The sequence below is a fragment of the Carassius carassius genome, chromosome 27 (genome assembly GCF_963082965.1).
Source record: "Carassius carassius chromosome 27, fCarCar2.1, whole genome shotgun sequence".
Classification (NCBI taxonomy): Eukaryota; Metazoa; Chordata; class Actinopteri; order Cypriniformes; family Cyprinidae; genus Carassius; species Carassius carassius.
This window is the reverse complement of record NC_081781.1, coordinates 9,832,989-9,905,077: the sequence shown is the minus strand read 5'-3', so window position 1 is coordinate 9,905,077 and position 72,089 is coordinate 9,832,989. Positions and strand designations below refer to the sequence as shown.

At 36.3% G+C, this 72,089-nt stretch overlaps 2 protein-coding genes and 2 long non-coding RNA genes across 4 annotated transcripts in view; 3 read left to right on the top strand and 1 right to left on the bottom strand.

The window, feature by feature from the left end:
* The window catches only part of ddx1 (DEAD (Asp-Glu-Ala-Asp) box helicase 1), a gene marked incomplete at its 5' end in the record, with an annotated part of 5,393 nt that extends 4,263 nt beyond the window's left edge, over positions 1-1,130 (top strand). Inside the window, 4 exon segments of the mRNA XM_059513501.1 lie at positions 70-142; positions 221-263; positions 349-444; positions 518-1,130. Coding sequence (XP_059369484.1) covers positions 70-142; positions 221-263; positions 349-444; positions 518-865 — 560 coding nt within the window.
* A 10,855-nt stretch (positions 1,131-11,985) lies between these two features.
* On the top strand, positions 11,986-35,556 carry LOC132107267 (uncharacterized). Its single transcript, XR_009424260.1, has 4 exons — positions 11,986-12,102; positions 31,294-31,460; positions 33,090-33,422; positions 35,353-35,556. It is a non-coding gene; the product is annotated as an uncharacterized LOC132107267 (long non-coding RNA).
* Positions 35,557-53,531: 17,975 nt separating this feature from the next.
* LOC132106674 (uncharacterized) lies at positions 53,532-54,594 on the bottom strand. Its single transcript, XR_009424176.1, has 3 exons — positions 54,452-54,594; positions 53,847-54,028; positions 53,532-53,701 (listed from the first exon to the last, which is right to left on the bottom strand). It is a non-coding gene; the product is annotated as an uncharacterized LOC132106674 (long non-coding RNA).
* A 632-nt stretch (positions 54,595-55,226) lies between these two features.
* Positions 55,227-59,447, top strand: mycn (MYCN proto-oncogene, bHLH transcription factor). Its single transcript, XM_059512581.1, has 2 exons — positions 55,227-55,877; positions 57,722-59,447. Exons 1-2 carry the CDS (start codon positions 55,232-55,234, stop codon positions 58,438-58,440), a joined length of 1,365 nt encoding a protein of 454 aa, XP_059368564.1. The 5' UTR covers positions 55,227-55,231; the 3' UTR covers positions 58,441-59,447.
* Positions 59,448-72,089: the final 12,642 nt, after the last annotated feature.

Genomic DNA, 72,089 nt, shown 5'->3' with positions numbered 1-72,089 from the left:
TTCAAAATATTTGCATTGGGGGGGGGGACTTCAAAAACAAAAAAGTGCAGTGTTTTTTCTGTTTTTCAGTGATAAATGTGACTCTACCAGATGAGAAGCAGAACTATGTTCATCGCATTGGAAGAGTCGGCAGAGCGGACAGGTAACGGCCAGCATTTATCTTGTATCATTAGTCTGCATTTACGGTTTAATCATTCATTGATATCTGTTGTCATCACAGGATGGGTTTGGCTATATCACTGGTTGCTATGGAGAAAGAGAAGGTAAGCTGGAAGTAAAGCAGAACTGTTGATGTAGAAATCTAATGTGTTCGTTTGTTAATTGTCTGTCTTTGTGGAATTCACACAGGTGTAGTACCATGTTTGTCCCAACAGAGGAAAAGGCTGTTATAACACCAGACTCAAAGAGAATGGAGGATGTACTATTTGGTACAAAGAGAAAGAGGTGAGAACACACTCAATACATTTACATGACATGAAGAAGATTTGAACTATACTTTAAGTGTTTTCCATTTTAGTTGTTGTCAGAAATTGAGGAACATTTGAAATGCACCATTACTCAGTGTGAACCGGACATCAAAGTACCTGTGGATGAATTTGATAGCAAAGTGACTTACGGCCAGCGCAGGGCTGCAAGGGGTGAGTGTACCTCTCAGGTGTCCTGTTTGTATATTTTTCATTCATTGTGTCTGTTACTTATCTCTGTATCTATTTCCTCTCACACACCCCAGGTGGTCTCTACAAGGGGCATGTGGATATACTGGCCCCGACTGTACAGGAACTGGCCAGTCTGGAGAGAGAGAGAGGCACAAACTTCCTTCCTTCATCTCAGCTATCTACCCAACCAACTCTTTAAAGCCTTCTAGAGCACACTTGCATGCGCCAAACTGAAATAATCGCAAAGGAAGACACTACAGGACAAGAACAAGTCACTAGCTTTACAAAATAAATATATTTAATTTCTAGATTCATGAGGTTTGACATGCAAAGGAAATTTGATTTACTGTGTTTTCTTTGTTTTAAATTTAAGAAATGCTAAAAAAAAAAAAAAAAAAAAAACTTTTGTTTTTTCCAAAGCACTAAAGATGCATTCATGCAAATTAACCTGAAATAAATTCAAACAGCATGATTCTTCTGGTTTTGTCAGTTATTGTGTTTACACCATGTAAGTAGAGCTCTTCTTTTCAGTTTTTGAGAAAACGTGTGAGGTTTAAGATCAGTTTAATCTACTATCCTACATGCATGCAAAGAGTAAATCAGTGAAAAATAGCCTACTTTTTTTTTTTTTTTACTTTTTTTTTTTTTTTTTTTTAGCTAAAAATAAAAATGTGATCTAAAAATACAATAAGTATTATTTTCATTAATTTAGAGCTAAATAGTTTAGCTCTAAATGACATTGAACTATTTTCATGCAGCAATATAATTGCAAAGCCTATTCCAAAGTCACACACTTATTTAAATTATGCTACAGGCTGCTGTCCAAACTTCAATTTTTTTGAGCTGATTGTTTAGCAACTTGTGCATATGCTACAGACATTTCAGTCCAAAAAGCAATTCATTATTAAAGCCCCAAAACAAACTTTAACAGCCAAATGTAACCGTAAATTTAAAATACTGAAATAAGTATTAGTAAAGTAATTAAGATTTTTATATATAGTAAATGTATGTTTATATACAATAAAGCGTTTTATGCCTGTAATAACTGCAGCTCTTACCTTTAAATCAAATTGCGCATGCTCACTATGTTCCACTGGCTGTACAGTTTCTAATACTTACACTAGGTGGCGGGCTTGTCCTAATGTAGAGGCGCTCTCATTACCCCTGAGACTACTGTACTGTACCCCATTGTACTGTTCATGCCATAAGCGCTTCACTTATATTTATAGTAGAGCAGAGTCCAAAAGAGGGCAATGATGTTAAACCTTATTAATAATCCAAACCTGCATTATTGTACTGCATTGCTCTCAGCAACCCGGGACCTATGTTTTATTACAGACTCCTGTTTAAACTCAAATCACACACACACAGGAGAACATCTCTCTGTAATTATACCCAAACTAACAGCAGTGCTCATAAACAGCCCTGCATTTTAAACTAATCCACACAAGACCACACACACACCTAAACTTACATTCCTCCCCTAAATTTGATTGACTTATGGATTCATACAACAGATGGGACATCACGGAGCCTGCCAGTGCTGAAACACTCAAGTTCCTGTTTGACAGGAATCCATAACATTCAACCACTGTTCTGAACCAGCAACGACTTGTTATCAGAAGTTAGATGTTTAAAGTTTCGATTTATCTTTTTTGTCTGTTATTCACTTGTCCTTTCATGTTATGTAACTGCAGTAGCTATGTGTATATATGTGTGTGAGTGTTTGTGTGCCTGTGTGTTTCCACTCCTAAGCATCTTTGGAAGCAAATGGTTTCCAGCTGCCAGAGCGTGTGTCTTATTTCCAGTGGTGAAACGTTGACTACATACGTTTGTCCGCCTTTTCCTCACTTCCTAAACCCCACAGACTCACACTTAACCCATTCAACATCTATCTGGACAGACTAATGACACATTTCAGACAGATAATTTTGCATTTTTTTTCCAAGTCTGAAGGCCATTTTCTTCACATAAATGGTAAAAAGTTGCGGAAAGACCAAAGATTAGATGATGTAAAAATATGACGGGACCACAGCAAGATTAAAAGCAGGTCCAGATGGAATCTTGGCTTTTCTGCACTAAACATCTACAATTTTTTTTTTTTTTTTTAAATAGACCTACTACATTCTAATGTTCAAATTAGCCAAAAGATTTTATAAATAAACACACATAAGGGGTGGGGCTTTTAGAATTTTGTGATTGGCAGGTATTGAGTCTCAGGGCAAGTTAACAGTGTTGAGTCAAACGTCTGCATAAGTTCAGTCACATTCCAGGAAGTTGTTACCTGTAAAGCCTCCACCTTCCTTTACCCAGTTTTGACTGTTTTGAGGGATTTATGTTGGATCGATGGATTACAAAAAAAAAAAAAAAGGTAGGCTAGGAAGTCCCGCCCACCTAGCCCATAGGGCATTTCCTCTGCACCTGGTAATGAGAAATGTCCCTGTGGCAGGTAACAGAGATCAAATAAGTTCCGAGTAAGAGTGAATGCCATGAGAGTTCATTTTGCAGCACTTGGTCTAAAGATGCTTCAACAGAAAGAAAACTTTAGCCCAGATGAAGTCCTAAGTAAAAGGTTCTCCCACAGTCCTCCTCCTCTCCCTATTTGCCGTATCAAACACAGTGTGGTACATGTGTGAGTGATGTTTTGGTTTTGCTGAACCTGAGGAAATTAACTACTTGAGTTACAACATGCTTTGATGATGCAAATTCTTCTGAACCAGTAAGAGCAGATTTTCACACAGTATAGAGAGATGGGAGCAGATAAAGGACACAGGAAGTGCTATAATCTAATGGGAATTATCATGATTTAGCTACTGTAATCATGACTGACTGTGACCCTCAACAGTTTTAATAGTGTTTTACTCCTGTAAGTGTGTGTATGAACTCTCAAACTCACCCCTGAGGCTAAAGGAAAGGTGCACTGAATCAATCTGACAGCATGAGTCACTGCTAAAGATTCATACATAGAGCACATAAACTGTTACCAAGAGCACAGTCTTACAAACTAAATGTTTTATTGTCCCTTCCACTTCAAATGCATTAAGTTAAATAAAAATGTGACATCTCTACATTCGTATTTGCAGTGTCGTTAAGAATGTAATAAATATATCAAACAAACAGTCTTAGTTCTAGACAGTTGAAGACCACTGTATTGTGTGAATTATCATGCTTTACAATTGCATTATTAAAACAGTGCTGATATGACAATGCCAATATAGGAAATATAGTATAAATATATAATGAATATATAATATAGTGTTTAGGTGATAGATTCAGCAGATATGACAAGTTGATATGTAATATACACATATAAATAAATACACTGATGTGCTTTTACTAAATACAACAATAAGACTCCATAGAACAACCTTTCTTTTCATTTATCATCACTTGATGACAGAGAGAGAAGGAAGGAGAAGGAGAGGGGAGGAGAAAGGGGTGGGAATACCCATAAATGCCAAAGTCTTGAACTATGCCCACATTAAACGGAACGGTCGGAGTTTAGTTTGTCACTAATGAATGGTTTATCTCATTTCTCTCAATCTCTCCCTCTCTCTTTTTCCCTTTTCCATACCCATGGGTGACATTCACAAATGTGCTTTGATCTGCTGCCAGACAGCACAAAGCGCACACCAGGGAGAAGAAAGAAAGAAGGGAAGGAGGAGGAGGAGATGGATTTCAGTAAGTCTTTAAAAACTACAGTTCCCTCAGGGATCTCTGGAAAAACTGCGGTCCAGAGCCTGAAACCACCTTACTGGGACTTTCTTTATATGGGGTTGGTGGATCAGTCGGTCAATATAATGATAGACAGAGTGATAGAATGCTAGAATGATACACGGACAGACACAGAGATACAGACAGAATGATAAATAGAGACTGAACAAATGATAGAATGATAGATAGACATACAGACAGACAGACAGACCGACAAAAACACAAAACATTAAAAGGACAGATTGAATAACAGATAGAACGGACGAACAAATAGATAAGAAATAGAAAAAACACATTATATGACATTTAAAAATTGACTTGTTAATTAATCTACCTCCACAGATTTTCTATAGGATTGAGGTCTGGAGACTGGCTAGGCAGAAACCCTTAGCAGAAAAACCGCACCAAAGCATAATGTTTCCACCTCCGTGCTTTACAGTAGGGATGGTGTTCTTGAGGTCATAGTCAGCATTTCTCTCCCTCCAAACACGGCGAGTCAAGTTAATGCCATAAAGCTCAATTTTGGTCTCATCTGACCACAGAACTTTCTCCCAAGCCTACTCTGATTCATTTAGGTGTTCTTTGGCAAACTTTAAACGGGCCTGTACTGCACATGTGCCTTCTTGAACAGGGGGACCTTGCGGGCACTGCAGGATTTCAGTCCATTGCCGTGTAATGTGTTACTAATGGTTTTGCTTGGTGACTGAGGTACCAACTGCATTAAGCTAATTAACAAGCTTCTCCCGTGCAGTTCTGGGCTGATCCCTCACCTTTCTCATGATCATCCTTACCCCATGAGGCGAGACCGTGCACGGAGCTCCAGACCCAGGCCGATTGATGCTTGTTTTGCATTTCTTCGATTTCCAAATATTCGCCCCAACAGTTGACTCCTTCTCACCAAGCTTCTTGTTGATGGTCTTGAAGCCCATTCAAGTCTTGTGCAGATCTACAATCTTGTCTCTGACATCCTTTGACGGCAATTTGGTCTTCCCCATTGTGATGGGAGAGGTTGGAATGGAATCTGTGTTAGCGTTGGCACATAACCAGTCTGTGGGAGCCAGAATTTTTGCTGGTTGGTAGGGGATCAAATACTTTTACATTTCAGAGAGCTTGTGAAAAAGTTGATTTAGAGTTTTAAGAACATTCTTTTGGCTCATCAGTCTGTGTCGGTGAGGGTGACCCTAAACCCAGCGTGAACTCTGACTCCTCACCCGAACCCGCTCTGAGCAGTGTGACCGTCCGTCGGGCAGACTCACAATCATCCGTCTGACCATCTGTCTGTTTCTGCGCTGCGCTCCTGTTTCTGCAGCTCTGTCTCTTCTCAAAGGCCGACTCTCATCCATCAGCCTGAGGATTCCTTCTCGTTCTGACCCTCTGAACTCTCTGAATACTGAACTCACTCTTTCACTCATTCATTCTTTTCGTGTCCTCTGTCTCCAAAGCTGCAATGCCACTGCCCCTTGTTTCACTCGACTTAATCAATTAGTTAGTTTGCTCACTGCAAAAACCTTACTTTTTTCTTCTTCTTTTTCTTCTTTTTTTTTTTTTTGATGAATCATAGGCATCCTTAAAGAAAACATTTGCTGGAAATATTGAAAAATATGCTATAAAATATGCTTTAAAGATGTATAGATATGTTTTGATTGCTTCCATTGTCCTTATTTGTAAGTCCCTTTGGATAAAAGTGTCTGCTAAATGATTAAATGTAAATGTATAGTAATAGTAAAAAAAAATATTCTTTTAATTTCCTTTTCAAATAAATTAGCAAGAAAAAAAATAATATACCAAAATATATAATAATAATAATAAATTGTGTCAATTTTAAATGTTTTTTCCTTTTTCTTTTCTTTCTTTTTGTTTTAAAACATTAATTTTAATAAAAATTTTATTCAATATATAATTATTTTGATTTAAAATATATTTTTTTATATAATATAATTAATATATATATTTTATATATATATTATATATATAATATAATTAAATTATATATTTACAATCTTCTGTGTTGGAGTGTAAGATAATGTCCTCAAACTTTTAGCCCGACCAGACAATCAGAAAATTAGTGCTGGAAAGGAAAAATTATTGCAAAAAAAAAAAAAAAATAATAATAATAATCAATCAGTCACATTTTTCTTTATTAATTTTTTTTTGGATTTGTTCCATTGTTATTTTAGTATCACTGTCAAGTTATTATTTAAATTTTTTTTTCAATATTTTAAATTTAGGTTTTATTTTGATATTTTTTTGTTTACACTTTAACTTTTTGTGCTGTCATTATTTCATTATTTTTAATGTCTAGTTTTTTAAGTTTTATTGTTGTTATTTTAGTATTTTAAGATAAACTAATAGAATATATATAATTTTTTATTTTGGTCGCGCATGCGGACCTGCGGACCACTTATGTGCACCCCTGTACATATATGTATATATGTATGTATATATATTTTATATAAAAGTTACTTTGGTCAATTAATGTTTATTTTATTTTATTTCAAGTTACAAAAATGTTTTTTTCTTTATGGTTTTAGTTAATATTAAACCAGTTTTTGTACCTTACCTTGTAAAGAAAATATAGTAATTGATGCAAATGGCGAAAAATGCTTAAAACTATACTTTAAAAAATATTGATTCTTTTAATAAATAATAATAATTATTATTATTATTTCACAATTTAAAACTATTATTTAAAACTGTTTCACAAAAAACTCAAAATACATCTAAAAAAATATAATAAAACAAATACATTAAAATAAAATTAAACTTGGAAAAAAAAATGGAAACAAAATAATATTTCGTTTCTTTGAATGGAAAATGGAAAATGGCAGCATGGACATCCTAACGTTAAAGTTTGTGGCCTACAAAAGAAGAGTTTGGAATGACATGAGAGTAATAACAACACAACTGTCATTTTTGGGTGAACTATCTCTTTAAACACTGCTATAGGTTCATTTCATTTCCTCAATATAATGCGATACACAGCAAGTGAAACGAAAAGTGTTAAGGCAGATTGCACAACCCACCCACCCACACACACACACACCTAGACAACTCAATACGTTGTCTCTGATTTCACCCAGAACATATTGCTCCAGCGCCTCATCTGTCAGTAGTGGGATGGAGAGATGACTGGCGCCTAAATCATAGCAGCTGTGTCTGCAGCTAACGGCCCCCGTGCTCATTAACCACAGGAGCTGCACCAGCGCGACAGCAGCCCCTGTATCTCACTCACTGCCACTAGCCACTGGGGTTACATGATACTTTCACGCACTACGCTTCTGATGGAAACTGGACGAGGAGACAGAATGGATTTAAGAGAAAGGTCTAGACTGAAAATGAGCAAAAATTTAGTATGCTAACATCATTGTAAAACGCGTCCTGAAAGAAATCAGCCCAAGACACTTAAACAACAAGAAAAGAGTCAAGGAAGCAGCTAATCAGAAACACTCTTTGCTTGTCAATCATATGGATGTTCATCTTTCCTGACATTGAGATGGCTGACATGTCTTTGGAGAATCAGTGGCGGAAGTTAAAAGAAATAGCTGAAATTGCTCACAGCACCTTTAGCCTTCAGAAAATGTTTAGAGGTCAAAGTAAGTAATTTGGTAACACTTGAGATTAGGGTACACAATTTACTGACTAGTTGCTTATTACTAGCATATTGGCTGTTTATTAGTAGTTATAAAGCACATGGCTTATTCTGCATGAACAGAACTACTACAAACAACTACCTTACTATCAAAAGCAGCAAATTACAAGTCTGAAGAACTCTTAACTAATAGTAAATATTAGCTTATATCTAAATATTTCCTAATCTAAAGTGTTACTAGTCATTTTGTTGTCTGTTTGTTAGCTTGCAGTTTTTGTATGAATGTTACTTCATTTCTAAATATATATTTCAAATTTAGATTTGTCTGTTTTTGTAACTAAATAAAAATCAAAGAAAAAAATTAAAACAATAATAAAAGAATACATACATTTCAAACTTTAAAATATATTAGAATAAATTAATGAATACATTAAAATAAATAGTTTGCTAAAGCTAGTATGGGACTCAACTGTTGCTTTATATTATTGATAAATATAGATTTCACATACATTTATTTCAGAAGATAATATATAAAATGTATAAAATAAATATAAATATCAAAATGTCATCATACAAATAGCAAAATATAATATGTACAAAAATTATTTTTTTTAAATCATGAACTGATGAATATATACAATAAATTAATACATTATAGCTAGATTAAAACCCAAGTATTGCATTATAGTTATTGATAAATGTATATTTCCCATAAAAAAAAGAATAAATATCAATAAAGTTATTTTCAATATTTGACAAAATAAACAAAAATACATAAAACTCAATTTAATTTAATGATTAAAAACAAACAAATAAATTAAAATATTAGCCTAAGGCTAGTAAGGGACCCAAGTGTTGCTTTATAATTATTAATACATTTATATTCCCATTAGTTTAACTGATTTTTTAGCTGATTCTTATATTAATGTTGGTAACAGTGTTGAATGATTGAGCTTGACAAATGCAGTCAACACTGTTTCCCGACAATATTGACAATCAAACATTAACAGAAAAAAACCCTCTCTCTTTCTCTCTCTATTAGCTCTGCAAGCTGTTACTGCTCGATCAGTCTGTAGAGTGTTTCAGCCAATGATCATCACACGCACACCTTCCCATAAAACACACATACATAATGAAACACTTCCACATACTTGAATCCACAGTGCAAATGTCCGTCCATTGATTTATGTGTGCAGTAGATGAAGAATAGCCTAAATTGACGGAAGTCGTCCCCTGCAGTGATGTGTCGTTTATATGATACTTGAGGGGGGGTCATCCGACATTAAGCTTGTGTGATTGTGTGTGTATGTAGGTCTTGAATGATGTCAAACCAGCTCTCTAAACCCCCAAGCGTGACAGCGGTGGAATCTCTCCGCTTTATAGTTTTTTCTCTGTCCTTGACTCTGGTTTAAAAGTGAAAGCGAAAGTGAAGTGACATTCAGCCAAGTATGGTGACCCATACTCAGAATTCGTGCTCTGCATTTAACCCATCAGAAGTGCACACACACAGAGCAGTGAACACACACACTGTGAACACACACCCGGAGCAGTGGGCAGCCATTTATGCTGCGGCGCCCGGGGAGCAATTGGGGGTTCGATGCCTTGCTCAAGGGCACCCGAGTCGTGGTATTAAGGGTGGAGAGAGCACTGTACATGCACTCCCCCCACCCACAATTCCTGCCGGCTCGAGACTCGAACTCACAACCCTTCGAGTCCGACTCTCTAACCATTAGGCCACGCCTTCCCCAAAATGCTTAAGAGTGACATCAGTCCGGACATTAATTAGCTTTTTTCCCTTTAAGCATTCAGACCGACAGACAGACAGACAAAAAAATGCCCTCCTGCTAGTCAGTTACAGTAATTTTCCCACATTGTCTTGTTTTTCCTGATTTGTGGATGAAACAAAGCCCAACAGCATCAGAAGACAAGCACCGACATGCAGGTTTACAAAAGCTAAAACTTTACGCAATGTGCCAACCGTCAAACCGAACGGGTCCTGATAAAACATGTCTTACATCCATGCAGCTTTCAAAAAGAAAAAATACGAAACTAACCACCCAGGTGTAGAGACTCAAACTCAAGTTTAAGGTAGAAGCCACTGGACACTGCTGACTGTGTGGAGACATGCTTGTAAAACCTCCACTGGTCCTAAAACGTTTGTTTGATGTTGCACCTACAATAAATACGGTTTATCAGTCTCTCCATCTCAGTTTTTATCAGTGTGACAAATATTTTACATTCAAACTGCCAAGGCATTTGCATACAGATATATAACTAAAACAGGCCAAAACAACACTCGGGTAATAATAAAGGAGGAAAAAAAAGGTATTCTTTTCCTTCTGAACACTGTTAACCCTAGTAAAAAAGTAATATATTTAAAATACATTTGTTCATGCTAAATATAGCCCAAATCTATTAACATATTTACTAACAATTGCTCGAGACTTGCTAATATAAAAATTATAATTAAACTTTATTTGGAGTACTTGTGCACAGTTCTCAATATTAAACCTAAAATGTGTTTAATGTCAATATTGATGGGGATTATTTGATCTTTGAACAATATCAGTCTTTAAATGTTGTTAAATGTTTTTTTCTGATTTCTCAGTGAAAATGAAGATGAGATGCATCATTGCGAAACAACCAATTTTAGTAAAAATGTACTCTGTTGAAAAAAACATGACACGAAAAACATCTAAAAGATAATCAAGGGATAATAATTAAAAATATATTTTCTATATAATAATTTTAATTCACAACTGTTCAAAAGTTTGGGGTTGGTGTGGTTTTTGGAGTCTTTCAAAACATATGTTCAACATACTGTATGTTGCATTTATTTTATCTTATATACAGTAATAAAAATAATATTACAATTTAAAGCAACTGTTTGTAATAACCTAATGTATTCCTCTGATGGCAGAACTTAATTTTCAGCAGCCAGCTGTAACTGTTGGTTAATGTAATGCATGTTAATGAAATAAAATTATTAATTGATTTTAACATATATATATGGATGTAAAATTATTCTTGAGTGTGTGTACTTGGTATTCCCTACATTATGGGGACCAAATGTCCCCACAATTGTAGTAAAACCAGTAAATTTGTTCCTTGAGGGGACATTTTTTGAACCCTGTGAGGAAAGCAGCTTATAAATCATACAGAATTAAGTTTTTGGAAAATCTACAAATGCAGAAAGTTCTGAGTGAGGCATAGGTTTAGGGGATAGAACATACAGTTTGTACAAAAACCATATGTACTCCTATGCAATGTCCCCATAAAACATGTAAACCATTGTAATTGTGTGATTATTGTATTAAGTGTTCAGTCGGAGTAAAGTGACAAGTGAAGGCTTAAGAGTAAAACTGTACAAAAATGGACTCTACTGATCCAGTTTTCTACATGCATGGTGGTCATGTGTGACTGTGGGAGGAAGGAGCATTAGATAATTCCTGACATGCTACCCACATAATCCCTCTTTCTCAATCTCTCTCTCTCTCAATCCCTGACTCATCTTTCACATTCCTCCAGCATTCCAGCAGGATTAGCTGATGCCGCCAGTACAGACCCCATTCATGCAGAGAGAAACAAAGAGAAAGTGTGTACGTGTGTGGGAGAAAGAGCAAGACTGCATTTTTTTTGTGACGGAAAGGGGTTTTCTGCCCCAAACCATTCCTCCCCTCAGACCAAACAGTACATTGTGCAGTCTAGCATACAGAGAGGTTCTCAAGAGAGCAATCTGTCACACTGCCTGAAGAAATCAACACTTGAAGAATGATGTTTGACTCCTGGCATCCTTGTTCCAAGCACTCCAAGAGTGTTTCAAAGCAAAATAACTCAATATCACAGCATACACCATCTCAGAAGACCCCACCGCCACAAACACATGCACATAATCACACACAAACAAACCTGTGCCTCAGTCTTCAAAAGGATTCCATGTATTGATCAGCATTGAGTAATGGAGCAAAAGGAGAAAGAGATAAAGCCTGTTGTCTTAGTCAATGGTGCAATAGTCTGTGTGCTGAGGAACAATTCAGACAGTCTTCTGACTAAATACAAGGGTGCTGCTTTCACATCCTGAGTCTGATGCAGACCTCAGAAATCATACCTAGCTAGCTGAGTATTGGTGAAAGATAACCTGTGGTGAGTCTTTTTTTATTCTTTCTAGTATGAGAGTGAAAGAGAGAAAGAGAAGGCAATTGGGTGCATGGGAAAAAAGACAGGAAAGATGAACCGGATGACAGAAAGAGGACCATTGTCTTGAGGGTCAATCTAGGGGCAGAGTTCTCTTTGCTGATTGGTTCAGTACATTCTCAGCTGTAATGACAGAGAGAGAAATTACTTAATTGCTTTGAAATCCGATTAGGTTCAGTGGACATCATACAATAAGAATGCACTCCAGAGTCATAAAGACATATTGCTACTGTCTGAAATTATTTTACATTTGTGCAACAACATCAGGATATGTAACTGTGTGTGTGTGAGAGGGTGAACTTGGGTTTAAAGCGTTTCAAATTGGTAAAACTTTTAAAATTAGTTTGAAAGAATTCTTATGCTTACCAAGTCTGCATTCGTTTGACTGAATTATTTTTATTTATTTTATTGTGAAACATCATTATAATTAAGAATAACTGTTTTAATACATGTTAATATATTTAAAAATGTCATTTATTCCTGTGATGGCAAAACTTTTCAGAAGTCATTACTCCAGTTTTCAGAGTCATATGATCCTTCAGAAATCATTGCATACAAACACACGGTCACACACAAGAAGTCATGGTATGACCATTTAAGTTTACATGTTTGTGTCTGTTCCTGAGCTTCCTTAAAGATAATCTTTCCAAATCCACCAGATCAAAATGATTAATTGCCTTGCCTTTACAGACACTCTGTCTTTTCACACAATGAACTTTTCTAAACACACTTTGAGACCAGTTTTAGACTGTGTTGACAGATTTTAAGATTTCCTGATACTGTTTCCTGGCTTTGTCAGTGCATCTGCCCTGATCCAAATGATTTTAATGAATAAATTAGATCATTTTCACTCTGTGCCGTTAATACTCCAGCAATAGCTAAATCCGTTAGAATTCGTTACATCAAACAGAAAATGTCTTTTGAGATTCCACCGTGTTTATTATCAGAATGTGTCATGGAAACAAGGAAACAATGCTTTTTTTTTCGCATGGGAGAGAGCAGGTCAAACCGGTAGCACATGTGGAAATGTTTTCATCATCACATTTAACAAGACTGTTGGCGGAAAGGAAAGACAGAAAGAAAGGAAGAGAGGGGGAGATAGAGAGGGAGAGAGAGAGAGAGGGAGGGAGAGAGCAAAACTAAGTGGACAAGCTGTGCCAAAAAACACTTGCATCTTAGAAAAAACCTCTCAGCTGTTTCCCTCCCTCTTTTCTGAAAATACAGGCATGTGTTGCTGTCACAACCCTCTCACTCTCTTTTTCTCTCTCTTTCATCTGCCCCCTTCCATTCTTACAGACTGCTCTGTGTGTGTGCATGTGTGTGTGTGTGTGTGTGTGTGTGTGTGTGTGTGTGTAATCTCCTCACATCTGTGCCTTAGATCATATGGTGGTTCATGTCTCATGCTGCTAGCTGGAGGTCTTTACGACCCATGGAAATTACTGGAATGTCATTTTAACATCCGTGAAAATGTCGCTGTTCCTCAAAGCCACCCCAGATTATGTATCACCGGGGGTGCGAGGCAGACAGCTGTTTGTGTGTGTGTCTTTGTGACTGCCACTTTGTGCACCTCAGAGCGTGTTCTCGGAAAACTAAATGACTAAGGCTTGTTTCATGCATCCTGCATCTGTGAGCAGCACACATTCATTTTGACACCCATATCAACAGATTACAATACTACAAGTAAAAAAAAAAGAACTTAAAGTGCATCTTAAAATGTTTATTCAGCAATATAGGCTGATCTACTAACCCATAATAAAAGAATTTAAAAAAAAAATAAAAAAAACACATATGCTTACATGTTACATCCATTGCACGTACTATACTTCTATCCCTCACAGTCTTATTTTTGTCCCCGTTAATCAAAAATTACATATGGCACTACCCTTAGGTCTGTAGACCTAAAATATTCTTGTCAAAAGGAAAATAAATAAGCATATAAACAGCTGAATCTGACAGCTTTCTTTTTGGATATGTCAAAGCAAATAAATCAGTAATTATGCATGTAAACAGACACACAAGCACTTTATATTGAGTAAATTGAACTGAATTCAGAATATTTAGGCCATTTATAGCTACACTTTGGGATTCAGTTCTGTAGATTAATTAGCATTAAATATAATTGTGCTCCATGTCCTAATGCAAATTATATTTCATGATGATCAAATATGTAGTAATTCTCAATGGCTTTACTCCCAATAACCATTTTATGGCTGGCAATTAAGGGAAGTAACCCAGAATTTACTTTCTTTTCTGCACAGAGCTGCAGACCTTACATATATTAACATATTGTTGACTCAAATGACTTTACAACATTTTTTATGTTAGATACAACATTTTTTATGTTAAATATGTTGCTGTTGTAGTCATATTGAAGTGGCAGGATTTGTGACACAGGCCTAAGAGGTTCAGACCCATAAGTGCTGTGAGAACGTGTTGATTTAGGCAAGAGTGCAAGCATAGACAAGACTCTTTGAACCGTGAAGACAATCAGCTGAACATCTCCAGTCTGCTCTAACAGACACTGATAAATAGATGTGAGGTTATCTGTGTAAACAACATCACCATCATACAAACACACACACACACACTGGTGTGATGAATGAAAACCTGACCTTTCATGTAACACAGCAAGCAAACACATACAGACACACCCACAGGACACGGTATGGGCTTGGTATTCCCTATGTTTTTGGGACCAAATGTCACCACAAGTACAGTATAATAATACCAGTTAAATGTGACCTTGTGGAAACATTTTATGGTCTTTTTTGAAAATGTAAAATAGCGTGTGTATGTGTGTGTGTGTGTGTGTGTGTGTGTGTGTGTGTGTGTGTGTGTGTGTGTGTGTGTGTGTGTGTGTGTGTGTGTTTTATGCTGGAAAAACTGGTGCACACTTCAACAAGACGAAACCAACATGAACATGTACAAATCTTTCCTGTTTGACTAGCTTTAATGTTACATTTAAAACCATTTCAGTTGCACTCATTCCATATGTGCAATATGATGGTGATGTGTTTATACTTCTATTTCTTCAAATTTTTGGATGTCTAAGGGTACCTCTGAGCAATACAAGGTAGACAATGCCTTGAGCATCTACCTTTAAAGCTACGACAAAGTGATGAATCAGAGGTCACGTGTTTAGGGCTAATGATGTTAGACAGCATTCCTGCACACACATACACTCATATGTAAGAAGTGTTTCCCTTGGGACTATAATATCAATTCATCTCTTAAATTGAACAGTGTTCGTACAGATGGCATTTTCCCCCACATGTGTGCTAATATAATTCTAGACGGATGACGGTGTACTCTACTCATGTGTCTAGTGGAGCCAGACCTTTAGTTCCGCCTGAACATGTATGTATGATTGCAAGAGCAGGCCGAGATGGAAAAAAGCACACACAGAGACAAAAGCCTCAGTCTTAAAGGGGTTTTCCATACAGTTACAGGTAACATTCACACAGACTCACAGTGGAAAAGTGAGTGAGGCTTTTTTAATCTACTAATGTCCAAACATTTTGACAGGGATCTGGCGCAAGTTTATAGACTGTCAGTCCTCCAACCCAGGAAATGCTGGAGTCAGTCCTGATCATTTCATTTTATTCCTGACTTTTAATCATTGTAAGTTACATAACACTGGCTAAAAGTGCTTGACAATGTTTGTTTAGATTCCAAGAAGGAAACTTCTGGAGGTACATGTTTGAAACTTTTGAATGGTAGTGATGGATTCAGAAGCGAGGAGATAAAGTAAAATCAAAACATAATGAAAAGAGAAAAATGTTTAAATGAAATAAGACAGTTACACTTTATTTTAAGGTGTCCCTGTTACAGTGTAATTATACATTTATGTACTGAGTAATATTAATGAACTATGTACTTACTGTATGGGTAAGGTTAGGATTAGGGTTTGGCTTACTTGCATGTAATTATGCATAATTTATTTGTATTATAATAGTAAGTACATGTAACATGTGAAACAAGGACACCTTAAAAAAGTGTTACCAATAAGACAATTAACATAAACAGTGAATTATGTAACAATCACAAGAAATAAAGTCACAGTCACATGGAATTAAGTAGATATTATTTAACTTATTTTTTTAAAGACATGTTGTTACAGAAAAGACTGTGAAACTTTCTATTCATTAAAGAATCCTTAATAAATTATAATAAAAAATATATTAAGCAGCACAAATGTTTTCGATATATAAGTCTTAAGCATAAATAAGCATGACCAGTCAAACCAAAAATTATTCAGACACCAGATATAAAATTTGAATATGTGGGTTTTGTTTTTTTTGACTAGTGGGTGCAGGACACCATAGTTCATTTATGTAAGCGAGGATAGCAAAATAAATTAAACTGTTACATATTATACATAAAACTTCTTCATACAGTGGACTATCAGTAAAACTGATAATTTGGGACCCAAAATTATTCAGACACTTTGACCTGACCATGTTTTTCTTAAGTGTTTTTTCTTTAATTGCTAATGTGACCTTTTTACACCACAGACTGAACAAAATTAAGCATTGCTTGGTTGTTGGTTGACCTAAATTGGTATTATCTAATTGTGTACTTAAATTTAACACCTGACAGATATTCAATCTAATTCATTACATACCTTTCAATCAAAAGTTATCTGACATTATCAAGATGAATTTGACACAGTTTAACTTTAAATTCTTATAATATTTTACTACCATTTTCTATATCAAACAAACATTGTTGAAGGTGTCTGAATAAATGTTGGTTCGACTGTATAATAATTTTTGAAGGAGCATGTTATACTGTAGACTGGACTAATGGTTGCTGCAGTTTAGTTTGGCAGCACACATACATTAAAATTCAAAATTATTATTTTAAATTGTAATACTATTTCACAGTATTACAGCTTTTACTGTATTTTGGATAAAATTAGACTTGGAGAGCACAAAAGACTCCTTTGAAAACATGAAACCTTTGAAAAGTGCATAAATTATTTTAAGATATTGCATAAATAGATATTGATATATATTGTATGAATTTTGTGCTGCGTAATTGGATTGCAACTTTTAGAAAAATTGCCACATTCATGAGTGTGTGTGATTGTGTGTGTGTAATGGCATGTGGCCATAATTAGCTATAAGAGAGTATCCGCTAATTTTTCTGTGGCGACATGGATGTTGTCTTTCAGCGCGTGGCTCTCTGTTCTAGTTTGTTCCTGTCGCACTATGTGCGTGTGTATGTGTGTATGCTTTCATGCCCAATAAAAGCTCAAAGGAAGTGACCAGAAACTCCTCTCATTGTTATTAAGGTAAAGGAATCTCAGTGGGAATATCAGCTTTAAACTAACATCCTCTCTCACACACACACACAAATATGCACACAGCCACACTTTATCACCTGATTTTCATGTCCTGTGCGACTTTGGTTAACTCACTTCTACTGATGATGTAAAAAGGAAAAAACAAGTAGCCGTAAAATTATATAATAAACCTAAACACACCCACGCACACATTCTGTACATGGAGATAGAGGATGCTGGTTTTCCTGCTCTCACACCTCATGGGAGTCTGGCCACTTTACTGATTTTAATGAGTCTGAGGAAATGGAAAATTGTCAGTGACCCTTTTGTCTCTTACGAACGCATGTGCATTTTTGTTCAGTAGTGCAATTCTTTTCTAAGAATCATATGTGTTGGACATGTGGGTATTGAACGGAAAGCGTTCTGATTATTTCAGCACAAGTTCAATGCTGGTACAAGTCTCTTATTATAACTTTAGGTCTAAAGCTTTGTTCAGACTGCACATAAATCCAATTTGATTGTTAAATCACTTACTGCCTTCACAATCATTTTGAATGTGTAGATCTCATTAGTTATAAACTCAGATTCATTTTTTAGGACAGAGTAGTCAATCAAATTGTATTTAGATCAATATTATGATTGCTAGTATGATATTGCTTCTATATAACAGATCGATAAACAAGAAGCAAATGTTACATAATTTATTTTTGACATAATATTATCAGTTACTTTGTTCATTTTTCTCCACCAATTGCTTTAAATTAAACCACTGCAGAATGAATATCTCAAAGCAAGCGTTTTTAAATGAATCAGACACATGAATGATTCAATGACTCATTCATAAAGATGGTAACTTGTTTTGTTTAATTGAACATGAAAAAGTCAATGATTTACTTACAAATTATTAATTATTCACAAATATATGCACACGTACTGGTGTAACAATGTAACATGCAGAAAGAGTCACTTGCAAATACTGTGATAACAGCAGCAATGTTTAGTGAATGAATGTCCATTACTGGTTGCTTGAGCAGCTGTTTTTGCCATAGTTAACTATCAGGTGAATGGGACTTCTATTTGTATACTTCTCAAACTTGTAATGTAATTAGTAAAACTTGCAACTTGTAAAACTTGCAATGTGGTACATGTATTTTATTGTTATTATTATTATTTTATGTATTTATTTATATTTAACAAAATAAAAAAGTATTTGGTAGTAAAAAGTAAAAGTCACTTTGACTATATAAGATATAAATTAAACCACCTAGGGAACCTATATTCTGTGTTTTCCCACTGCTTGTACTACAAAATAAAAAAAAAGAAACCTATTTAAAATTATATAAGTTTTAATTGGGACAAAAACTTTTATACTTTTTTTTCTCAAACTGATCTAATTAAATATTTGAAAAAATAAATATTTGATTAAAACTCTTACTTTTTTTCTTCAATTTAGTAAGTCAAAACATTGACACACTAAATTGGGATGATTAAAACGTTTTGTTTTTTTTGTTTTTCTACAGAAGAATGGAAGAAAAACATGAAATGTGATTCAGATGCAATAAAAAAAATGTAATTTGAGTCTGGACGTTTTAGTCTGGACAAGCCTAACAACTCCAAACTAAACAGATACACAAGCCTGCAGTTAAAAGGGCTCATAAATTCTCAGTGTTTAGAACACACCGTCTAGATAAATAAACAGCACAGAGGACTGTGAGTGATGTGAAAACGGCTCCCCTCCAGGTATGAGCTCCTGCTGTACAAACACAGCACAGCCACTTCTTTAACATGCATTACAAACATTAAACATACACCAAATTCACAACTTCTTGATGCTATATGCTCAAATCTTTTGATAAACTGCCACCAAACAGCCTGATGAAGTTCACCTCCCATTATTTGGGCAAGGTTACTTCCCACACTGACCCCTTTCTCCATAGATCAACCCATTCTAGCATTCAGGACATGTCGAGGTAGACCTTTCCCTCCGGTGTAAGTCTTTGTGTCAGAGCGCTCAAGTCTGTTTACACTCTAAAACATTCCATCTGCTTTATTCCCTCCAGCTGGAGCTGAACCAGGATCAGTTATAAAATAAATAAATGGCCATAGTATCCAAACAGCTTGCCACATCAAAACCCTGGAGGTGAGAGGTGGCGCTCCGCCTCATTTCCTCTGTGTATTCGGGGGCTTTTCTGAGAGGCAGGATTCGGGGGAAAATAGGATCGTAGTCGCTCATCTCTTGTCTCCTTGATCCCATTCCTGTCCTCAATCCCACATCTCGAAGGAATTCTACTAATCAAAATTCCAAAAGAGGGGGCTCATTCTGTGTAAGTGCGTGTGCTTGGGAAGCAGTAACATATTCATTCTGATGCTTATGTTACACTGTGTGAAGTGGTCAGGGACATAGAAAGTATTTCCCATCATCCATTGTGATGTGATAATTCTGAAAGCTTTAATATGTCTGATTCGCCATCAAATGGTTCTTTTGAGACAATTGATTTTTTGCAATTCTTGCTGACTCCCGGAACAGAAAACAATTATTTTCAGACATTTTCAACTCAAAAAGAATTACAAATGGGAACCATCTTTTTCGGACATGCCCACAATCAAGAACCATGAGTTAAATAATCACAACCTTTTTCACAACGAGAATCTATGAATTATACAATAAAAGCAAGTGGAAAGTAACCTACTTTAATAGCAAACTAGCAGAACAGGTAAAAAAAATAATAATATACAAAATACTGTTTTTAATAAAAGCATGGATTTTATTAATATCAGCTAAAAAAGAGAAAAGTTTAAAAAAAAAACATTTTGAATATATGGTTTTAATATACAGTATGTTGCTTCATATTAGAAAGGGAAAAAAGTCAATTTTATAATGTTAAATATTTAATATTTAAATATTTAAATTATAGGTTTTAGTGTATATATATATATATATATATATATATATATATATATATATATATATATATATATATATATATATATACATACAGTACAGACCAAAAGTTTGGACACACCTTCTCATTCAAAGAGTTTTCTTTATTTTCATGACTATGAAAATTGTAGAGTCACACTGAAGGCATCAAGGGCTATTTGACCAAGAAGGAGAGTGATGGGGTGCTGCGCCAGATGACCTGGCCTCCACAGTCACCGGACCTGAACCCAATCGAGATGGTTTAGGGGTGAGCTGGACCTCAGACAGAAGGCAGAAGGGCCAACAAGTGCTAAGCATCTCTCGGGGAACTCCTTCAAGACTGTTGGAAGACCATTTCAGGTGACTACCTCTTGAAGCTCATCAAGAGAATGCCAAGAGTGTGCAAAGCAGTAATCAAAGCAAAAGGTGGCTACTTTGAAGAACCTAGAATATGACATATTTTCAGTTGTTTCACACTTTTTTGTTATGTATATAATTCCATATATTAATTCCACATGTGTTAATTCATAGTTTTGATGCCTTCAGTGTGAATCTACAATTTTTCATAGTCATGAAAATAAAGAAAACTCTTTGAATGAGGTGTGTCCAAACTTTTGGTCTGTACTGTGTGTATATATATATATATATGCATATACACACACACATTAGTGCTGTCAAAAAATTAATCATGATTAATCACATCCAAAATAAAAGTTGTTTAGATATGTGTTTGTACTGTGTATATTTATCATGTACATACAAATATACACACATACAGTATATATTTTGAAAATATTTACATGTATTTACATGTATATATCTGTTCATATAATTCATATCATATATAAATATATTTAATATATAAGCATAACATATTTTCCTTAACATACATGCATGTGTGTGTATGTATATATACACACACAAGTATTATGTAAAAAAAAAACTTTTATTTTGATACAAATTCATCTTTTGATAAGTGTTGTCAATCATATATACGTACACACACACATTTACACTTTACTTGTTAATGAGTAGAATCATCAAAATCAAATCAAAAACACCCTAACATTAATAGAAAATTGAATATGTGCCAGTACCTGGCTTAACTAAAACATTTTAAAACATATAACATATAAAGGAAACTGTTCAAAAGAACCGATTTGTGCAGATGAGTCAAACTAGAATTAATCATGAGTGCGCCTGAATGGGCTCTATGTACGCACTTACACACATCAGATCATGTTGTATGTCATTTCATTTCCAGGGTTCCTACATATTCTCCATTTCAAAATTCCATACTTTTCCAGAGTCAAATTTCCAAACCTCACAGTAGATTTTCAAACCATATTTAACATAAATGCTTCATAGAGCATTATTTTCAGCTTTATATTTGGTATACAGCACATTTATCTGTAAATGTTTATTTTCTCAGGGTTTTTTCATTGATTTTCTCAAAGTGACAACATACAGAGTCCCTAAAATAAAATAAAAAGAATACATTAAAAATACAGACTTTTACATGCACACCAGATGAATAAGACAATATAGTATGGATGCACGTGAATTAACAGAGTTCTACCTGCTCAAAATTGTGCTTTTCTTATGGTAGTACCTGTAATATCAAGGCCTAGTGTCCAATTAAATACATCCTCCATGGCACAGAAACCATGGCATGAAATTACACAATAGGTGGCTCAGTGTGCATTGTCCTATATGCTTAATTCAATGGTTTCTTGTGCAACATGAAAGTCTGTATGTTTTTAGTTTTTGCAAAGGTACTTGAGGTTTTGTATACAGTGCTAAGAATATAGCGTGAAGAAACCCAAAATGCTTATAACCTGCATTTTGTATAATGAAAAAGTACACCTTGAATTCCTTCAGTCATATTTGGCGATCACTAAAGAATCAGTAAACAGCTACCATTATTATTATTATGAAAAAAAGAAATCGAGGCAAAAGACTGGAAACACAAATATTTTCCCATACTTTTTCAGACCTGGAAAATACTTAAATCAAATTCAATTCTTTACTAAACCCAGTAGGAACCCTGAATTTCCTTGCAGTCTTTCTATCTGCAATTGTAGAGTATGTAAATCACATTACATGATGCGCTGTGAAAAGCTCATTACCAAAGGAGTTTCTTATTTGTCTCATTTGTTCAATAGGACGACCCTACTGCACTCTATCAACTAAATACAGCTTATGTTAGACCGGGGAGGAGTGCTAATAATTGTGAGTCTGTGTGCATGCTTTTGCCCAAACTAATGAGGTCTTTTATCTGAAATTAGAGAGTTTAATCATTTTAGCTCTGGGTGCATTGAAACACTGAGGTAAAATGAAGGTCTGTGTGCATCCATTCTAGCAGGGAATTAATCAACTCCAGAGGGAAAACTTATCCAGGAGAATGAATAGATCCCTAAATACACAATTGTTTTTCCAGTTGCAGAATAATTGACTTGATTTCTTGAAGTCTATTTGTGAAGAATTGGTATATTCGAACAAAGTCCAGATTGTCAGTGGAGGAAATGCTCAACATCAAACAATGACTAAGTGCACATTTCCTCTTCACTAAATTGTTCTTCTATTATACTAAAGCAAATGCACCTTTTTTTCTTCTAAAATTTTAAAAGTGTGTGTGTCCTGGTCTAATTTGTTGGCTTTTTGTTTGTGGTTCACATTAATTGCAGCGAGCCCCCCCTGGGGAGAATTGTGTTCGGTGCAACTCAAGTGCAGAGGAAACACTGGTAGCACTCAAAAGAGTTAAATAAACAAGTTGGAGTAAAATTATTTGCAGGTGTAAGCTGGCAGACAGTATCTGTGGTAGGGCTGAGAGTCATTTTCTAAGTAACGTTCTGCTTTACAACAGATCGGTGTGGTGCACTATGAATGGACAGTTCTGCAATTGCTTCAGCTGTTGATGTAACTCATTTCAAGACGGCGTTAGTTTAGGGAGTATGGATCTCACTGCAGGAAAACTGGGACCTTTGGTCAGGGGGGCTGTCGTCTAATTCCTTCCTTCTGTTCACCTGGTTTACAAGTCATCTTTGAGCCTTTTAAGGAATAATTTAGGCAAACATGGACATTTTTTCATCATTTATTCACACTCATCTTCCAAAACTGTACTGCATGACTTTCTTCTATTGAACACAAAATGTGTATTTTTTTTCTGACCTCTCTTTTTATTATAATGGAACTGAATGATGGCTTTAGAAAAAGACCAAAAACACCATAAAAGTATCATAATAGTGGTCCATATGGCATATGCAATATATTTTACAGTTTTTCTCGATTAGTTTGGCTCATTTCTTGAAACCGAGATGACATTCTCAAAATAACATGGACAAATCTCCAAACCACCTTGCAATTGTTCACAACAGAATGTCATTTTTCATTGGTTTTATCAAATTGCAAATGCTTTAGTACATGTCTCAAGTGACTCTGTGCTTTTTTTCAAATGATTATGTACAAGTAGCTACAGTTAGCACAATGAGCCCACATTTAGCACATTTTCCAAATAAATAGATCTTGCTGATCTAAACTGATTAGTTGATTTTTCAGTGAAATGGTTACTCTCTCCAAAACATATCAGCATGGTTTCATTGTGTAAGTCATCATATGCACAATTGTCTGTTCAACTGTCAAAATTAGTCAAAGATATAATACCATGAAAGAATTTCTTGGAACATTTGATAAATTTATGACAGTACTTGACAATCCATCAGGTAAAATTAGAACTAACGAAGGAGCAGTTTCCCACATCTCAGATGACCAATCAAACAGTTTGTTTAGTTACCTGACAGGTGTTGTCTATGATTATGACTGCTGCCAAAAGTATATAGACAGAGCTTGGCCCGGGGCCAGTTTCATTTGCAGTGTGAACAATGTGTGCCGCTATATCAGAAAGAGGTGTGGCCACACACATTCCCAGTTTAGAGCCCTACAATACACAAAATCTCCTCAATTTTTTGGACCACCTTTATACTGATCTGATCCCGGAAAATGAGAGAGGTGAAGAAGGACCTCAGCTACCACATTATGTCATTGTGTGGGATAATGTGAACTTCCACCGTGGCCCACGCATCAGAACCTGGTTCACCACCCATCCCCGGATGCTAATGGAGTTTCTTCCACCTTACTCTCCTTTCCTAAATCCAATTGAGGAGTTTTTTTCAGCTTTGAGGTGGAGGGTGTATGAGCATCAGGCTCAAGATCAGAGGGCCCTGCTGCATGCAATGGATGCTGCATGTGAGGACATCACAGGGGATCAATGTAGGGGATGGTTGAGACATTCACGCCGTTTCTTCCCTCGCTGCATCGCAAGAGAAAATATCCGTTGCGATGTGGATGAGAATTTATGGACTAACACAGAGCAGCGCGTCGATGGCCAGGAGGATGAGGATGGTGGCCAGGAAAGAGAGGGTGACAATGGCGACCACTGAAAATATTTCTGTACTATAGTTCTGAAACTTTATTTACAGTATGGTAGGCTAGAGTTTTTTTTGTTTGAGTTTATAACTGTTCACATTTACAGAATCCTGTATATGTTTTCTTTTCACAGTATGTTCTCTAATGTTAACATTTCTTTGTACGAATAAAAATGTTTACAGTTTCCTTGAGTATGAGTGGTTTATTGGAGGCTGATTTTACTGTAAAATCTTTTAGTTTTATTCATAGTGGTATTCTGTTGCTAGACCTGTGCCTCAGTGACAAAACGTCTAAGCATTTTGACTTGCAGTGCTTAAACAATGCCAAAGGTATAATGCATTTTGGGGGCATTGACTATTTATATGAGAAGGATATTTAGTTTTGACACATGGATAAACTGATTTGGGAGAGATATGAGCTTTTGCAGGGGATCCATGGTGTTGTGCTAAACCATCCAGGTTATTTTGACAAAAGCACTAAATGAATGCACATGTGCCAAGGCAATTGAGAAGGATCTGTGCTATTTTGAGTGTACTGACCTTTTATATGGGAAAGGAATCTGCTTTTGAAGCATGGAAGAAGAGTTTGGGGAAAGATATTTGATTTTGCTAGTGAGCTATAATGTTGAGCAGAACTGTAAGACTGTTTGGCCAAAGAACCTTATGGTTTTGAGAATGTCATCTCGGTTTCAAGAAATGAGCCAAACCAATCGAGAAAAACTGTAAATCCTTTTAAAGTAAAAATATAAAAAACTGTAATATCTAGGTAAACTATTCCTATACAAATCCACTTTATATTTATGATGTGTAAATCCACATTGTGTTTTCATTATGTCTATATTATATAAATATGTTACAAAAATGCAATAGACAAGCAACTGAGGGGCACTTATTCATGTTACAGAACTTAATCATTAGATAGATAGATAGATAGATAGATAGATAGATAGATAGATAGATAGATAGATAGATAGATAGATAGATAGATAGATAGATAGATAGATAGATAGATAGATAGATAGATAGATAGATACATAGATAGATAGAAAAATAGAAAAATAGAATTAAAAAAAAGATTTTATTTCTCACCGTTGCAAGTTTATATCCCACTACTCTGACTTAATAACTTGCAATTCTGATTAAAAAAGTCTGAATTATGAGTTTGCATTATGCAATTGCGAGAAAAAAAATGAAACTTAATTTTGAGCTAACAAAAAAATAATCGCAGTTACCTTTTTTATTCAGTGGTGAAAACAGTTTTCCAGAATAATGAAAAATTTATACAAATTATTTTAAATGATTTATATAATTTCAGATCATGCTTCATATTTGAAATCTAACTGATGATGCTGAACTAAGTGCAGCAACAATGCATCTGTTTATGGTTGTGTAAAGTTAGTAACTCTACCATGCTAAATACACAAGATAAGTTAACCCCATCTACCCAGAGCAAGGCGCCATGGAGACAAGCCAGATTTAGTCATCATTAGAGCGTCTAATAACCTGCCATCAGCCTTCTATCAGCACTGCCTGACCCTGCCTGACCTCCTCTGACCTGCTAGGCCATTTCCTGTGCCTGTGGGGACTTCTTCCTTTTGGAGGATGTGATAAGTCACAGGTTACTGGCTGGAAGAAAGAAAACAGACGAGGAACTCCAATTGGAAACGGTAATTTAGACAAGTAGCGGTTATGGTTTGTTTGTTTGTTTGTGTGAGAATCTTCATTTGATGCAGCAAACTCTCACATTCATCAGATACAGAGGCAACTGTAGGTTACAGCGGTATATGAGACCGTATTAACAATGCAGATTGTGAGTGCATGTGAATGCTAAAAGCTCATGTGTTCTGAATTGAATCATGGTATTGTACTGCATCACTACATTCCCTCAGAGCTTCGCTCTGTGTGGGAGACCCAAACACAAGTTTGTGTGCATTTCAGAGAGAGTTCAAGATCGGAATGGTCAGCAAATGGCTTTCATGTCACTGCAGTGAAGGTCATGGTTAGGGAAGTGACCGTGTTGAGATGTGGCCATGCATTATGGAAATTGTTGGAGATTTATACAGTAGAGTCCAAACATCCGATATGGCACTGAAAATCTGGTACTCAAAATTAAATTTAAACCTGGAAACAAAAAGTTTTTAAAAGGTTTGTTTGTTTTTTTGTACTGAGAAGGTTGTTATTAGGTGTAACACTTGCAGGATGTTTTAATGGCACAAAAATAAATAAATACAATACAATTCAATTAATATTTATTTGTAATGTGCTTTTTATGATAGAAATCATTGCAAAGCAACTTTACAGAAAATGTATGTTTCTATAATATTTACTGGTAGCTTATCAGTGGTGACTTATGTACATATTATTAACATCCCGTGGCAAAACAGAGAAACAAATAGAGACATAATTAGCGTAATTGCTGTTCCAACCAAGTAAAATTAATTTGTTTAACCCAAGTAAAAAACTAAATAATAATGCACATTTGTTCAAATATAACTGCAGTCCAAGATTCTGAGATGCATTATTTGAATGCTTGACCAAAGAAATGTGTCTTTATTCTAGATTTAAACAGAGAGAGTGTATCTGAACCCTGTACATTATCAGGAAGGCTATTCCAGAGTTTGAGAGCCAAATGTGAAAAAGCTCTACCTCCTTCAGTGGACTTTGCTATCCTAGGTACTACCAAAAATCCAGAGTTTTGTGACCTTAGGGAGCTTGGTAGATTGTAGCATGGTAGAAAACTGGTTAGGTATGCAGGAGCTAAACCATCAAGGGCCTAATAGGTAAGTATAAGTAATAATATTTTGTACCTGATACGGAACTTAATAGGTAGCCAGTGCAGAGACTGTAAGATTGGGGTAATATGATCATATTTTCTTGACCTAGTAAGGACTCTAGCCACTGCATTTTGGACTACCTATAGCTTGTTTATTGAAGATGCAGGACAACCACCTAGAAGTACATTACAATAGTCCAGTCTAGAGGTCATGAATGCATGAACTAGCCTTTCTGCATCAGAAACAGGTAACATGTTTTGTACCTTGGCAATGTTTCGAAGATGGAAAAATGCTGTTTTTGTAACATGGGAAATATGATTTTCAAAAAAACAAATTGCTGTCTAATATAACACCCAGATTTTTTGACTGTAGAAGATGTAACAGTAAAGCCGTCTAGATGCAAATTGTAATCTACGAGATTCTGTGTACTGTTTTTTTCGGTCCAATAAATAATATCTCTGTCTTATATGAATTTAATAGGAGAAAATTATTGGTCATCCAATCTTTTACATTTTTAACACACTCTGTTAGCTTAATTTAGAAGTTTCATCTGGTCTCGTTAAGATATAGAGTTGAGTATCATCAGCATAACAGTGGAAACTAATCCTGTATTTTCTAATAACATTACCAAGGGGCAACATGTATATTGAAAACAGAAGAGGACCTAGGACAGATCCTTGTGGTACTCCATATTTTACTGGTGATAAATGAGATGACTCCCCATTTAAATAAACAAAGTTGTAGCGATCGGACAGGTAGGATCTATACCATATTAGAGCCTGCTCTTGAATACCTGTATAGTTTTGTAATCGATCTATGAGTATGTCATAATATATGGTGTCGAATGCGGCACTAATATCAAGTAAAATTAGCAATAAGATGCAGCCTTGGTCTGATGCAAGGACGTAATTTTAACAAGTGCAGTTTCTGTGCTACTGAAATTCTTCATACAGATATTTATTTTTTTTGCAGGATGGAGCACCATTGAGCAGACACAATTTTTTCTAAAATTTTAGACATAAATGGAAGATTTGAAATGGGTGTGTAATTTGCCAGTTCACTAGGATCTTGTTATGGTTACTTAATAAGAGGCTTAATAACCACCAGATCTAATGGTTTTGTAATATCATCACTTTGAGGTACGGTAACTATATCAGTAAGATCAATTCCATGCAATATAATTTAGACTAGCGTATGATTAAAACAATGAGTGGCCCCGGTGACATTTTGCTTGACTCCAAAAGATTTTATCAGGTCAGTAAACACAAGTCCTAATGCATCATTTGTATTATCAACGTGAATGTAAAAATCTCAAAAAAATTGTGCTTTATCAATGGTAACCAATAGGTCTGAGAGGAAATCTGCGAATTCTTTTAGGAATTCTGTATAAAGACCTGGTGGTCTATACACAGTAGCCAGAGCAAGAGATACAATAAATTATTTCTACTGAAGTATTTCAAATGAGTTAAACCTGTATCCTGTTTTCTGGGTAACATTGAGAATATCACTATATATTGTTGCAACTCCTCCGCCACGACCAGTCTGACGGGGCTCATGCTTATAACAGTAGTTTGGTGACTCAGTTAGACCAATATAATCATTTGGTTTTAGACCGGTTTCAGTCAAGCAGAGTACATCAAAACTATTATCTGTTATCATTTCATTTACAATAACTGCTTTGGGTGTGAGTGATCATGAGCCCAAACATTACAAATAGTTTTTGATCATTTATTTTAATTTTTTCAGGTTTAATCAAGATCAGATTTTTTCTAGATCCTGCATTAAATTTATATTTTGAACCCACTATTTTGGGAACAGACAGTCTTAATAGATTGGACAGCACAAGTATTTCTATCAATTAAGCGGGCAGAACAAAAGCCATCATAGCAGTTATTTGAGAATTGGCTTACTATTCAGCTTTGTCATCACAATAATACATTTAATTTTAAAACATTCAAATAGAAAACATTTATTAAATTGTTATAATATTGTTATAATATTTCACTACTGTTGTACCATATTTTGGTGAGCATAAAACTTTTTTCATATTTTTGAAAAAGTCAGCATTTTTAGCAGTAAACTTAGAAAAACACTTTCTGTCAGTATATGTGTGAGAAAGACAAAGTGTGTGTTTGAATAACGAGTCAGCTTTGACATGGTGTTAGTTTGATTTTAAATGCAACAGCAGCTGAAATCAATACATGGGCAGACGTGCTTACTAACATTCGATAAGTGAATTGATCAGAAGTGAGTGTGTGCCATAGATCTTCTGTTAGTAATCAATCAGTATTTTAACATGGCATCCAATCATCAGTATCATTACCAAAGCTCTTCAATATGTGCACCAGAGCAGAACACGTCCTTTGTATGTTGTCAAAAATACTTACATAAGAAACCTCTCATCATTACAGTCTGGTATGCATGTCCTTTATCAGACTCATCTACCTAATAACTGATTTCATCAGTTATTAGCCACAGTTTTGGATTTTGCAACACAACTTCATAATGAAATGTAATTTTAGCAAATCTAATACCATCAAATTTCACTATTAAAACACCATTCAGACATCATTCTGCTGCAGTCCTCAACTACCGAAGTACTTTTTATTAAACTTTTTAATAACAACGACCCACAAATAATCTACTTGTGAATGTTCCTCTTCCTAATATATAAATTAAGCTATAAACAAATTAACCATTTAGATGATGTGAGTAAAACAGTTATTACATTTTAAAAACAGTGTCAAATTCAGTAAATTTTACTTATTTAACATTATTATACATTTCTTTACATGTATTTATTTATTATATATTATTATTATTATGTTTAAAAAAAAAATATATATATATATATATATAATTATTATTTATGTTTTTTACATTATTGTTCTTGGTTGAAAACACCTGATATAGATTACTTTTATGCTTTTTGTCAAAATATCTGCACAAATATCTGTATAGTATAATTAGTTATAATTAAATCATTCATAAAACTTCCTTCAAACACATGATAAAATCATTATTCTACAGAGACTAAATCCTCCTAAATGAGGCAAGAATGTCATAATAGTCACATTTTGTAAAAGTTGCAACAGTAATGTTTATTTTATGAAAGTCATCATAGTTTACATCAAAAACAAATAAATGAAAAAAAGAAAAAAAAACAAGAACACATGTTACTCAACAGGAGTGAGTCATGGCACATGCCCTGCTTGAAAAGACCTTCTCAAACTCAACTCTCGCCTCTGTGCGGTTCGGTGCGACGGGATAATTAGAAGCTTGAGCAAATGAGCTTTTCTCTAATTTGGCTCTAACAAGCAGACAGGACTGTTATCAGCCTTGTACTTACTCATTACATGATCCAGGCTGCTGACAGAATGGAACAGAAGTCAGTAGGAGAGGCAAACAGAGAGGCTGGTGAAAGAGTAAGTGTTTAAAGAGAAAGTACAGCCATGGGATTCAGACTGTACCATCTATGACAACTGAGTGTATTTGCAGTCAAAACACACTCTGTATATGTACACAATGAGATTTACCACAAATAAAATGTGCTTTTAGTGCACAGCTATCTGATGTGATCACCACCACAAGTTCAAGTAAAAAGGATCTGATTAAACAGCAAAGCTTGGCTCATGTAATGAAAGCTTTCATCAGTCCTTAACTACAAGGAACACCACCAACTCTCCATAAACCACTAACTCTTTTGACTCTTCTTTCTGTGGTTCTTTCTAATAGAATCAATGCAGTGTCCCACTTTACACGGTGTCTGAAAACCTGACGAGAGAATACAGCTGGTTGTCGGATTCGGAAAATGTAAAATATCACGTAAAGAGCATTGTAAACAAGAGCCAGCAACCACACGACATGTACAGAGAATGACTTCAGCTGGAAATTTCACGGGGGTAAACATCTCAAATGCACTATACCTCATTTATGTAACATGTAAGACTGGTTTTAGCCTGAAAACTGGGCTTTTAATGAGCTTTTTAAAGGGATGGTTCACACAAAAATAAAATATATTTTATTATTTACTCACCCTCTAGTCATTCCAAACCCGTAAGACATTCGTTCATCTTTGGAACACAAATTAAGATATTTTTGATGAAATCCAAGAACTTTCTGACCCTGCATAGATGGCACTGCAACTGGGACAGAAAGGTTCAACGCGTGTTCATGACAGTCCCACAACGTATGAGTGAGCATTGCTCTGCTTGTAAACAAGATGCAGCACATCCAGGTTATACGTCAGAACACCAGTTCCTGCGTCAGCAGTATCACATGCATTAGATGTGGTAATCTTGTGAATAAAGTCGTTATTTTGGTTTTTTTTGCACACAAAATGTACTCTTATAGCTTCATAATTACGGTTGAACTACTGATGTCACATGGACTATTTTAATGATGTCCATTCTTTACTACCTTCCTGGGCATTGAACGTGTCAGTTGAATTGCTGTCTATGCAGTTTCAGAAAGCTCTTGGATTTCATCAATAATACCTTAATTTGTGTTCTTGATCTTAAAATTTTGATTGTAAACTACAAGTATGTTAGTATCATAGCTTCCTAGAAAAATTGCATTATGTCTCCGGAGATGTGGAGGACCATCTTTTTTTAAACAAATCCAGTGTATGCGTAATTTGTGATAAATAAAACTAAATACATTGTTGCACATCATGTGGGCAAATATTGGACATGGGATGAATTCCAAGTTAAAACCAAATTAAATAGTTTAAAGTGTACTGTGGAGGTCCAATACAAAATTAAATACATTTATTATTATTATATTACTAATTTAAACATGCATACTGTGTGTAAGGGGTGGTACAGTATCAAAAATGGCAGTTCGATATGTACCTCAGTTTTGAAGTCACGGTTTGGTATGTTTTTGGTACAGTAAGGGAAGAAAAACCATGTTTTCAAAATTTTGTGGTACTAATATCTGTATTGTTATACCTCTAGTATAGGTATATTATTTACTTTTTATCTAATTTGTTATTATCTAGTTTTGATTGACAGTTTAATTACATTTGCAGTACAAGGAAACCCTCTCTTAATCTTTTTAAAAAAGTTCAAATGAAAGGTTCAGTGTATCCACAATGTTTCCACCACATACATGAGTAATGGTGGTAAATAACTGCAACCTCAGTACTTACCAAAATTATAAAAGCGGTCATCTGTCCAAACAATCGTCCTCCATCATAAGATTCATGTTCTCTTATTGATGCACAGTTGTTCTCAGAATTGATTACCCAGCATAAGCTGTTAACACTCAATAATTCTAATATATTCCAACCTATTGACACAACACACACACACACGTACCCACACAAACACACTTATTCATGCATGAAAGGGGCACATATTTATTCACGCACACATGCGTGGACAAGCTGGGGCATTTGGGCCGAAATGAGTCAATAGGTGAATGAATAATTGAATAAATGAATAAATGTGTGCTAATAAGGGAGCAGTTGTATTGATGTGAGACTCATGGGAAATCAGATGACTTAAGGGCATTTTAATTGTTGTCAGATTTCAAACAACGGTCAACCAACGCTGTCAGCAGTTCACCAAAAAAATAAAATGTTGCCGGTCGCTCCTGCATCACCTTGACATGGCAAGACTGGAAGGTTCTCAGGGGTCCCGACCCATGACCCTTTACCCTACGGCTCCTGGGTGTTGTTGACATTGCCTGGTGAATAACTGAGAGAGAGCAAGAGAGAAAGAGAGAGAAGTGTCCTCGGAGGGAGACACTGCGAATGAATAAGGAGTAGATCAAAGCTGAAGATAAGCCCAGAGGTCACGACCCCTGCTAGGGCGTCTGTCAGGAGGTGTAAAGGATACAGGATATGCTGTGTAACACAGGTAATGTTCAGCCACACACACACTTCTATTAACAACTCATCTGTCTCTGGAATATGTGCGCACCGGAAGATCCCGCCATGAACACACACTCACATGTTGATTTATTATCGCGACATTCAGGGAATATCAGCCACAGTGAGCATTTAATTATGATTGATGGAAAGCACAAGGAGCGAAGCGCTTTAAAAATGAATGTGTGTAAACAAAGGAAAGACATCTCCTGCTTTACGGACAGGAGAAAGGTCAGTCGTCTTTCCTAAAGGATGTTTTGATTTACCCTGGTAATACACAACAAATACAGCTTAATGAGGAGTGATTCAGTTGCTGTAGTTTATATTAAAGACAAAGAAATCTAAAGCTTGATCATATAAACTGCATTTATATACTATATTTCTTTTATATGACTCATGTTGCACTACACAGATTTTTGTCCAATCAGATGCTCTATGGAATTAGAATGTTCCGCCCACAAGCAGCTGCAGCTGACTAGCAAGAAGTAAATCATAAATCATGGAGTATCATGTAATGGATGATGTAATGGTACTTCCTCTCTTGGGAAGTATCTACGTATGAGTTTGGAGATCATAATCATGACATAATCAAATGATTTTGGTCTAAAACTTTACCATTTTGAAATTGTCTGGTATTTACAGATCCCCTAAATGTACATGATGATAGAAAAAAAAATTTCAATGCATTTGTAAGTGAACACAGAAAATATCTTAGAGGGATGCAAAAGCACTGAAATATAAATTTTACTCATACTCATACTCAATCTCATACTTTTTTCCATTAACATTTACATACATTTTCACTTACAAAATCAGAATCTTTGAGCAATAAAAAAAGATGAAGTGCAAAGGATATACATTTAATATGTAATTGAAATTCTTTCTATGTATTTTATTATTCATTCCCCCTGAGAATGATGGGAAATGTAGTCAAAATGAAATGAGTAATATTTTCTGGCAAGTTTTATCACTATGTTTCATCAACAGTAACACTCATAATTACAATTTATAATCAACATTATTTGCTTCCATTATAATTTTACATAAGTGCCCAATTCAGAAAGTCAGAGCTTGAAAACTTGTGAAATTCCTACTGATATTCAGTGCACTGAATTCATAAATTAGATCATTCTGACAAAAACAGGCAAATTTCACAAAATTGCATTTACATTAATGCACTTAATATTGCAGTCTAGTGGGCAAGTCTTTATAGAGCGTTAAATGTGAACCTTGTTTGTATATTACAAAAATTACAAACATTTTTAAATAATTATCATCATCAATGTACAAATCCAAATCATTATGTTTACAGTATGAATTCTGTTCTTCAACAGATGTAATGGCGTTGATCGGAAAACAGCAGACAGTTTCTTTATGTTCCTTACTTATAAGATTAATAGGTTTATCAGTTTTACATGCACACATTGGGTAACTGAAACAAAGCAATCGATATTGTACTTTCTTGTGGCTCTACTTTTGAAACAGTGTGCAGTTTAAACGTTTATATTGTTGCAATGATTTTCCCCATAGACCTGCATTGTAAGAGCATTATTGTGAACATTATTTTTTGCTAGTTTGAGGGTCAAAGCAAAATGAATTTCTGTGAAAATCAATAAAGCTTAGCCTGTATTGAACCTTGAACATTCTTTTAATGAATTAAATCTGTCTGCCTTTTGCTGTGGCCCCATTCAATGTGTGTGTTCACCTCTCAACATGTGTGAGTACATATGTGAACCCTGAGAACAGGCCAGGAGTCTGGTCTTTCTCAACGAAAAGAATTAGTCCATCACACACACATCTGCTGGTAATGAAGAGCTTGACTACACATAAATTGGACAAAGCTTGAAAGAAATTCCATGTCTTACGCTGAACACCTCTGCCGGCTGCAGACATGTCTAATCTTAACAAGGATTTTACAGGTTGTCTGCAGAAAGAACGAGCGGCACTCTCAGAAATCCTTAGGATCAGCCAGAAATTCCCAGCCAAGCGACCGAAACACTAGTGCACATAAACAAGGGAAGTGCATCATTAGTCTACCCAAATGAGTCTCAATGATGATGAACTGGACTTCTCAGTTCCTTTAAACTGCTTTCTGTGGAGCTCTAGGACAAGAGCATGAGTTAGTGCGGAAGTGGACAGTGAAAGAGAGACATTATTCAAACCTTAAAGGGACAGTTCACAAAAAAATGAAAATGATGTCATCATTTACACAACCTCAAGATGTCTTTATTCTGTGAAACACGAGACATTTTGAAAAATGCAATTCCATGAATTCCATGATTTCAAGCATAAAAAGTATACTGGATTTATCAAAAAATATTAATAAAAGGATTCCTTCATGAATCAGATATTGCTTCTTCTCTTTTTGACTCTCATGAATGTGTGAAGGAGAATTTGACTGGAAAGTAAAAGTTGATGTATTTCAATACTCCTTATGTGATTTCTACATGTAAAAGGACCGTCTGTAGGCATTGTGTTGGAGAAAATGTGGTACAATAGGAGATCATACTCACATTTTTTGGGATTGCCCAAAAAGATTAAAGAATTGAAGAAATGATCCCAATAGAACCAGTGTGCTTATTAGGAGCATTGCCCCCCCCAAAAAATAAATTAGTAAATAAATAAAATACAAGGAAAAGAGATATGTACTAAAGATATTGTTATTGATAGCAAAAAAAAAATAATAATAATATAACAGTACAGTACATTGGATGGAAGAAGGCCCTCTAAATGTGGTTCAGTGGACTCAAAGACTGAAACAGGTTTATATAATGGAAAAAATGACTGAATGTCTACAAACAAAGAGTTTTCTGTAAGACAGAAAAGTATTACAAGATATTTCGATATTTAGACATGTAATTTAAGAGGAGTCAGCTAACATAGCATCAGTGTAACCTGCTCGGGTAATTTGATAAACAAAAAGGTTTTTTGTTTTTTTTTGTAAGGGGTTTTTTTGTAAGGGGTTTGAATGTTGGGGATGGGGATATTCTGTAAAAAAAAAAAAAAAAAAATTCCAAAATCATAAATAAAATGTTTTTCAAAAAATTTTTAAAGGTGTGAAGGAGAGTTAAGGTGAATAACTTACATTTCAGTCTTTTTGTATCACACAACACAAAGCTATTTGAAGACTTCAGATTAAAATATGTTGCACAACTTTTATTGTATTCTCATGTCTTTTTTTGGAACTTGAAAGACCAAGCCCTCATTCATATAACTGAATGAGAAAGAGCAACCAGTAAAATTCTTTAAAAAGTCTCTCAGAAAGAAAGTCATACAGATATAGAAGGATAAGTAAATATTTGTATAAACTATCCCTTTAGATATGCCATTTGGTTTGGTTGACCAGTGGACGTACTGTACAAAGGATGAGACAAGCAGAGACGAACCAAGAAAGAGAAAGCGAGAGATCTGGACAAAAAGCAGGACGTATCCAAGACCAACAGGATTGTAATCAAAGCTGCGTTGCCTCCCCCTCCATGAGACACACCAGTTCAAACTCATCAATCAACCCCAGAGAAGGAGGGACCAGAGCTCTCAACACCACATACACACACAAACACTTCAGATAACAGCAATAAACAAAGATAGCCCATACAAACAACTGTCAAATGATTAGAATAGCTGAGAAGGACACATTCCACATAATGGCTGCACTGTGCGTCGACACAATTATCTGTTTATCACACTTAAAGAAACAGAATATCTTCTTCAACCAACGTTTAGAAACAGATTCAATGGGTTTCCTGAATTCACAAACTGGATTGACGGAAACTGAATCCAAAGAAGCATCAAGTTGTAAGTAACACATCCAAACCATGTCCACACCTTAATTACTCGAGAACCTCTCTAAGTGCTCATATCAACAATCCAAAGCATTGTTCAGAGGGCCAACCCCTGACCTTTGATCCCTGCATTAAGCCAAGAGATCTGGAGAGGGGTGAGGAGAGGGTGCTAGTCTATTGCAGTGTGTTCAGAACGGCTCCTTTTCCCATGAGAAAGCTCTGATTGGTTTAAGACGCTCTCCTCACACTAACACACACCATCTGTACGTTTCCGCCTCTTGCTGGTCGGAACATTCCGGGTGGGGCAACCAAAGAGGTAACGCTGACCGGTTGTTCAGGTCTCTGACCTCTGACCTGCCACAACACCGACATCACGAGACAGATCCTCAGTGCCAAAACAACTCACAAAAGGAATATAGCCAGACTCAAACAACAAATACACAGCTTCAAACTGACAAATACCAGAGTATGTGAGCGGTGCGAAGGAAAACAGATTGATTTTGCCTGAACAGTATCAGTCTAGTAGTGCTCCACTGTAAACTCAGTAAACCAGCGCAAACCGTCTTTTGGCTTTAAAATTATACTGTCAGGGTTTACTAAAGATGTGCAGTGGTGAATTAGCACTGAAAAGGTGTGGACATGCTTATTTTTGCGCTTGATCTTACTGAATATGTATTTGTACGAATTTCCCTATCAGACACAAAATTTATGGGAGGAAAGTATTATAATTTATTAATCAACGCGATTTACTAACGTTTGGGCTTGTCAGATTACTGTTATTTGCGTCATTATTTAACACCCATAAAAGCATGTCTTAATGTAGACGGTAATTTGCGCTGCTCTTGGTAGATTACGCTGATCATTATGTTAATGATCTGGCTGTGTCTGTGTTCTTTAATGTGCGCATTGTCAGTAAATCACACACATTGGTGCTTTTATGGAATTGCGCTCTAAATCTAATTTGCCCTGTTTAGTAAATCTGGCCCTTAATGGACTAATAATAAAATTTTGAATTTTCTATAATATATTTTTTACTTTTTGTGTAAATTATGGCATTGCTCAAGGCCAGCAATGCATAAAAGAATGCTTGTCTATATCTGTGTGTGTGTGTGGTTGGGGGGGGGGGGGGGGGGGGCTTTCCAAAGACTTCATATTTCCTTCCTTTTCCCTGTCATCAGCTACAGAGATTCATAACTTCTCTTATTCAATTAAACTGAGTGCCGAAGGAAATGACAACAGTATTTCAGTGTTTTAGGAAGGAGAAACTTCCTGCTTGAATTAAATTATGCAAGAAATGTGACTGGGTGGATGTAATTCTTTCTGGTGACATCTGGGACATGTTCAATTGGAAAACAGGTTTAAAAAATAGCAAATACTGCAAAAAAATACAAAAAGCTTTATTTGAGGTCTAATGTCAAGGTGTTAGAGGTATTATATATAATAGTTAGAAATACAAGTCAATGTAGTGCTAGGTATCGATACAGATTTCCTGATCAATTTTACACTGTATATTATTATTTGCATCATTTTTGTCCTACGACACTGAATTCAGATAGAAAACACATGCAAAATATGACTTCTATTGCTGTGTGGCTGTTGATTCATTAAGAGCAGTAATGGGAATGCTCAATCTTGGGATTTTCACAATACTTTTCAAATGAACATTGTGAAATATACATTTTTTATCCATCTTTATGTAAAACAGAGGTTTATCCTGTTTCTTCATGACAAAATATTATTACATATTGCACAGTAAATAAGAATATCAGTATCGGGGCATTTAAATACACACAAAAAAACATGTACAGACATCCTCCTTTGTCAATTGCAACAAAATTCTTGCTAGCTTTATTGTACTGTTCTGTTCATTGTGAAGAAAGACAGAGAGGGAGAGAGACAGAGTGACTGAAAGAAAGAGACTCATTAGATTCGGTTATAGATGCAGACACCAGTCAAAGTCACATGAGTCTCATATGAATCCATATTTGCCCTGAAGGCTGCAAGATCCTTTGTGCACATGACAGGAACATCATCACACAGCATCCTGCTTATCAGAGATTAAATTAGGGACGCATATTTCAGACATTGGGTGCTTTTACACGGTTTCTTAAGGTCCAGTAAAACAGTTATTGTATGTATGTGACCTATTTTTTACCATATTCCTGGTGTCTTTTCTTGTATTGAGATATATGGAGTGTATCCGAACCACATTTAGATCCGGTTGGAATGATTCCACAGTCAAACTGAACAGTGAAAAAAACAACACCTCTAGCACAGGAAGCAGCAGTTGTGCGGAACAAACACACACTTCCTGTCCTGTGGAGACACACATCCACTCATCAAACAAACATTAATCATAATGTGGCGGCATGACATGATGACATCATTCTCAAGGTTTGAATGAACGGTCCTGTTTGTGTGTGCGTTTTTGCATGTCCAAGCCATTACATACCCATCAAGAAGTTTAATTGTGTGTGCACGTTAATTACAGTGTGTGTGTGTGTGTGTGTGTGTGTGTGTGATAGCTATAACTCGCAAGCATATAGTCTCTCATTCCATCCAGCGAGACCCCTGCAGGCCTGCTATTGCTGTGCTCACTAATTAGAACACTTTGCAGCTCAATTAGTCCTCTCTTTCCCTAAGCCATCATGGTGACAGACAGAAAACCCTCATTTACCCCAATAGCACCCTGATTTAGGCCTCTTTCAACATATACATACTGTTACAGTGAGGAATGAGCCATGCATACATGACACAGCTCACAAGCTCTGGGAAATGGAAACAGGTCATTTATTGCTGTGGAGCTAGACTTTAAATAAGCCTAAATAAACTGTTTAAATAAACCATTTAAAAGTTTGGGGTCAGTAAGACTTTTCTGGAAATAAATAAATAAATTTATTCAACGAGAAAACATTAAACAGATACTTTCTATTCATCAAAGAATCCTGAATAAAAAATGCATCAGTTTCTACAAAAACATTAAAAAACACAACTGTTTTCAACATTGATAATAATAAGCACCAAATCAGCATATCAAATTATGATATTTAACAATATTGCTATTTCCATGGCAATAAATTATTACTGGGAATGTCAATTAAACATTAATTTTGTATTCAGTGCTATACAGAGCATTTACAGAGAGTAGGCAGAGACATTCAGACGTTTCTTTCACTTAAATTGACTGAAACTTGACTTGACTGAAACTTGACAAAATTAAAAACATGGTGTTCATGGCAAGAGATGCTGAAAAACAGCTATATGCAACACCTGATGCGTATGTACACAGACAAACAATAAAAAAATAAGTTTAGCATATTTCATGCAAGAATGTGTAGCTAACTCGGAAAAATGAAAACTGAAACTCAACTGCAGAATGAAAATATATATATAAACAATATATATACAGTGCTTTACTGGTCATTAAAGGCACAAGATTTTCAAAGTTAAAATGAAAAATTCCATTATTAAACAAACACAGTTTCCAAATTGTGTTCTTGCCTTGCCTTTACTATACAGTAGTAACTTGGAATTAGTACTATAATAACTTTTCAAATGGTTAGAGAGTTGGACTTGTAACCGGAAGGTTGCAGGTTCAAGTCACGGTGCTGGCAGGAGTTGTAGGTGGGAGAGAGTGAATGAACAGCGCTCTCTTCCACCCTTGGCTGAAGTGCCCTTGAGCAAGGCACTGAACCCCCAGTTGCTCCCCGGGCGCTGGATATATATGTGCCCACTGCTCTGGGTGTGTGTTCATGGTGTGTTCACTTCTCACTGCTGTATGTGTGCACTTAGATGGGTTAAATGCAGAGCACCAATTCCGAGTTTGGGTTACCATACTTGTCAAATGTCATGACTTTCACTTTTTCCATATATTTTTTTTATTTCTTAATTGGCATATCATGTAATCAACATGATTTTTTGTTTCTAAAATGGTTAGAAGAGGCAGTAGTTATGTAAGACTAAATGATTGTGTTTTTTGTTTATACATGTGGTACAAGGCAATGAATGTGAACATGCGATGGTCTTTCCGCTAGTAATCCCAGCAGATTCAGCATCTTTCCAGTCCAGCTGCTGAGGCCAAAACACAACTCACTCTAAATATCACACAACTGTTATGGTATGGCTTCAAAGAAAACAACTTTTAATTCTGTCTCTTGTGAAATTTCCTACTGTTTCTCTTTTCCCCTCTCTCTCTGGGTGGTTTAAAGAGGTTTAATCATGCTGATTGCCATGATTATGGCCATCTCCCATGGGTCTACTCTCTGGACCTGGCCTCCACAGGAAGTCACACTGGCCACTGGCGATCCGTCTTCCTGTTCCTGCTCTTCTGCACACACACCCGACTGACCCATTCAGTAAAAGAACACACTTCCGCAAGCTTCCTATACTCACACACACTTCACCACCTCACTAACAGAATCATTCATAAATCAAGACTTTAAGGTTTTAAAAGCATGAGGCCGCACAGACATTCAGTACAACTGCACAATTTTCCCATAAATTTCATTACAATTAAAATTTTCTTAGGGATAAAAACCTACCTCAACTACTATTCTAGACCTTTTACATTACTATAAGGTTACAATTTACTACAGAGCCCAAGCTTAAATTCAATTACTATTTATTGTTAACTATTATTATAAATACTCAAATTTAAGTTTCTATTTGTTGTTGAAATACAATCATTTACACAGTAGCTGTCATAACTTGTATCATAAAATATTTATTTAAACATACATTAAATAAGATATCACTAACAGGTAAAGTAAAATATAGTAAAGTAAATAAAATAATAACGTATATAAAATATTTATTTAAACATACATTAAATAAGATATCACTAACAGGTAAAGTAAAATATAGTAAAGTAAATAAAATAATAACATATATAGTCTAATATTTCACAAAATGTTTTTCACTAGACTTTATTTCTCTAGCAAATAACTGTAGACACTGGTGACACACATGGAAAGAACCTATATGTGGATATATGCGCATATATGAAACCTATATGCGTATATATGCCACATATAGGCAAAATTGAGGTGCATATATGTGCATATACAGGAAATATAGGTCTCCTGTATTGCTTCTTCATATCCACATATAAGCCCTATACATACAAGATATGTCTTCTATATAGCTAATGGCAGGATCTGGTGATTTTGTAGCTCATATCTCATTTTTGACTGTCATACACGATGCCTAGCTCATATTTTTTGTTTTGTACTATTTGATTGATCTTGATTAAATAAATAATGTACATTTCTACATTTTGGACTTTTATTTATGTTGCCTAGCAGCTATGGATTTTAATTTTACTATTATACAGTGGGTGAACATATAGGTGCATATACAGTATACGTGCATATATGTACATGTGTGTGTGTACAGTACATATATGCGTACATATATATATATGTGCTTATATGTACATATATGTACATATAATATAGGAAAACAGCCAATTTTATATATGTCACATATATTAAAAACCTATATCAAAGCCTATATTGAAACATATATGTTTATATAGTTTTTTTCCATGTGGGGACTTTCTTGAGGTAAATGAAATTCTACGTGACATTGTTTACAAGCTTTTTTATTGACATCTTTCCGCAATTTAACCTGATTAAGCGATTACATGAGATGTTCGTTCATGTTCATTTCACGTTAAAAATAATAATAAAGATGAAGGGATGAACGCACTCTGTGCAGCCATTACAACTGTACACATGCGTATCGAACCGAAAGGCCCATGCCGAAAGATTTCGGTAGGGATACGTGTACTGTTACACCGCTACATTACATCCATTTTAGGGTTTATTGTTAAATTGTCATGGCAGCAAAGTTTATCAATTGGATACGTTATGTTTATGGCCCCGTTTACTTAGACTGCAAGTGCCTCAACTGTACTAGTTTTTTTTTTTTTTTTTTTTTTTTTAAGGAAAAAAGGAACAAATTGAAAATTCTCTGACTGAATTTAACTGAACCCAGAATATTCATTTTCTACAAAAATAGCACCAATCAAAGCCAGAACATCAAGCTTTGCATTAATGTATGAAAGGTCAGCCTTACTCACTATGGGACTTAACCAAACCTTGCTATGAGACGGAAGCTTTCCCAGTCCGTCTGTCTGGATCTCCGCCCTCTTTCCTCTCTGTCTCTCTCTCTCTCTCTCTCTCATACCAGCTTATGTGAGGTTGGATAGTTGGCTGGGTAAAGCTGGCAGAGAGACAGGAATGCACAGAATGGGCTGTGAATCCAACAGGAGGCTGTTTGAAGCTCACACACATTCCTCACACACTCCGTGTGACCAGACGAGAGAAAGCCAATACTTGTCATCTCAGAGAAACTCAGACTTGTTGAATGGCTACACAGTGAAAGATGAATAGGAGCAATAAGGAAATGACTTCAGTCCAGAAGAATGTCTGATTTAATTGATTTTAAGATCACATGGCGATGAAGAAGGTGGGTCGGAATCAAGAAGAAGACTTTTTGCAGAGGGGAATCGATGACCCTGGGAAGGTTAAAGGCCACCGGCTCAGGGCTAGCGCAGTCCCTCTGCACACAAAGCTCAGGGTTAAGAAGAGAAGCGAGGCTGACACATGAGTCAGGCTAACATTTGTCTCCAGTACGTGTACATTGGCATGTATGTTCGGACTGCGGTTTTGATTGGATCTTTGTGTGGTTAAGGTCGTGTTTTGGGTGTAAAGGTGTGTTCATGTTCATGTGAACTTTAAGTAAAATGTTTTGCTTTCATTATGCAGGAATCATTGTCTACACAGAAGTCACTTTCACACCAAGCAGCTTTCTGTTGGTCAGCACAGCGAATCTTTATGACCAACACGAAAACAGGATCAACACGAATTCCAGATCATGATAAATCCTATTGAAACTTTGTAAAGTTTCAAAGACAAATGGTAAATGCGACCACGCCATAAGTCATAATGATTTATTTATTCTTATTTATTTCTCTTTTTATACACATTCCTTCCATTTTCCAATAACTCAATTTACAAACAATCAAAAGTGGCTTCTAACAGCATTAATTTATAATGAATTTAATGGTGCTTTAGCTGTCTAATTGAAAAGTGATCCTACTTTATACTGACACCTATAGAGGGGGGTGTCGCAGATGACATAACAGCAAATGCTTTTGGTAACCATCGATGCCATTGTCACATTGTGCAGAAAACTTTAATATTCAGGTAATATTCAGCTAGTCATTAGTTTGGTTGCCTCCATGATTTGGTGACCCACATTGTGTAGTATAAAAAATTTTTCAAAGCCACTGATATGACTGATGTCTTCGTTTCAAGTAAAAAAAAAAAAAGTATTTTAGTTTACAAAGAAAAATGTTTACAACAACTTTAATATTTTACATTTTCCTCACATAATAAAAACATGTTTTGTTTGTCTTTGTATTCTGTAATATGTATGAGTCTTTGCTAGTGTGTGTGTGTGTGTGTGTGTGTGTGTGTGTGTGTGTGTGTGTGTGTGTGTGTGTGGGAGGGTCAGTTTAAACTGGTGACACAGGTCATCGGCAGTTCCTCATATCTGTCATCATCTATCTCCCCTGAGTCTGGGAGCTCAGCCTGTCCAGACAGATGGAGCGACTTGTCATGTCTGGCAGGTTTCCTCACAACAGGTGAACCCAGTGGACTCAGCACCGGATAGTATTCTGCGTTTTTTATGTAAACATCAACACACACACAACATTATCAAATATCATGCATTTCTTTCAGCTGACTGTAATTTTGCTGTTTGTTTTCTTAGACACTGTGTCAATGTCCATCCCAACCCATATACCTGAAAGAGCTATGTAGCTCTTCATGATCCAGCACTGATCTCATTTTTGTGTCAGACTAATACATAATACTTGGTTTCATATAAACAATACGGATATTTTACTTAAGTTAGGCCATGTGGGAACGCCCATCCAGTCAGGTCAGGAGAACAAAGGGCTTTCTTTGCTTTGTAGGAGAGGACATGGTTTGATCTTCATCTACATTCTTATGGCCATCTAGATGGGTAGTTTGTGTGTGTGTTGAGTGGAAAAAGTCCTGGACACATTCCTGTCAATACACTCATTTCACCCTATACATCAAAGTTCTTGTCCTGACAACTGTGGGTGTTGCTTTGGAAGAGAAGAACATGATGACAACAACTGCACTCCACTGATGAGATAAATACACACACACACACACACACACACACACACACTTAAGCCATTGTATGTTATTTGTGTCATGTTTTGTGACTGTGTCAAGCCAAATTCCTTTCATCAATACTGATCGGACACACTTCTATTACACAATAATGGGACTTTGATTCATTTATTAAGAATTCAAATTCAGTTAATGCTTTAATATGATTTTCTATATTATTTTATTTTCATTATAATTTTATAAAATAATTTTGACAATGTAATATACAGAACAGAGGGAAAGCTGCATAGAAAAAGACCCTATGTTTCCGTATGCTTGCACTCATAATAAGAGATTTCAACATGAAATCAAACCTATATCCACAATTCTGAGCTTCTGAGCTATGATACTATATATATATATATATATATATATATATATATATATACAAATAAAATCAATTTTATACATTACACTACAATTCAGTTTTTTACTAATACTTTTATTTAGCAAGGATACATTAAATTGATCAAAAGTGATATTTAAGTCTTCAGTATCATGTTTCCACAAAAATATTGGGCAGCACAACAAGTTTCAACATTAATAAGAATTAATGAGAAATGAACCTGCATATTAGAATGAATTCTGAAAGATGATGTGACACTGAAGCCTGAATTAATGACTACTGAATATTCAGATTTGCCATCATAAATGACTATTTAAAATGTATTATTAACATTTAAATTTTCGCTAAAATTACTGTTTTCCAGTATTTTTTGTCAAATAAATGCAATCTTGAAAAGCACAACTAAACACTTTCAAAAACATCAAAAAATCTTACTGAGCCTGAAACGTTTGAACATTACTGCAGCTCAACAGTTATCACATTTAAAACATTTTAGAGAAAGCCAATACTTCTACAAAACATACTCTATGAGCTCAGAGTGAGCAATCTCAGAGCAAAAGTATTTCCCCCTGGGGCTCAAACAGCTGTAAAAATGGTTTCTAAAATGAAGTAATAAACATCAGACCAGTTCAAGTCAATAAATGACATGACTACTCCAATTCAGTATTCAGTATGGCGCAATGTTCTCCATAATTCAGCCTGTGTCACAATGCTATACACACTCTAACACCAGCATTCCCAGCACATCCAGTCAGTCTTGTTCTTTCACATCTTATCCTCTCTGATAAACAACAGACAAACAAGCTTTTCATCTTTAAAACTTACACAAAAACGGCTCTTTACTTCTGTCTTGTTTTTTAACTAAAATTGAGACTTTTAGTTAAAACTCCTGAGAAAAAAGGAAAACCCTTGAATTCTCGCAAGCCTCTTTCAGGGAAAATCTCAACAGTATCGCAAACTGTGCTCAAATTGTTCAACTACCCAAGTCTGCAATCAAAAGTCGATGTGAACTCAAATTATTCTCATTAAGATCTCAAATTTTGTAAGACTGCAATTCATAAAACATCTTAAGAACACATTGCATTTTCGCAACCACAAGGGGAGCTATAGCTTAATATAATCTATAAACTGATTAAATGTATACCTTGAATAGATAGTCCTTTTAAATAAAAGTGTCTACAAATCGCACAAATGTAAAATCAGGGCAAAGCAACAGTTTGAAGAGAATCTTGCTTAGCAAGTTACTTAAACTGTCAACCTGAATAAAAACACATGCGGTTTAACAGAACAGACAGTTGAAAGTAACTCTATCAGCCCCTTGAGTACTGAGGTTTTGTTACCACCACATCAACACAAGCTTGCAACGCGTCGTTCCAGGCTTTAGTGTAATTGTTTCAAATTGTTTTACAAGAAAAAACAGGCGAACAGACTAGCTCTCATGCGCTTTGCTTCTCTTTCATGTCTTGTCTCTGCATGCTGGTTCTTATTACAAATTGGATACTGATTTGGAGGGTTCTCAAGAGTATTAAAAGATAATTTAAGATAATTTCCGAAGATTATATTTTGATGTGCTGGATCCTTATTATGTCTTTTCACTTTCATCTTTGGGTTTGTGTGTTTGGGTTATTAGTTCCTATTATTTTAGGTTTTTAAATACTTTGCAAACTGTTCCAGTGGGTTTATTCTCACAGAGACATACACACAAGTACTATAAGAGCTAAAATTATGGCCGGATACGTTAGCTTTTAGAGGAGATCAGAGGTGGCAGGAAGGTGGCAGTCAGTCCAGACAAGAGTGGAGTTCTCTAAAGCCAGATAACCCGACACACTCACACAATCTTCCTGTTTATGCCTGCCCTCACATCCCATTCACACTCTACCCAGCCCAAACCTGTAACACTTTCCTCTATGTGGACAATCTGCTCGGCTCTCACTGTGTCTTATCTCTCGCCTCCTCAAAGTTTTTGTTTCTCTCTCCTCTCTCTTTTTTTCCGCTCCCACTTCCCATAAGCGAATGCGATCCGATGTGGGCAAGATTGGGCACGTTGGCAGGAAGTGTTGCAGTTCTGGTTTGGGCTCTTATTCTTCCTCTCTCTCGGTTTCTCAGTTTAAGGTGGTGAGATGTATGTCGGTGTGAGATGTACGAGAAGGGGGGACACAATGACACACTAATGGAGGCGCTGAAACATATTAACCATCCTTGCCTTTGTGATCAGGCAAATGTTTAGTCTCCTAATGACCCCCACTGATCCAAACAAACACACTCAGATAAAGAGAAAACCGAGGGGAGGACAGAGAGAAAGAGATAGAGAGAGGTTGCCCCTCTGTGACCTCTAGGAACAAGCCATTGAGTTCAAGCAGGTCGCAGCCAGGGATAGCCTGTTTAAGTCTACAAAAAAACTGGATTATTACATCCTTAGTTACTATTTCCGAAGGTCTTATCTTCAGCCCTTATCTGTAGGACATGAAGCCATGTCTTTTAAAGCATATCATCAAAGTGCAGCACTTACTCATGTGTTGGGGGCAGCTTTCATATCTAGACATGTCTTATCAATTAGAAAACAAACATCTGTTATTGTTAGTGTTGTCTGTCAAACTGAAAATTCTGTCATCTTATGCATCATTTTCTCACCCTCACGTCTTTCCAAATACATATGATATACTTTCTTCCACTGAATACAAAATCTTTGAAAATAAGAATTGTTGAATAATGTGCTGGTCACTCTTTTCCATGCAAAATACTGGAGTTCCCAAGCTTAAAAAAGAAGCAAAAGCACCATAAAAGTACTACCAAAGTTTCATAAAATGGTCCATATTACTCATGTGCTTTATTTATGTGCTTTGTGTAAGAAACTATGATAATCTTACGTCTGCAGTTAACAAATAAGAACAGAATGAATAATTCCGAGCAGTTTTCATGAACTGAATCAATGATTCTTTGAAAAGGTTTCCCACACAAATGGTTTTAGATGACAAATAATATAGCAAAAAAACACCACTTATGATATTTGTGTGGTGCTTATTGTTATTTTAAAGCTTTTGAGTGTAACTATATTGACATTGAAAATTTCACATTTAGTGAAGAAAGAAAGTCATTTGGGTTTGGAAGAACATGAAGGTAAACAATTACATAATTTTTGGGAGCTATTTTATAATTACTCTTTTAATTATTTTGTATTTTTTATGATATTGGTTAATTATATTTAATACAAATTTGATGATGGTATGTAAATAATAGCAGATCAAGCAAAAAAAAAAAAAAGAAGAAAAAAAACATATATACATATGCAGACACACAAAGTAGAAGTTAACCTGCATTGACACAGGAGATTCATGGCAAGTTAGTGGATTATGCCTCATGGTTTTTACACTGCAACAATAGGGTCGTTAACCTGCCTGTCCAAGGCCAAATTTACACACACTCAGTTTACACACCGCCTTTAAAGCTTTCCGCTCTGGTCTATCAGGGCCTCTTAAACTGAACATATTTCGCCACAGCTTTAACTCACTGTCAGAGCGGTTCGACAAACAAGTTTCTAAAATGACTGACAGGTTTACTCAAGGGCCCTGGTTTTGTGGATCCACTCTCACAATGTGAACGAAATGGATAAGATTGTTCAGCAGACAGACAAAGATAAACACCACAGAGGCTTTCGACATCGACCTCCAAGCGTCCACAATACATTTCAGTGTCAGAATGGATAAACAAATGATTTACATCTGAGCATTTCCCATTAGTTCTTGAAAAGTCCCCATGTTGCAAGTGAGAGCTTGTGTTCAATTCCATCAAAGCAACAGAAACAGCATTCATGTGACAAGCAAAAATGTAAGATACTTTGTTTTATTATCATGACTGATTTATGTGGACATTTTGCATGAACAAACTGGTTGTGTGTGTGTGTGTGTGTGTGTGTGTGTGTGTGTGTGTGTGTGTGTGTGTGTGTGTGTGTGTGTACCTACTTAACGGTATTTTGGGGACAAATTTGTACCCAAAAGTGAGCTAAACCTGACAAAATCTCCTAAAACATCTCTTTGGATATGTCCTGATTTGTAAAACTGGTATAAATAAATACGTCTTTTTTTATTTTTTTTATTGTCCATATATAAAACATATATCACACTATCATTAAAAATTTTCTTAAAAGAGTAAGATTAAAATACTTCTTTTGATACTTTTTCAGCAAGAATGGATTAAATATATACATATATTAACGTTATATTTTTACCAAAGATTTCTTTCATCATACAAATGGTGAGTTTTAAAAAATTTCACGGACCACAGATTCTGTATGGTAGTGTAGTGTATATATATATATATATATATATATATATATATATATATATATATTTTTTTTTTTTTTTTTTTTTTTTTTTTACCTGTATAAGAATTAAATATTGTTTGTTAAAGATTTGCTATAAGGACTTAATATCAAAAATCATGTGAAAAAAATGTATATGTTTTATTACATTTTTGACCATACTGATGAAAACTACATGAATACTGAAAGAATCTCTTAAGAGAGGTAAACCTAAGGTAGTCTCAAACTCGACGAGGGATGAAAATGGAAGTAGTGGTCTCTCACCTCCTCCATGAATATTTCTGCTCTGTTCAAATAAACTAGCTGCGGGTTCATCAAAGTCTCATCTGGGTATCCTTTTCGGTAATAAATCATTCTCAAACTGTGTGATACAGTGTGAAATACCAAGCACAGTGCAAACAAACCAATGAGCTTTTACACGGTCAATCACACACTCGTCAACTCTACCTGCAGTCTCAAATGCACGGCAGCGTGACCTGTGGAAATACCGAAGGGAGCATAACAGCCTGGTGCCACGGGGTCGTTTAGGTTACATGCTTGTTGCTAGCCTGCCTTCAGTTGTTGATTGGACAGTGGCTTGAAGGATCTGAAAGAAAGAAAGAAAGAAAGAAAGAAAGAAAGAAAGAAAGAAAGAAAGAAAGAAAGAAAGAAAGAAAGAAAGAAAGAAAGAAAGACCCTATGTTTGGACTTATAGGGTGGCAAAAGATGGAATTCCTCAGCTGATGCTGTGGTAAAGACAGGAAAGATAGCAGAGATGTGAAATGAAGATTCTGTTACTATTTCAGTCAGCTCTGTGGAATTTCCCTTTAAACTAAGAGGGGCTGCAGGATCTGTTATCTCTGTCCACTTTAACCAGAATGGAAATCAAACAAAAGCACACACCATATGTAGTAACATAAACAGTCTAAAAAGACTCACACCCCTTTGCATGTACAGACATATACATATATATAGTCACCCAGAGAAATCAGAGACAGTCAGATTTGTGATTTGAAAATAAGACCATTACTATTATGAACCATATTAAAGACACATAGATAGATAGATAGATAGATAGATAGATAGATAGATAGATAGATAGATAGATAGATAGATAGATAGATAGATAGATAGATGTGTAAAGTCATCTATTGCAAAGTTCATGACACAGGAAACGAATTTCAGATATCTTGGATTCTATCTCACTAAATTCCTTTAGCAGTTGCTTGAACTTGCAACCAACTGACTCATATGGAAACCTGTGCCAAACAACTAATGGTAAAGGATGAAAAGATATATGATGACAGAGGGAGGGAAGTATGCCAGAGAGATGGTATCTTGCGTTTATTCACTTCACTATATATTGACTACGAGTCAACGTAGCTGTGATTACAAGGAAAAAAAATTCAACTAAAACCAAATCCACACTTACCTTACCACGGCAGGACTCAATACTCATCCTTGCAGGTATGAGGAGTTATTTACAGGGATAAATGAAAATTGTCATAATTTTCTCACTTTCTTGCTCCAGATGTACACAAAAGTATAACCTCTGTATATCTAACAAGCTATTGTATGACTTCAAAGAGGAGCCCGTCAGCCTCAGTCCCCATTCACTTTCATGAAAAGAAAGAATGGCCAGGATATTTAAAAAAAAAAAATCACTTTTGTGTTTCACAGCAGAAAGCCATTCAGGTTGGAGCAACATGAGGATGAGAAAATGATAACAGGAGTTTTTGTTTCCTTTTTGGCTAAAATATCATTTGCTAGGAGATTGAAGGTTACTAATTGAATTCCACCAAACAGAAACAAAGTTGAATTCACCTCCCATTTGTTAACGAATTATGCCACTGTGGAACCTGCAATGATTGACAGGTCTGGTAGTTAAAGGATTAGCTGTAGAGTAAAGCAAAGTCTACTGGAGTTCTGAGTGTGTTTGTTTATTGAAAGGGAGAAAAAAAATTAAGATTATGAGATCTAGACAAAGGTGAGTGACACACAGGGAAAAAAACAACAACAACAACAGATTGTATTAAAAGAAAAGCATTGTCGTTTGCAGTGTCTTTACCCATTAATGCATGTATTTAAAGAGCAATAATTCAACCAAAGCACACAAATCAAAGTCAAGTGGACATCTGACACCTTTGAGGGTATAAACCTGCACATTTTGTGCACACTCTGCATACCAGAGCTGAGGAGCAGGCGCCCGGGCCTGACTTCCGATCGTGTGCACTACTGATGTCCTGGCCTGCGTGTTCTCATTGTCTCCCACCGTGTTGTCATTGAGGCTTTATGCTTTGCTTTTGTATTTTCTCTAAATATGAATGTTTTATCCAAACTGGCCCAATTGCTTAATCATCCAAACGCTACTCCACCCTCCGCTTCGGTAAGACATGAAAACATGAGACTGAGCTGTATGAATACACACACAGATGCACACTCAGGCATCTCGAACAAGTATGTAACACTGGCCATTTCATATGTTTTGATAGGCAGATTTAAAACTGCCCGTTTTTAATGGAATAATACCTAAAGAGCCAAATGTGAAGCCATTATCACAGATGATTTACACTGAAAGCCATTTAAATGCTTTAAAATTAATCCATGAGTCACCTTGATGTTTTTAACTGTAAATTTATAACTAGAAAAGTATATAAATCTGATTGAAGCAAACAAGGCCAGCACAGACAAATCGAACGCTGACTGACAGATCTAGACTCTCCTCTCCACACTCCCCCTCACTTTCACACAGGAAGCTCTTCCTGGGCTGAGGTCATAGAGACTGGGCTCTGGAGGAGCGCTTCAAATCCCAGACCCTCTCTTACAGTCTCTGTCTTTCTCTGGCTGAGTTCCCACAACAAACTGTTTTCACAAGAGAAGCAAACTTCTTCAATAATATGGGAGGTTGGGGCTAGTTGTCACACTGGGAAGTGGTTAGAAAGGTTATATCTAAATAACAAGAAGATTTAGTTTACTTTAATTACACATATATATTTCTATATGTTGGTTTCAAACATATAGTTAAAATAAATATTGGGAAAATGTTTGTATATTCTGTTCTTTAAGCAAACAAAGCTTACAAAGAGGATGAACTATTTAATTAAATGTATAAGGATTATTGAAATAAATATCTTAGGTCTTTAAGGAAAAGTTCTGAGATTGACTTTAAAATACATCCAATATAATAAACAATAAGTCTGCTTGACTTGCTATTTGTCTCATGCTATAATTTCAGTTAAATGTTTAAATGAATGAATAAACACAATAAACAAATGTAAAGTGAACACTTTAAGACATCTTTGACTTTAAGTCTAGTACTGTAAAATTATATTACAATAACATGTTATATAAATGTTATTAGGACAAAAAAAAAGGTGTTTTATAATTTCAACATGAATTCAAAATTATGATAATTACGTTTTAACATTTTTATGCATTTTGAAATGATTGTAGGCGGCCTAACCAATGTGCTTTGGACTTTTTCCCCAGATATGTCAGGTCAATAAAAATAATTACGCTTATGGTAAAGTTCCAAAGTCTTCAGGTAAAGCTGCAAGATGACTAAAATATAAACTCAAGAAATACTCACTTAATTTAAAAGTGACAACTATCTCCCCTATTACTTGTTGTGACCTAGAAGTGAAACGATTAGATTAGAAATTAATTAATAATTAACAGAATTTATATATTTTTTAATATCATTGGGACTAAAGTTTCTTCTTCATAGTCCAAATACATACAACAACTGCTTTAAAGAGTGTGATTGATCAAAACATACCTTGCTACCTGAATGTAAACACAGACGTTAATCGCGTGTCCACATGGCGGCAGAAGAGAGTCGACACCGGTGATGTTATGCGGATCGTCTCTGAACAATGAGATGCTGCTGATTCGCTCTGATCCATTCACAACACGCTCCATCCTGTTTGAACGCTTATAATCTGCAACTGCGTTTATGTTCTGAATAAAGCAATTTACAGAGTACTGTAACAAACTAAAATAAAACCCATCAAGTCATTAAACTAAATTCTACTCCAGTCTCTTAAAAGTGACTTTTTGAAAATTCAACAATCATTTATTCACCATCATGTTGTTCTATACATGTTCAACTTCTTTCGTTAAACACAAAATATGTGTAGAGGAATGTATAAAGGCACTCGTTTACTTTAACAGCTTTTTCTCACACAATGAAAGTGACCGTGAACTGAGATATGTAGCCTATTTTGTCCAACATCTCCTTTTGCGTTCCACTTAAGAAGTCACGCGTGTTAAGAACGTGATGATTTTGTATTTATTTGGAGTGATCTATTATTTAATTATCGGCGAATTAAACACCTTAGCGCAAACTGACGCTCTTTCCATTGAAAATCACACAGCACATACCTCGCCCGCGCCCAGCCCACTGGAGGAGGAGCCATGTCTCTTCTCTTCTAAACGCTAACAGCGAGAAAATACTTCACAGCCCCGAACACAGAAGCGCAGGACAGTCTTCAGTCGCCGGGGTAGATGTGCGACTCCAAACGGGGGCACAGTGACTGCGATAAAGAAGGGACAAGAAAACGCACGCAGAGGTAGGACGCTCGCGTCTTTTAGTGTCAGTTAAACTAACTGTTTCATTCACGCGAAATCTTGTTTCTAAACTATTTGCTTGTCTGCTCGACTTGCTATTGAAGGAGTTTGTGTCTTGTCCTATAATAACAGTGCAAAGTTTAAGTGAGTTAATGAACGCTATCACAATAAACAATGTAGAGAGGACACTTCAGAGACATCTGTGGATTAAGACACTGCTGTATTTGAACTGTATTACAACAAAATATTCTATTATAGTATTCTTTAATTACTTACAGATGTCTTTATGACAAAAGCTTTGTACAGGTTTTATTTATTTTTAGTAGTATTTAATAATTATTATTATTACAAATATCTAGGCTGTTTTGTTGAAAGGGTTTGTTTTTAATGCATTTTCAGTTCCAAGTTTATTATATTAAATATTACTAATATCACACTACACAGTGAGATGACATTTAAAAGAAATTAGAATGAGAATTATTAATAAAAAGATGTTTGCCTTTTTACCTTTCCAGTATCTTTGTTGGGACAAAAGCTTTTATTTTAAACACTTTGGTGATTCTAAGACATCAGCTTGTGTCTTTCACAGGGAGAATGCCAGCTAAAACTATGAACTCCGATTTGGAGTTTGACTCCTTGCAGCCTTGTTTCTACCCGGACGAAGATGACTTCTACTTCTGCAGACCAGACGCTGCACCGCCTGGTGAGGACATCTGGAAAAAATTTGAGCTGCTTCCCACTCCTCCTCTGTCCCCGAGCCGGGCAGCGCTTCCAGGGGACCCAGGGGAGCTGGGTGCTGTGGCTGGGGATTGCTCTCTGATGGGATATGGATTAACAGACCCTTTGGACTGGGCTTCCGAGCTTCTGTTCTTACCAGAAGACGACATTTGGGGGGCATCAGATGGGGACCTCTTTGGCTCAGTTCTCGATAATACAGGCAATTCCATAATTATTCAGGACTGCATGTGGAGTGGCTTCTCAGCACGTGAGAAACTGGAGCGGGTAGTGAACGAGAAACTCGGGAAAACCATTTCTGCTCCTACTGTTACTGAAGCTGGTAAAGACACGATAATCAAAACACCTGAAATGAGCCACTCTATACCAGAGTGTGTGGACCCCACCATTGTTTTCCCTTATCCACTCAACAAAAGAAACGGGAGCAGCAGCAGCCAAAGTTTAACACAGCTGAGGAGCCAACACTTGCCTCCAGTCAGTGCAGACGAGACACCAAGTGACTCTGGTAAGTTTCTCCTGACATGCTAGAAACTGTCACTGAATATGTCATGAATATTTTTTTTCCCATTTTCAAAAAAATTCTGTATATGTATATACATATATATTATTTTTTATAATTATGTTATATCATTTTTATTTTGTATTAATGGCCATTAGCAATAAATTATTGTTAAAGTTTGGCAGTCTATAGTTTGGACTAGTTTGTGAGTGGTCATTGGGGTTATTGTTGAAGATCATATGACAGGCCCTGAATCGGATTAGTGTACGACATTCCAGACTGTTGGTCGCACACTCACAAACACACACACGCGCGCGCGCGCGCGCAAACATACACTATGTAGTAGTAATGGGTGGCGATGGGGAGTTTATGTAATACTCTGTCTGCATACCCAGTAGATGGCGGTAATTTTTGATGTTGTCCATGATGTTGAGCCATTTGGCTGAATAGCTCATGATTAAAGATTTAATGCAGAGAATAACGTCACTGAGCCCTATTACACAGGAAAACATGTCCTTATCTGCCTTCCATTAATCTGGCTTAAGGCATGGAATCACAGTCTAATTTGAGAATTTATTAGGTCACAGCATTGTGTTTCTTACGATTTGCAAGATTGTTTTGGGAAATAAATGTTATTTTTAAAATTGCTATTTTTATTTATAAATTGAGAGCACTTGATTGTTTAAAACCAAAGGCTCAGATGTTTGGGAAGGGGGGTGTGAGCAAGGGCGGATTGCATAAAAGCCAAACCCCTAAATTCAGTGCCCCCCAATAAGTCGCTTCCCTTCGAAATGAGAACTTGTTTCAAATGCAAATCCCAAACGACAATCACACGTGGGTGAGAGAATAAGAGCTGGCACTGGGCACCAGCATGCGAAAAAGGAGCCATGCGCGTGCATCCACGAGAAAGGCAAACATGCCCCCCCTCCTTTCTGCCCAGTGGGCTGAGCTTGGCAAGCCGAGCATCTCCCAGAGAGGTGCAGTGAATGATAATCACGAGAAAAAAAGACGAGGAAGGGGGAAAAAAGAGATGATGGGTCATCTCTCTTTACAGGGTGACGGCTTTGAACAAGCGGAGCCTTTCCTCCAGCTGTCTGCTTGGCGCCCCTCCAGGGCATCGGCTTAAGACGCCATCAGATCAGTGTTACTCGGCAAAGCCCGCGAATAATTGGACCACACGATTACAACGCTAGTTTTTCCCGCCAGTGCTGTTATCCCTTTTCGCGGCAAACCAGCGCTGACTGTCTGCATTCTGTTGGAGACTAAATTGGCACATTTGGTCTCTCCTTAGTGCTGGCAGACAGTTTCCTGTAGGGATCTTTTCAAATGAGAGGCTGTGGGCTCCAGTAAATGTCAAACAGTCTTCATGTGTGGTTTAGCTGATAATCACATCCATTATCTCATAAACATAGCTCTCGGGCTTCACACTGAGGCCGTCTTGCCATCTAAGCTTAACCTGAAATGTGTCACCATTTGAGAAAGCACCAAGCGGAATGTCTAACTTGACAGCAAAACAGCTTTTGTAAGAAAATATGACATGACGAAATGCTCATGTGCTCGCAAACCCCATCATTAGACGCCCTAAATAAAGGGTGTGTGTTAAAGTAGAAAGTCAAATCTAAGGTGGTCCAATCTGGGGAGAATCCAGCTCCTCTATGTTTGACAGAGCATGTTCAGATGATTGCACTGAGCAATTGTCTCATCTGCCCACACAAAGACATTAACCCTAGCACACGCCCAGAGAAAACACAGGCATGTTTCCTTTAAGTGCACTTGTTCATACCTGTGCACCTCTAGAGGAATGGTTGCACAACAAACCTGCTAACCTAAATCTCCTTTTTTTCCTCTAGATGATGATGATGATGATGAAGATGGTGATGATGATGATGACGATGAAGATGACGAAGAAGAAGAAGAGGAGATCGATGTCGTCACGGTGGAGAAAAGGCGTTCCATCACCAGCAAGATAACCAGCACTGGTCTGTCTGCCGCCTCCAACCCTCAAGCGTCCGCAGGAGGGCGGCTGGGATCCGGGGTGAGCAAAGCCCCACAGGAGCTCATTCTGAAGAGGACGGCAGCAGCCTCCATCCACCAGCAGCAGCATAACTACGCAGCCCCATCCCCTTACTCCGACCAGCAAGACATACCCAGCGCTCCCCCAAGCAAGAAACTCAGAATCGACAACAGCACTACAACTCTACGCACTGGCAGGAACCAGAACTCTTCCCCAAACTCCCCTACTAATGGTGTACCAAGCCAGCGAATGAGGAAGAGCGACTCCAGTAGTCCACGATGCTCCGATTCTGAGGACAGCGAACGCCGGCGAAACCACAACATCCTGGAGCGCCAGCGGCGCAACGACCTGCGCTCTAGCTTTCTCACTCTGCGCGACCAGGTGCCCGAGCTGGCGCGCAACGACAAGGCGGCGAAGGTGGTCATCCTGAAGAAGGCCACAGAGTATGTCAGCTCCCTAGAGGCCCAAGAGCTCCGACTCCAGCAGGAGAAAGACAGATTGCAGGCCCGACGACAAAAGCTCCTCCGCAGGCTTGAGCAGGCCAGGACTCGCTAACACTTAACCCTTGTTGGCCGATCGCTTTAGAGCTAATGGTTGACGTCAAATGACGAACGACGGAACGCTAAGGCTAATGGCCTAAAATGCATTCTAGGAACACTCACTGCTGACACTTTTTTGCACATTTTTTGACGCCGAGAATGTTTCAGGTTTACTTTGTCACCCCAATCACGCTACAATGGAGTTGGGTAAACCCAACTTCTCCTCAATGGAAAGACTCTCATAAACACAGCTAGTCTTCAAAACGTGATTGGGTCGACGAAATTTGTGTTCATGCCCTTCCTGCAAAAACAGACACTAAACAAATGACACGAGACACTACGAATGGCTATAATCTCTCACACCTCACCGGTGCCGAATCTCATGGATGTACCTCTGCGCACCTTGATGTCAGACACTTTTGTAAATAGATTAGATTTTAAAATCACATACACTCAGTCTGCCTTGTTTTTGTATACGATTATTGTCTTTTGGTTTTTATAAAGATGTCAAAAGCTGCCAATAACTAGACTGGAAGTTTATATACCTTTAACAAGTACTGTAAGACCTCGATTTGTGAGGATGTTTGTAATATAAGGACACATTGTTTTGTTTTTGGATTCTTTTCTGTCTTGTAATCTCTCTTATTATGACACGCTTTACTAATTCCTACATTTATGCTTTAGTGTGCTTCTGATACATACTAAATTTGATACTTATATATTTTCGTATGAAAATGAGTTCTGAGTAGATAACACTTTATCTTGTTTTTATCGTTTTTCCTACCTTAATTTCTTTTGTACAGAAAATTCTTTCATACTCCATTTATAAGGCTTCTATTCTTTGCTGTCTTTCTCTTTCTTTGTTTATATATTTGTAAGTATTGGGTTCATAGAACTGGGTCAGTGGGGGGAAAAAAGTGTTTTTTTCCCCCTCCTTTTCTATAATGTACATTTTAGTGCTGCAACTCACAGCACTTTGAAATACCTCATTTTGAAAAATAAATAGACATTTTGAAAACAAAAGAGCTTGTCAAAGGATGGGTGCTTCTGTGTCGCCACTAGTCCTGTCAGGAATTGAGAAACAAAACACTGAACTACATTTCAGACATGTTTGAAGCCTCTTTGTGGGCGGTAACATCCACATTTCAAACAGCCCTGAAACAACTCACTAAGTTATGACATTCAAGGGTGATAAGTTATGACTGTGAAATTGTGACTGAAATTGTGAAGTTGTGACTGTGAATGTAAGTTATGACTGTGAAAGCAAAAACCCATAGTTAAATCATTCCGTCAAATAAAAATACCTTTCACTCATTTCAAGCATAAATAACTGGACAAATCTAGTTTTTCTCTCAGTTTTTTACTATTTTTACCTCAACATCAAGCCAAAACGGACTTTATTATTAGATACTTAAAAACAAATCTAATATCTATATCCTTAAATTGCTACCTATTTATAAAAAATAAAAAACATTTGCAGCATGTTTTTTCCAAATTTTCTTTTCAACCTTTCCTGTTTTTCATTCATCAAGCCATTCTCCCTCCATCTGCCTCCCTATGAAGAAAGATCTGGTTGACCAAGCCCTCTCTGACAAAGGAGAACGAGTATCTCCCTCGTTATTCACTCTCTCTCTCTCTCTCTCTCTTTTTCAGTTGATTTGGAAAACCGTCAGGGCACATCCACATGCACTTTCAGGCACTCATACACAAAAACAAACGCTGGCACACACACTCTCAGCGCGAGTGGATATGAAAGCGTGTGCAGCACACACTCAGACTGGCCTCCGCAGCTTCTCACCTCATTGTTCTTCGCGTTACCATGGAAACTGGAGCAGCTGCAGCGTGGCAGACTTCAAGTGTGAGTGTGTTTTATTCTATTTGTGCATGTGTGTGTACGTGTATGTGCAAATGGCGGGAGAAGGGGGCGTCTTTTGTGCGGAGGCCATCGTGTCCTGTGCTTCTAATATCCTGCTGGATCGAAGAGCGGGCTTGTGTTTACTAACTTCAGTCACATGGCCTGAAAGCTGACTGAAGACCCGCCCACCAATATGTCACAATGAACCATTTTCTCTGGTCCAGAATAAACAGACAGAATAAGAGTTCAGTACAGGAGAAACAAGGTCTGGCAGAGCACAGAGAGAGAGAGACCTGCGATTATAAACTGGACCGTCTAGACTGATTGGTTACATAACAGTCTGTTTTGTAGATGTGTGCGTGTCAGCGATGTTTGGTCCCCGGGATGAGGTAACCATGGGACCCCACTGTGCCATCTGGCCGATGGCTTATCCTGCCTGGTTATGGAAAAAAACAAAAACAAAGCCTCGAGCTAAGACAATAACACACCACAACACTGTATGTTATTTAGTTTTTTAGTATATACAATTTGTATATAAAACACGATTGGTGTTTTTTCACTCAGAATTTGCTAGAAAATTGTGGCAAGTAACATTACATGTGAAATTTTGAGGTAGAAAACCTGAAATTGCATTTTCTCGTAAAACATACTCCAATTATCTTTATTTAAAACTTTGAAAAATCAATTTACAATGTTTAAACAATAATAAAAATAAACTTAATTGAAATCAGTTTACCTGTTTTCACCCTTCATGTGTTATATGTCACATATGTTCTCTCATATTTTTTTCTTTTCTCCTGCTCAAACATTAGTTATTGCTGTCTGATTGTTATGTACTGGTCTCAGACATGCATGTTGTCCTATAATAAACTTGGAGACAAGAGCTGCATACTATGTGAGTGTATGATTGTTTATGGTAGGGTTAAATATGTGTGTCTATATTTGAATCAGTCTCAAAAGGGGTTATGAAGTTCAGTCGGAAGGTTTTGAGTTCAAAGCACAGAGTTTGAAGTGTTCTGATGGATACTATCAAAAAGGTAATGTCATAAAAATACTAATATATAATATAATATTATATATATATATATATATATATATATATATATATATATATATATATATATATATATATATATATATATATATATATATATATATATATATATATATATATGCAGTATAATGACATTTTAAAAACCCCCACCTTAAAAAATGTCTCCTCTGGGATCTGGAATGTTCACACATTTCAGTGTCAGCCTGTCAATCAAACCTCCGCTGTATGAGGGGACCAGCTCTTGTTGTGGAGTCACAGGATGGACAACATATGGAAAACTGTAGACAGACTAAAGACAGGATTTACAACAAAAGCCAAAGTCATAACAGCATGCTCTGATTCTTATCAACCGGCACCGTCAGAAATGCTCTAATCCATGTAACATGCAGAGTTGCCACCCAAACAAAAGGATGCCAGCTTTAAAATGCCCTTCACTGGATGGGCATTGTCTCCAGGGGGCAAGAGGAGAGGGGAGGGGGTGCCATCTGTTCTGGGTCAGGTGCAGAATGTGATAATATGTGTACTGTAGTGGTGAGAGAGAAGGAGAGAAAGAAAATGCATGCGATCAAACTTTACCAGTGTGTAGCAATTACCATACAGATGGCAGTGCCCAGTAAATGTCAGCCACCTCTCTCTCTCTTCCCTGTTGCTCCTTCAGAGAATAGTCCACTGTGTTTTCTTTGTTACTTTTTAGCTCATTTTCATTTTAACCTCCAGCACGTGTGCAAACACAGCCTTTCATCCATGACACAATGAGTCTGACCCCAGTATCACACAACAACAACGCCAATCCCCCCCACCCACACACATACTGATTTCAATTCTTTTTTTTTGGGGGGGGGGGGGGGGGGGGGTATTTCATAGATATAATGTTTTTTCTACTGTCCAAACTGTATCTGCTTACCCTAACACTACCCCTAAACCAACCCCTCACACAAAACTTTCTGCTCTTCTATATGATGTATAAGCTGTTTTCCTCATGGGGACGTAAAATTTCCTTACAAGGTCAAAATTTACTTGTATTACTATACTTGTAGGGAATACCAGGTGCACACACACACACACACACACATATATATATATATATATATATATATATATATATATATATATATATATATATATATATATATATATATATATATATATATATATATATATATATATATACACACACACACACACACACATACTCACTGGCCACTTTATTTGGTACACCTTGCTCGTACTGGGTTGGACCCCCTTTTGCCTTCAGAACTGCCTTTATATTTCGTGGCATAGATTCAACAAAGGGGTTGGAAACATTCCTCAGAGATTTTGGTCTATATTGACATGATAGCATCATGCAGTTGCAGCAGATTTGTCAGCATATCCATGATCTGAATTTCCCTTTCCACCACATCCCAAAGCTGCTCTATTGAATTGAGATCAGGTGACTGTGGAGAACATTTGAGTAAAGTGAACTCGTTGTCATGTTCAAGATGATTTGAGCTTTGTGACATGGTGCATTATCCTGCTGGAAGTAGCCATCAGAAGATGGGTACACTGTAGTCATAAAGGGATGGACATGGTCAGCGACAATACTGAGGTAGGCTTTGGCGTTTAAACAATGCTCAGTTGGTACGAAGGGGCCCAAACTGTACCAAGAAAATATCCCCCATACCATTACACCACCAGCAGCCTGAACCATTGAAACAAGGCAGGATGGATCCATGCTTTCATGTTCTTTACAACAAATTCTGACCCTACTGTTTGAATGTCGCAGCAGAAATCAAGACTCTTCAGACCAGGCAACGTTTTTCCAATCTTCTATTTTCCAATTTTGGTGAGTTTGTGCAATAGCCTTCGTTTCCTGTTCTTAGCTGACAGGAGCGGCACCCGGTGTGGTCTTCTGCTGCTGTAGCTCATCTGCTTCAGGGTTCAATGAGTTGTGCATTCAGAGATGATATTTTGCATACCTTGGTTGTAATGAGAGGTTATTTGAGTTACTGTTGCCTTTCTATCATCTTTAACCAGTCTTCCATTCTGACCTCTGACATCAACAAGGCATTTTCATTCACACAACTGCTGCTCACTGGATATTTTCTCTTTTTCGGACCATTCTCTGTAAACCCTAGAAATGGTTGTGTGTGAAAATCCCAGTAGATCCGCAGTTTTTGATATATTCAGACCAGCCCGTCTGGCACCAACAACCCTTCCACGTTCAAATTCCCTTAAATCCCCTTTCTTCCCCATTCTGATGCTCAGTTTGAACTTGAACTTTGGACTCAAGTCTTCACCACAACTAGATGCCTAAATGCACTAGTTGCTGCCATGTGATTGGCTGATTAGCAATTTGTGTTACCAAGCAATTGAACAGTTGTACCTAATAAAGTGTATATATATATATATATAGAGAGAGAGAGAGAGAGAGAGAGAGAGAAGCAGGACATCCTCCAAATCTGATTGAATTCTACAAAAATGTTGCTTTATTCGGTTTCTGGCAGAACTACATGATGAAGACAATAATTTCTCTTTTGTAATCACAATCATTTATTTTTATTTGATAATTTGGTGCTCAATTATTATCAAATATTACTTGGTGTTCCAATATAAAAAGTATTATTATTATTAACGTATTATTTTCAGTGTTAGAAATAGATGTGCTGCTTATTATTATTTATTATATTTATTATTTTTTCAGTACTGAAACACAGTTTCCACAAATATTAGCAAAAACTTTTTTCATAATATATAATAAGAAAACAGCATCAAATCAACTATAATTATATTTCACAGTATTACTGATTTTACTGTATTTTCCAGCAAATAAATGCATGTATTATTTCAAACTTTTTGACCAGTAGTGCATATAATTTAAATCGCTGCAGCCTTCATAGCAATAACAATAATATTTCTATTAATTGTGCATCCGAAATGTCTCCATACTGTACATTAAGTGTTAATATTGATCACCTTGTTTTCACAACATTTTGACTAATTTAGTTCTGTTGAAATGATGACCTCATTAAGATGCCTAAACTGTGATCGTGTCCAGTACTGGTTGGTCCATATTATAGAGTCCAGATGTTGCCAGGGGTTTTTAGGGTCATAACTCAAACTGCCCTGTAAAAGACTCTTACCTTTCACCCTGAGAGTAATGAGCGCTCTATGTGTGTGCTTTGTGCGTCAGAAACCATCATTCTTTCACAAACGTTTGTGTACAAATGTGCTTGGCCTGATTTATTATTTTTTTGTTGCCGTATAAACTAAACTTACCATTATAGAGAGCATTACAGCAAATTACACATAGCCAGGTCCTTGACTAGCTTAAATAAACCACCAGGACAAATTAGTTAATTAAAGCAGTACATACTAAATGAGACAGATTAAGAGCCACAAAATGAAAGATATAATTTCTAAATAACTTTTGGCAGTTTAATCAAATAATTTTAAGATTGAACAACCGCATTTTTTTTTTCAGCAAACAACTTTACGTTTAGTGGAAGACTCCTGAGAAGTCTCTTCTGAGGGGAATAACTGTCAGAACCAGAGACGAAATGCCCATTTCATGCTAATTAAAGTCCCATCAACTAGGTTTGATGTCCGTGACCTGACAGAATAGCACCTTTAACCTAGGGAGACACATACACTTCTGAACACTGGATGATATAGCGCACTGGAGATGGCACAGGCCTTTCAGCATTACGAGAGCCTGAAGAAAAGGGCAGAGGTTAGGAAAGCAAGCGTAACAATTCAGGGCTGGTAGGGGGCGGTGCTATTGTTCAAATGTCCTGATCTCTCCGGCTCTGACAGTTATCTGTCTGTTTGATCACAGAGAAGAAGTTGGAGCTTCTTAGACAAATGTAGGCCAGCCCTCAAAGGAAATCAACTTAATGAACCTCAGTGAGGCATTTAGTTTAGTGTGTGTGTGTGTGTGTGTTGTGGAACACACTCAAGCCACTGATTTAGTGCTTTGTAAGTTACTCCACTGTATTGATTAGTAAATTGTGGCTGTAAACAGATTTCCTCAAACCGTTCCTGTTTGGCAATTGTTCTGTAGTCAGTCAGTTATTCTTTCCTGGCTGATTTTATTTATGGTTAGGGTCTCAGAGACCCTAGTGCCATATGTGTAAAAATAATAAACAAAAAATTAAAAATCAATTAAATAATTAGGTCCTAATTATTTTCCCACTAAGATGAATCATCTTAATTATACTTGCTCCTATTATTATCAATGATGCAAATAGCTGTGATGCTTAATATTTTCTGGAAACAGTGATACATTTTTTTCTGTATTCTTTGATAAATAGAAAGTTTAAAAGATAAGCATTTATTTGAAATACAAATCTTTTTTAATATTCATACAATCACTTTTGATTAATTTAATGTGTCCATTCTGAATAAAAGTATTAATTTCTTTCTATTTAGCTTTTGTTTTTTCTTCTTATCCAAGTTTTGAATGGTAGTTTATTACATTTTCCACAGAAACAGTGATCAGTATAAACGTTGATAATGATGTTTCTTGAGCAGTAAATCAGCATATTAGAATAATTTCTGAGGATCATGTAAATTTGAGGTTAAATTTAGTGTAATGATGCTGAAAATTCAGCATTGCATCACATGAATCGATTGAAAAGATATTTTTGAAATTCAAAAAATATTTCAAAATATTATTTGAAAGTCACAACAGCATTTGTAAGTTTCTTTGGATAGAAACCATCTGCCAAATGAATGAATAAAAAAATAAAAGCAGAGAGCATATATTGAGTCAAAAAAAAAAAAAAATACAAGAGCATTAAATAAATACAGAATTATACAATAAAATTGAAAAAATAATAAATGAATTATACGCATTTATGTTTTCAAACATTTTAAAAAAGAACCCTTGAAACATCATGTTTGTGTTCATTTTTAAAATGTTATAATTTATTTATTTAAATTTAGCAGAGAGCATTAGAGAATACAGACCAGCAAATTGTCAATTTAATTGATGTAAAAAAAAGTTAATTCCAACTTCAAGATACTGGGTCATGGCAAACGACGCCAAGATGCCGTTTTGGTGTCAGAGTGCTGCCACGCTAGGGTTGATAGGAGAATATAGGCCATTACCAACCTGTCAGTCCATCTGATGGATCACAGCACAATCTAATCACAGACGCCTGCTACCCTCACTGCACACATGACGCTAACACATATCCCCAATTAAGAGAACCTCAAACACATCTAGATTAGTTCAAGTGCCTTGTTTTAAAGCATCTGTTTCTCTTCCTGACCCCTATTCTTTTCTTTTATGGTGCACTCCAGGCTACTTTGGTAATCATTCATTTGAGTCTAACATCCAGGCCATTGAGGCCAATATAAGACCCAGCTGATAATATATACAAATTCAACTAATTAACTTTTCTTTCCTTTCTTATTGTTAAATCAGATTAATGAATTAGCCTACTTATTTTGAAGCACATACCCTATTTCCTCTGCCCGACAGCTGTTGAATGTGAAAACGACATTGTTGAAAATATAAATCGCCTGATATAATCGAATCACAGTGAGCTTTTTTCCCATATTTCCCACCAGTCAGCAACTCCTCTTTTATGATGCTCAAGGTTAATTGCGTTGGAATTGCAGTCAAGCAAATAATTACTCTGAATTTACGCAGAATGAAGACATTCTGGGCAGTACTGCTTGGTTGCTTTCATGGAAAGAATGAGATTCAGTATGTGAAATGAGCCATATCTCAAATCTATGTAGCTGCTTATATAATTATGAGTGATGATGATTGATTCTTACTTTTGTAAGTCATTCTGAAAAAGAATCATCGGCTAAATGGCCTAATTATTCTTTTTTCTTTTTTTTTCTTAACATGAATGCTACAATCAAATACTCCCATATTGTGTATTTATTGCCTTGCAAGCACCCTTCCCCCAAATGAGTGTTGATTATGTGTTAAAAAGCACATTCACAGCTAATTGCTAAACCTGTAATTGTAGGTTTGTGAGGTTGTAAGGTAACACATGGTGCCATTAAGACAGTTCAGCATGCACTTGGATGAGCACTCTGAAAGGAAGAAGACAAAAATGGCATTAAATTGGAACTTAGTGTTTTTTTGCACATGTTGTAACTAGTTTAGACTGGAGCAATGTTGTTATTAACTAAAACCAATAAAAATAATTTCTGTTAATTTAAATAGAAAAATTAAATTAAATTAAATTAAATTAAATTAAATTAAATTAAATTAAATTAAATTAAATTAAATTAAATTAAATTAAATTAAATTAAATTAAATTAAATTAAATTAAAAATTATATTTAACAACTTATGAGTTTTTTTTTCCTTGGCAATAAAGTTGTTTTTTTATATTAGGGTTTATTTATAATTTATTTTCAAATGTACACTGATTTTTAAAGCTATGTCTTTATTGTAATAGTTATTATCCTTGATGTGAACAGGCCTTCGCTGTAAATGTAAGCGATATAAAAAATATGGAATAGAGAAAATTATTTTCTGCTCAAAAAGTAATATTAGGAATATTAACATCTGATCCTGAAGTCAACATGCATTGAAAGATTATGTGAAGCACATACCCATAGTTCACTTAAAGTAATATATAGTTTATAGAGACATAGAAAATGTGGAAGTATATTTGTAAACAAAAGCTTTTGTGGTTTTTATTGTTTTCTGTTTCATCAACATACAGCAGCATGCATACATACAAAGTAATGTTTGTAGTGATGAAATCAGAAACAAAGTGGGATCAGGTGGTCACAGGAGTCACATTCAAGATGCATTTGACTTCCAGGTGCAAACCAATTATGCTCGGATCATCAGAGATGGATTTTAAAGCCAAGTGTAAACAGTGGCATGTATTATATGTATGTAACAATGTAACATCAAAGTTGATAGGGACAGAATTGGGTAGCAAAGAGCTGCTGAATAAAGCACATTTCAAATCCAAGCCCACTAGGCCCCAGTCCATCCAAGACTCCAGAGCGGATGTCACTGAACTTCAGAGCAGGTGAAAGCAGAAAGAAATCCAATCCCCTTCAAAAACACCCCTACGAAAACTCCCTTCAGAAATGGGACACCTCACCTAGTCTGTCATATCTAAAACTTTCTCTGACTCACCATTTAAAACTTAAAACATCAAAGTCCCTCCTTAACAATGAGGCACAACAGCTTACCCTTCAAAAGAACAGCAGAAAGTTTTTTTTTCTCTTTTTCCTCGCCTTCGCCCCAAACAATGGCTTGTAAACGACAAAAGGGAAGGAAAAATAAAGGAAGGTTATGAGGAGATTCGCCCTTCACCTGCTGGGAGTAATACAATCGCTTAACAACCATGACAGCCATTATAGGCCACGCTTTGGAGAAAGAAGACCACATGCTTTATGTCCGACAAAGACCTTAGATCCTGTCTAGAGTTGCACTGCCTTAAATGTACTTCCCCTCCACTCCACCCATCAGTAATAAGTGCCCTCAGCGCTTTCAAAAGTCAACAACAGCGAGCAATGCTGTGATAAAGAACACATACAAAAAAACTAATTATCACTTACTAGTCATCATCTACTTTTGTGTAGTTCCAAACATTTCTTTGTTGCATGGAATACAATTATGTGAATATCCAGGCCACTATAATGAAAGTGGATGAGAGGTCAAGTCCTAAAATGACTAAAAAGCACCATAAAAGTGGACCATTTGATTCAAGTTCAGCATGCACTTGGATGAGCACTCTGAAAGGAAGTCTGAACAATTTGTGAATGAATCATTATTTTGATTCAGATCTGGTCGGTGAATCGTTAGAGCCACAACCATATAAGCCATTTGAATTGTTCTGATTTCAGTCTATTTCAGCTTGTTTTACACACAAAGCTACTATAGGTTTTCAAGCGACTGTACCACAAAAGTTATGGACCATTTTTATTATACTTTATGGTGTTTTTGTGATCTTTTTGAATTGTGAAAGCTTAATTCATTCATTATAGTTGCACAAAAAGACATTACTAGATGCTATTCAAAGTGTCTACTTTTGTGTTTTACTGACAAACGAAAGTCTGGAACAACATGAGAAGGGTTTTAATGTGAGAAGGAGTGTGAGGAGAGAACATTTTTAATGATGGAAAGATGAAGGACACATAGATGAATGGAGATAAAAGAGAGGGGAGAGGTTGTGGTGTCAGGGTTAGGTGTGCTTAAGGGCATGTTAACAAAGGCTCAGCTCATTTAACAAAAGTGTGAGACATCCACGCATACATTCACACACATATACATAAACTGTGCAAATGAACCTCTTTTTGGCCTTTTGATTTAAAGTATAGGCCCAGTAGAGAGATGTGTTTCTGCACTTGCAATACAAAAGGAGTCGTATATTGTTTTCAAACAGGTCTCCAACAACTGCAATTAGTAATCAAAAAGGTTGTCCTGCCCCAAAACTCTCATCTAGATCACTTGTATATGTCTCTGTACAAGTCGTGATGAAGAAGAAGAAGAATTATATGCATGGATATATTGTTATCAATAAAGTTAATAAGATTTGGAGGCCATGGGATATCTCCACTATGGGAAATGTAAAAACATCTCACAATTCTGAGAAAAAAGCAGATTTCATTCCATTTAAGCTGCTAAAGTACATTTTTAAGATATGAAAATTAATAATGGATTTCCCCCTGTTGCTACACTTCTTCACTACCTCATGTGTGACTTCTGATTTGTCATTTGCCTTAAACTCTGAACCATGTTTGAGGGGAAAATTACCTTTCACCATGGCTAACACAACCCAATGCTAGCGGCGGCCCTGAGAAGAGCCCCCCAGCAGCATAGCGCAGTGGAATAGTGGCATTAAATCTACTCTTTGTCCGCAGAATAGCTCCATTGTGAGGGCCCCCTATGAGCATGCTGACTAAGGCTACAGAATGAGTCCTCTTCTAAGCCTGACCAGGGGGGCAGGAGAGGGACGGGGGTCCAGCTTAACTCTCCACGCCCCCTTCCCCTCCGTCCTGGAGAGTTCTAGGAAATTCCTGATTCAATATAACTTTCTAAATACCTCCCCTTCATCTCTCCCTCCCTCTATATGTCCAATCCTCTCATTCATGCAGTCACTCATTCATCCACCTTTCCATTCACTAACTCATTCACATGCCCTGTGGAGATTTTCAAAATGGTCAGACATATAAGAGCAAACATGAAAAAGAAAAATAATTAAGTTTTAAGAAATGAACTCTTTGTATTGAAAATATCATGTGTTATAAGCAAGTAATAACATATTTTCTTTACCTGTGAACGTACATGAAAACCTTAATCATAAAGGTCATTCTCGTCCAAAATATTTGCACATAAAAAAAGAAATACAACCTCATTGTAGTGTCAATCACGTTTACACACTGCCTCCGAAACTTTCGTCCATCATAAAAAAAATTCAGAAGTTTAAAAAATAAATTACATGTAAGTATTAATTAGATAAAATATCAAAAATACATTAATTCATAAATTAAAAACATGCCCCTAAAGAAGAAGTATTCTATTGTCATTGCATTTAATTAAAAAAAAAAAAAAATTTAAATGAACACAACTGACTCATGTATACGAGACTTTACAAGAGTTTTAGTATATGCATATGTTTGTGTTGATCAGAAAGCAACATCTGCTCACATTATTCTAGTGTTAATTGAGGAGCTTTGTGTTGGTCTTTTGAGGCATTCAATAGCTAAAGGTACTCATAGATGCCAACGATTGTTTCTAAGAAAATAAAGATATTCATTTGCCTAATGTGCATTTAATTGGCCCAAGTTACTGTTCAACTTCTTAACAAAATGCCCCATTAATTAATCTCAATCACACGACAGTCACAGTTCATTTATTGTAGGCTGCTTGCTTTAGCAAAGACTCGGCTACATTTGCATCCAAACTCGAAAGGCCAGCAGTTCAATCCCATAACAGTCAAAGAGATGAGTTACAATAGCGAAAACTGCTGTTGTGAAAATCTAAATCACCCCTTTCTCTCTTTGATTAAAGTAATGGAGATTAATTCATCCTCTTATGGTGGTCGGTTTCTATAAATAACAAAACCAATCAGCACATTCATAGAGGCCTCAGATGCACGTCTTGAATCCAAATGTACATGCATGTTGTTCCTCACTTCAGTGTGGATAAAAGCCGCTGCTAAATGAACAAAAGTAAATGTGCATGCAGCCTTTTATTTGGAAACCCATTCAAAGGGTTCTCGCACAGAAGCTCTGGATGCAAGATTCAGTTTGGTTTAACTCTAATTACATGCTTCTGAAAGCCCGACTTCTCTGATCTTGAATACCACTGTGAACTCAATCGCTCAAAAAGACCAACCAAAACACTTTTCAGCAAATGCTTGGATTTCACAGCCTTCTTGTTCTGAGTCGCAGCACATTTGTAGATCGCTCTAAAACATTAAGGAGAAAATGATTTGTGGCCCATGATTAAAACCACTTGAGATCAATGACATGGTTTATTACACTGATCTGTAGCAGTACCTCCGAACAGCATGAGTGTGGATCATACACGGTAACTAATCCAAGACTCACAAATAGTCATTGCAGTTCACACAGAGTCAAGCCATAAAACCACACTTCCGCTCACTAACCCTGAATCACTCCATCACTTTGTGACACATATACCTGCTGATGAACGCGCGATGCGGTTCAAGCAAAGAGCCTATGAAACAAAAATTGGATGAAGCTTGTGTCTATAACCTGAGATTTACCGAGACAATCAGCAGCTTTTTGAAATGGTTGCGGCCGGGGCGCAGTGGCAG

Excerpts from the sequence above, each read along its gene's own strand:
- mycn (XM_059512581.1), top strand. The coding sequence starts at position 55,232 with ATGCCAGCTAAAACTATGAACTCCGATTTGGAGTTTGACTCCTTGCAG. Across the intron at positions 55,878-57,721 it reads CGAGACACCAAGTGACTCTG|ATGATGATGATGATGATGAA; the intron begins GTAAGTTTCTCC and ends TTTTTCCTCTAG.